Below are 72,089 nucleotides of genomic sequence, written 5' to 3'. Positions count from 1 at the left end.
TACGAGAAGTGATAAACATGTAAAAACTAGTAATCTTTAGGCTGTAACAGAATAGCAATGATGTTTGCCCATACTACTTCATCTCAATTGTTAGTTCTATTTTGAGATTTTATTTTTTTGGTTGATGTGCAGCCAGATAGGATGTTTATGTCCCAATTTGTTTATTTTATGTTAAGAAGTTTGCATCAGCAAAAGTTTTTGTCATGATTTACAGTGTGCAGGCTGTTTACTGGTAATGACTCAAACAACACAAAAGTTGTTGGCGTGACAACGCAAAAAGAAAAGCAAAAAACCCCAAAAACAATTCAGAACCGGTTGGATCTAGTTTGCACCAAGTCATCTCTTCCTGTTGCGTATTCATGATCTGGTCAATCTACTTACCCATCCTCTACTTTTTTTCACTCCTTTACTTGTCACGCTGGTAATGCTTGGTCATTATTTCCATTATTTCATGCATTTCTTTTTTTCCTGTTCTGGTTCAACCAATGTGACTGCACACTGTGTCGTGTGAGATTCAGCTGCAACAAAAGTGCTGAATGAATTTCTCTAAGTTTTTCCACTGAAACTATAATGTGAGAGCCACCGACATTGAGTTTCGATGTTGTAATAAGCCTCCTTAACTGTCCTTCAGTCTCAAAGTGAGTCAAGTTCAGAATGAGGAAGAGCTAAAAAAAAAGGACAAATTGAGGCAGCAGATGTGGTCCTCCCTTCTTTCAGTTCCGATAAATGACAACTTCAAGTGTGTTACTCCAGCTGCATGTTAACCAGATTACTGAACCATAACAGGATAGATTAATGAACACAATGATAAGGAACTGAGAATTAAAATATTACATTTTCAAGTAATTATGTCAAATATATACATAAAAAACCCTTTTAAGTACCTTTTGTGTATAAAATAATAAATGTTACATTTTATCCACTATAAAAAAATCTTTTGAAGACATTTTAAATATTCTCTCTCTTTTGAGGTAATTGTTTTTAGTCAAAAAAGAACATAAACTTCAAATAAAATAGATCTTTTTTGGAACAGGAACAGACATCCCTCTCTACCACTTTCAGCTCATCTGGTGTTACTCTGAGACATTCCCAAGTCAGCTGAGATAAAATCTGTCCATGGGGTCCTGGATTTGGCCTGAGGTTTTGTCGCAGTGGGAGATGTCCAAAACACCTCCCTTGGAAGGCATCCAGAAGAGATCTTCACTAGATGCCCAAACTACCACAACTGGCTCCTTTCAGTGCCAAGGAACAGTGATTGTACTCTTCCTGTATTGCTGAGCTCCTCATACTATCCCTTAAGGTGAGTCCAGCCACTCTGCAGAAGAGACTAATTTCAGCCACTTGTATTTTCTATCTAATTTGTTTGGTCACTACTCATAGTAGTGAGGTGAGGGTTAGAACATAGATGAATTGGTAACTTGTCAGCTTTGCCTTTTGGCCCAGCTCTCTTTTTTACCATGATAGACATCTTGACATCAGTGTCCACATCAATTTAGATGGTGACTGAAAGACAGAGACTGACAGGAGGACTGAGGCAATGTTTGCAGAGATGCTGTGGACACTGCCACAGTCTGTTATATCAGTCTTTATTTAACCTCCACTCCTGAACAAGACCTCAAAATGCTTGAACTTCTCAAATTGGGGCAGTTGCTCATTCTCAATCTGGAGGTGCCAATCCACCCCTTTTGTCTACCCCTTTGTGAATCGCCAGTTTATTGTGGTGAAAAAGTTTCAGTGTCACAAAGAACCCCAAAACTATGTTTTCTAGGGCAGTTTCCCCCATGCTGTACGGCCTGTTATGGCAAACTGGTTCTGGGTGAGGGGCCAGACTAACCCCAATTCATTTACTATTATGATGACTAGAAGGCAAAGGGACCAAGATAGCTCTCCCAGACTAGGGTTACGAAGGCCTCACTCTGGAGCCAGGCCTGGGGGAGAGGCTTGTCGGTTAGTTCCAGGTGGCTAAATCTTTATCTGATCAGGTGCAGCCTGAACGAGCTACTTGGCGCAACTTTTCTGTGGATTTGCCAGCTGCAAGAGGTTCCATAAGGGACTGGTGTGTTGTGGATTGGGCTAGTCAGAGGCAGAGGCCTTGACTTTCTGATTCCCACTTGCGAAAACTGGCTTTGGGTTATGAATCAAAATCTTTGTCCTATAATCCTAAGGCCAGGTGTGCCAGAGCATACTCAATAATTTTGTGTTTTTATGCATTTCTAAAAATACAATCAGTTATATGCAACATATTTTGCAGAGTTTATTCATATAAAATGAAGAATTACTGCCCTTGATACTCACAGGTGGCAGAGCTCATTCGGCTGCTTATGAGGCTTGCAAGTGTCTTCGATGCACCGTCCTTTGATAACTGTGATGACATCACCTCTCAGCACCAGAAGGACAGGAAATCTTGGAATTGTAAATCATTACCTCACTGGCTTATCCTTCACAGTTACTACTGCTACAGTAGCATACAGTGTAATACACTAACACTGCTGGAGAGGATTTATATCTTGTAGTAATATTTCCATGCAATAGTTTCTATTTTTATTGAGTGGGTCCCGAGTTCCAGTGACCACTTTAATAACAGTCACAGTTTATGGTGGACTTTCTAACATATATCAGGCAAAAACTGTAATTTAACTCATTCTAGTCTTGAACATTTTATTGTTACTTCCTTTCTATATGTGAAAAAAAAGTTTTGTCAAGATGTTGCATTGTGGCAAATGTAGGAGTAGTTGAGATCATTTTCTTCAGTAAGCCTATGGACTGATAAGGCACTTTATTAGGCACTAAATCATTTTTTATTGCTCCTACCTCAAACAGAAAGTATTCAAAACAAAATGCATCTGACATGTGGGTTTTGTTAAGAGGCAGTTACAGAAATTGTGGGGAATTTCTCACACGAGATTGCAAAACAAGTCTTTTTTTCATTTTCAATTTAACATTTTCAAATATTCTAGGAAGTAACATAAGATCAGCAACAATGTTGCACTAGGTGGACAAACTAAAATTTTAAAGCTGTTAATATATGATATATTGAATCTTCTTTTAGCTCAGTCATGATCTGAGTCAATGTGAAGCTTTTCCACTGTGTAATGCTTTCGATGTGCTGAATCAATCCAATATCAAGAGTTGCATTTTTAGCTTTCCCTTTTTAATGTTATGTAGAGCTCAAGGGTGTCCGAGTCATTGTCACGTTGGCTTATGAAAGTTCATCCACAGGATGCAGAAGTCAAGAAGGAAAGGTTTGCAAAACTCTGTAGAGCTGCTAGATAACTTCCCATTTGAGTGCAGGTCATTGAAAGGAGAATGGTCAAAGAGGCAGCAACAGCTCATTTATTTCATAAATACAGATATGTTATGGAAATTAAATCTTTGCACCCGTTTCTGTTGTTTTAATCCGTTTTCCTTCTCCCTTTCTGTTTCTATGTCTTACTGAGAGTTCAGTACAGTAGAGAGTGGGTAATTACTTTGTGCTTCTACCCTAAAATAACACAACTGGCCTAATTACAAGCTGGGCCTCATTACACAGACTTATAGAGCAGAGTGAGAAATACTACACCACTAAAAACAAAAGTAGAAAATGGAAATTTCAAGAAAAGCAACATTTCAACGACAGGTGTTTATTTAACTTGACTGTTGGGGAGCATCCAGGTGGCACAGCTGAACACAGACTCTCTGGTTTATTTTATTGCGATTTTCTCTTCCCGGTGTACCATAGTTCCTTCTGGCTTTGTCTCACCGTCAAATACTATCCCAAAGATTTCTGCGTTCTGTCCCGTTAAAAACTTGGCCTCTGGGGTGGTCAGGACTGGGTCAGGTTGGGTTCAGGCCAGAGTAGCCTGTTTATATAACACTCTTCAAAGAGAGCCAGTGAAAGAGCACACTGTACAAGGGACGGGAAGTGTAAATATCTGTCTGCTGCTGGCATAACACATGCTCGCACCATACATAAGTTAAAGTTTGCACAAAATCTAGCAAATGTATGTGCACATTTGACGTATCCGAACATGCAAACAGATATAGATGACAAACATCTTTTGCATTTGAAATGCAGCTAAACGTTCATGGTTAAAAAACACTGTAAAGTTCAGGTGCTGTTTCAAAAACCCAGCCATGAACTCTAAAATTCCTGGAAACCCCAATTGTTCTGGTAGAGATATGATGTTGTTTGACTTGCTGTAATGGTTAGGAACTGTATCCAAAATTAGACTTACCCCCCCTTCTTTTCTCTCTACTGACCACAGCATGGCAGAAAGTGCCTGGTAGTCGTTTCTGCATACATGTGTGTTTGCATGTCTGCCACTGTGTTCACGTTACTTTATAGGTGAACACATACTTTGCAATAAAAACACAAAAGAGTGTAAATTTTATTGCCAAATACTGTACAAATGTATTTGTAAGTTTTTTTGTTAAACTTGCGACAGTTTTATAGCAGCACATGGCTTTCACGTGGCTGCACTGCTGGTCCAACAGTGTCTTACAGCAAAAAGCATGCACTCCAGCAAATAAAACACTGCAGGGTTGTTTTTTTTTTTTTACCTTTTTTGAAGACTACAGCATCATTACTGCATTTTGCAAAATACAAAAGACTGTTGTGTCACATTTAACAGTTGTCATTTGGGGGTTGGAGGGATTGAGTTTTAAAGTAGCACATATAACTGTGTGGGTCTAAATCTGTTCTTAACCACGGATGCTATGAAGTAACTTCCCACCGAACATTTTTGGGCTGAATAGGCGTCTAAACCACATCTAACGGTTCCATAGATGTCTCGGTTACAATCAAGCTAAATGTGATCTAAAAGTGAAAGTTTAGAAGATGTCTAAAATCAGAATTAGATGTTAATAGATGACCGCATTTAGCTGAAACTTTCAAAAATAGATAAGCGTTGCCTACGCTGCTGGGAATTGAACTTGAGATCTACCCCTGCAAAATAATCAGCTACACAGTTACAATAGCACTACAATAATATAAAACCCTGTTCAATCTGTTTGCAAAACAGTTTCAACTCAGAAAAGATTACCTTTTTTTGGACACAGTGACATTTTAACCAGAATATTTGTGAATGGAAAGCAGTTGTTCAGTTGTTCAACCCTTTTCTCTGTCTCTTAAATTCCCAGACTTTTGTGCATGATTTACAGACTTAAGTTGTGTGTCTTACACATTTTTAGTTGTTTGTGTGAAATAGGAATTAAAGTATAAGGGCCGAACTGCTGGGGCTAAATGTGGTTTTTAGTTTTGTGACTAGACTCAGTCATTAAATTGCATCTCCTGTTCAGTGGTATTTATTCTGTGAACTTGCTTAAGTGTTTCATTTTCTGTTTTTTGTTGTTGTTTCATACAGTAAAGGGCTCTTGGTTAAGGTGAAGCATCAGAAAGTACACTGCTAAAGTTAGAAAACATTTTACCTTGTGTTGGAACACTCAGTAACTGGGTGAAAATGTTCTTTTCCTGTCTTATCTAACTCTTGGCTTAACACAAAACACGATGGACACCTAAACCACGCTTTCTGCTGAAGTACATTCATTTAAAAGTTGCACAATTTTATGTTCACATGGAAGAACATTAAAAGTCTCTTTAAAGTTTTTCTGTGAGAACAGGGCTGTCTGATCAGACAAGACTGGACATGGCTTGTACACTTCTGCTCCTAACTGACTGGAATCAGTTCGAGGGTCTGAGGAAGTCTCTGGAGAGGTTTGAGAACTTATTACAAGTGTTATTCTTTTAATTTTATTGTGTTTTAGCCATTGACCCCACTTTCAGATGAAATGGGGTGAAGACAGTTCAAAGTAGGACTGTCTAAAAAGTTTTGTATGAACAGAAAACAGAGGGGTGCTGTTTAAACGGGTGGGCTAGCAGAGCAGAAAGTGGTAGCTGAAATGCGAGGGGGGAGGGCAGTGTGTGCCTGTGTCGGTGCCTGGCACAGCTTGGACTAGTTAGGCTCAGGGCCTCTCTGTGGGAGCCAAGGCTTCTCCCTAGGCACTGCCAACTCCCTGTGGTGTTGTAGCTACATGTTCAATTATGCTCTTGAGCCTGCCTGTCTTTACGTACGCCTCATAGGAAAACACTCCTAGCTCTCTCCACGTGTGCCAGCGTTTGTGTGCTGGAACTGGAGCTAATGAAGACATCGTGGTACGATTTAAAAACAGGAAAATTCAAGTGTGTTCGATCAAAATGATCAGTGCTTGCAGGGGGCCCTGCATAACTAAATTACTTGTGAAAAACTTGATTTCTGTGTCTTTACATTTATAGTTTCAGAGGAAAAAAAACCCTGGACATTCTGGAGGCCTCGCAACATTCTGGTCTGTAAAGACCTTTTTTGTTTTTACTAATAGCCTTTTCATGTATTTTACAGTTTATTCAGAAGTTCATCGCTAATCATTTAAAATGCACGCGTTGACAGTGTCATTAACAAGGGATGCATATGCCTCCGTGTGTTATTGCAGGAGTGTGGACTCATTCCTGTGGGTACATAAGTGTGTGCATGTGTGCGCTGGTATGCTTACATGCTTATGAGGAGGCATCCTTTTAAGAGGAGGGGGAGCAATTATTACTGCCAATAAAACTACAACAAACAATCATTGTTTTTGGGCCTAACCTTGTTGTACCACACCCCTCCATAAACCTTATTTCATCAGGACAATTGACGTGGAGAATGTGCTGTGCTGTGCTGCCTAAGCACTCTCCCTAAATAGCATTTACAGTACGTATTTGGCACGCCATATGCACTTGTACTTGTGATGCACTTACAGACATCATTGTGAAAGCTCATGCATAGTGTCCATATACAATATCTGTTCACCCTGGTAGATATTTCCAATCTCGACTACAGAGGTAACATTATACAGCCTGTCTTCTGTCTCAGCACAAAAAATCCGGGTGCATGGAGTAATGACCTTGGCTGTATATCAATAGGGATGCAGTTTTTGTGTTTTCCCGCTCTTTGTCTGTAGTTTAGTGAAGTCACGGTAAATTAATTGTTAATGCTTATTGTCAAAGGTTAAAATGTGTATCCATAATATTACTGGTGTGTTAACTGTCTCAGTGATGTTAGGCTGGGATGATTTTTTATGCCCAAAGGTGATATTACTTCTGATTTTTATTAAAAATTAAGGTTTAAATCTTTGAAAATGGATCATTGCTAGGTGCTTGATAGTGCTAATTGCAACAGTATGCTCACAGGGAGGGATATTATTACCGGTAAGAAGCAGAAAGTGCTTAGCATTGTTCTGAACAACTGCACTGAATGATGTGAAAAATAAATTCATTGAGAGGTGATAGGATAATTGAAGAGGATAAATTTGAAACTTTTTACATAATCTTATCTGAAAGGTATTTTTATTGTCACTTTTCTCTATCCAGAAAATCATGACTTATATATGACTTAAATAGGAAATTGAGAATAAAGAACCCTAAATAATTCAAGTCCAACTTTACCTCATTGACCCATATAAGTATTAGGTATTTTCTTACATAAATGCAAATACTGGTTTAAAACTCAAGGTTTAACAATTCTTGAAGGATGTGTGTTTTTAATGTGAAATAAAGTAAAACAAGAAGAAATAGACTGTCTGTAACTTTGTAAATTACATTGGGCAGACTTTATTCCTGAATATGTGATTGATCATATCTACAAAATCACTTCCGAATAAATCATAAGTAAATTTAAAGAGTTCAAAACAAAATTAATATTTGTTTTCTGTACCTTCTTAGTTCTGTTCAGGGTGGCTGTGAGGGAGGTGTGGGGTGAAGGCTGGATCGGATCCCATGAGTCAACTGGCATTAACTGGATGGTCCATCACAGGGCTCGCTTTTACAACTCTGATGGTACATTTTACATTTACACACAAAAAAACAAAAAACTTGGGTTACATTTCTAAATAAAAAAGACCTCTTAACACTGCAAAGACATTTGTTTAATGAATGTTTCTAGATATTTTCAACCATGTACTCACCTGCTGGAGTGCACCTGCTTAACTCCCTGTGCTGAATTCATCTGGGTTGCAGTTTCTTAAAGAAGCAGCACACATAGGCAAGATAGTTAAAAGAGCAAACATGATGCCTTTTACAAGCATGTATGTTGGTATGTGCATGTGTGTGTGTTTTGTGGTATATCCCTATAGACCACTGTTTTGTTTAGGCTTTATTTCCCCAGTAAACTCGGTCACTGGGGAGCTACATTTGTAAACATGCCTGGAGAGACCTGCCTCGTGTGTGTTTACGTGCACTCATTTGAACATAGTCTCAAGAGGTAATTTTGCTCAGTTTGTTTTTCCTCTCTTACAACATACAGTGTACAAGTAATGTGAGCACAAGTTGGGGAGAATCAGTGTCTTTTTTGACTGCTTGTAGGCTAAGTGTTTAGAGGAAAATACATATATAATGAAAAAAGTACATTTGATTTAGATGTTTAAAAGGTGGAAAAAGAGGAAATGGAAGTCGTCTGGAAGCAGTTACATGTTGGGTTTGCACATGCAGGCTGAACTGATGTAAAAAGCTTTACTGATAACTTCTGTTTGTTTGGCGTACGGGTCAACACATTCAGGACGGAGTAAATCACTTCAGATCAGCGAGGTCTGCTCAGCCAGCCCACTGCCTTTTATGAAACTTGTGCCTCCGAGGTATTCTCTGTCAGTGCGTGCTCGAAGTGTTGAACTGGGCTCTTTTCGGTTTGTCTGAAGCTGTCCAATCAGGCGTGTGGGATACGGACCCAAACTGACATCAAAGACAAGGCACTGCCACCATTCAGAGTAATGGCCTACTTATCCCTCCCTATCTGCCCCTATGTGTAGTTCGTTCCCCATCTATCTTTCTGTCTTTAAACGTTTGCTTTTTAATGTCATTCAAGAGTGTGACAGTTCAGTGCAACTGAACTTGCATACAGAGGTAGCACCAGCTGGATAAAAGGTAATGAGCTGATGATGATGATGTTAATGTAATTTCTTGTGTAGCTTCTTGTATATAATTACCTGGAACTAAGAGGACAATAATAACCCTCATCCACCAGCTAGACTTAGCAAACTTAAGGCAGGTCAGACTGTAATCAGATAAATTTCCACTGCACACCAGCAGGAGAGGATGGCCTTGGTGACCCTCTCTATGATGGTTGTACATGGGCACATGGCCAAACAGCAACAAACTCCACCCTTAACTACACTAAGTCCCAACCCTGACAAACTGGTTGGGGAAAAAAGAGAAAGGAATTGCCCTTATTACTAATATTCCTAGAGCTATCACTGACTCAGACTTAGGGTAGGTTCATTAAATGTCAGTGTTTTGTCCTGTGAACCAAACTGAGAGTTTGTTTCATGTTTTCTTTATCTTTTGTTGTAGCTGCTGGGTTTGGTTGTTTCAAGATACTACTAAATATATACTGTTCCTTAAGATTGAAACACTTCACTCACATTTGGTCCTTTTAGATCAAATTAATCTTATTATTCTGAGTCTCATAAGAACAGGAAACTGCCGTAAAAGACTACATCCTGTACATGAATTGGATTTTCCTCTGCTCTTGTTCAGACTGTTACAAGGGATGTAACAATCAGCCTGCAAGAGAACTAGTGTCAATAATGTTGTATTTCTGTGATGAATAAAGGCTTAACAAACCTTGGACTTTATTGTTGCTCAATCTTTCGGTGTTATCATAAAGAACAGTGGTTTACACCCTCCCTATGCTTACAAGTGTCTTTTTGTTGTAGTTATTGATACTGGGATTCAGTTTTTTTCTTATTTGTTCAACAAGTCACTGTGTGTTGTTTGCACCCACCATCTTTAGTTTGGACCAGTCACAGTGCTCCTGTCTAATCACAGATGGTTCTGCTTTCTGTAGGAAAGCTCCCACTCTAAAACAGGAGCTAAAAAACACTCTTTAAAAACAGTTCCGTAACTAAAATAAACAGGCTCTGTGATGTGAACATACACACAAATAAAGGGGAACTATGACAAAGTTATTGTGGACCCAGAGCATCAGTTGATGAGTAAAGAGCCTTTTGTCAAGATTTAATCATATACTCACCTCTGCTACCTTTATGTCAAATGAAAATGTTGCTATTTGTATCTTGTAGTGTTTAAAATCTCATCACCTTATAGCAGACTTTTGTATTAGTTGGTCACAAAGTTGGATACTGTTTTCTATTGACTACTTCAGTTTGTAAAATGAAAATTATCCTTATGCAAGAAATTGTTGAAGAAGGTTCATTTTAGCTGTGAAGAAAGAAGGAGAGACAAAAAAAAAAATTCTTGTTAGTTTCTTAAATTGTTGTTCTGTTTGTAATCGTAAAGCCTGAGAAAACGAGGGCCTGGATAAGAAACAGTAAATGAGTACATCACGGGTGTGTAATGATACGTCTCACCCTCTCTCTGACTGTCCGTCTCTCCCTGTCTGTGTCTGTCGCCTACAATGGAGTCATGCGACCTGCAGGTCGTGGCTTCCTGACCGTGATTAGTGAAGAGATGTGCATAACGACACGCATACTCCCGGATCATTCTGACTGCTCCCTCAACATGGCTCACACCGGGCTGTTTATTTAACCATTATCCAGTGGGAGGGGAACCAAGAACTGCCTGAGCAGAGAACTTGGGATTTTTACTCTCATATGACACATATAAACCAAAATTTTGTACTGTAGTTATTTATGTATGTGTGTACAGTGTGTGGGTGCACGTTTGTTTGTATATGAATGCACATTTTAAAAATGGATTGCTCCTTCTGGGTCTTTTTCCAAAAACACTCTAGGAACAACATGTAGTGCGATGTTGTGCGTCACCGGAAGTTCACAAGTTAACCCCACTAAAACATATAAGTTGCATCAAGCGGAAGTGTCTTGTAACAACACAGATCAACTTTAAATTATTAGCTAGATATTTTTTCTTTCTCACCAGCATAGCCAGTCTCTTAAGCAAAACCAAGCAATATCTCTATGCCATTGTCTTGATAATGATAAGATTGAGATCATACTCTATATTTCCAGATATTTCTTAACCTCAATAATTAATATTTCCTCTACCATTTTTAAACTTTTGATATAAAACAGTGCTACAGCTAAAGACGAAAAGAATGACCGTTGTAAAAATCATTAAAAGACCTGCTTCGAGAACCTGGATGTCCTAACAGGGAGTGAGTTGAGAAATGTTGCCAGATGTTGCCAGATGCCACAACATAGTGTCAGCTGATGGCCAGCTGTTGCCAATAATGGGTTCATAATTGGAAATAATGGAGGCATAAGTTTCTAAGCACGTATCTGGGAGTTCAAGTATTTGGGAGGCTTTTTCATGATTGATACCTGGAAGGAATGGGAGATGGATTAACCAATTGGGCCTTGTCCGAAGGGATGAAGGTGTTGTTCTGGTCTGTTTTGAAGAAAGAGCTGAGATGAAAGGCAAAGCGGTGTGGATCATGGCTGAAAGACTGAGATCCCAAATACAAGTGTCTGAAATAAGCTTCTTCAGAAGGGTGGCCGGGCTCAGGTTTAGTTCTGGTGAGGGGTGCCTTTATCTAGAGAGAGAGTTCAGAGTGGAGCCACTGCTTCTCAGCCTTAAAAAGAGAGTCTGCTGAGGTGGCATCTAGTACCTTTTGTACATCTCCCTCTGGAGGTTTTCTGGGCACATCCCACTAAGAGGAGACCCCCGGTGCAGACCCCAAAATTACTGGAGTAATGAGGTATCCTTTCTGCCCTGGGGACACCGTGGGATCCCCCAGAAGGAGATGGAGGGTGTTGTTGGGAAAAGAGATGTTTGGGTTTCCCTCCTAGACAGGTCACGACTCAACCATGGATAAGCAGAAGAAAATGGATAGATAGGTAGATGGGATGTTAGTGTTGAAATTTTTTTTACTTAGAGATCAAATGGTTTTCATCCACAGCCAGATGATGTAGTAAATATTACTGATTATGTTCAATGAATTTTATTAACATATAAATGAATAATAAAAGAACGTGAGTAGCTGTGATGTGGTTGAGATTTTAGAAAGAGAAGGATTTTCAGTTTTGTATAGTCATTGCATCCAATACACACACACACCACGTGTATACACACACGCACGTACACTTCAGCCTGCAATCAGTCTAATGTTGTCCCTCTCAGACACACTTATACCATCAGACACAAAGAGAAAACTGTACTTACCGGTGCTCCTCCACCCTATAATCCTTTCAACCCAAACCAAGCCTCAACACCTGCAGTGAGAACTACAGCAAGTGTTCAGGCTGAAAAGCCATCTAAATCGGCTCACACGTCACAGTCGCTGCAAACGGAGAACCAGTCGTATGGTTTCCCAGGTCAGCTCATGATCTCTTTTCAAGAAGCTCCTCATTGGTTCTGGCCAGTGTGTGTGTCATAAAACCCTATGAGGTCACAGATTTAAGGAAATGCTGCTGGTTCAGTAATGTGTAGATTTTTTGGGTAAGTAAAAGTACACAGTTTAGTTTTTATTTATATTTGAAAGATGAGATAATCCTTTCTTTCTTCTTTTTTAAGGTGGAGTATAATAAACACATAAAAAGGCAGAAGAGGAAAATTTAGTGTATAATACCACACACGGGATGACATTGAAAAGCCTGGGGGTAGCACTGACAGACACAGCTGCTTACTGACACAGTAAATCTACTGGATGACTCCGTGCCCCTCTCAGGCTCCCTTCGATCACACACACACTTGAAGCTAAGCATGTTTGAGGGTTTGAGCAGTGCCACTGGGCTTTTCTCAGGTTGAATAATAACTCTTGGCCTGTCAGAGCAGAATGCAAGGCGTCCAAAAACCTGTCAACAACCCACTTACCCTAAAACCAATGCCACTATGGCCCACGCTTACGGGATCTTTACAGACAGTCTTCCTGACGCTGTTTAGCTGACACATAGTTACAGTTACTGGAGTCGCACGTGACCTCTTTTTATTGTAATAACACCATTTGTTCCATTGTTCTTACGAAAGATTTTTATATTATAAGTATTATGGTTGAGAGTATAAACATAATTTCTTTTAAAATGAATTGTTCCTAGATAAAAAAAAAGTTATTAAACCTTTTAACGAGCAAAAGATTTATTTCCTCAAACTGAAGCAGGAAGTAAAGGAGCAGAAGAGTCAGCTTGTGAAATAAGTCCTTGTACTTCATCTCTTCACCCATCAGGATCAGTCACTTTACTCTAATGACTAATTCAAACTGTGCAGTGTTTAAAAAAAATCCCACCCCCTGTAAAAATACCCAAGTGGTTTCTTATTTACTGTTGAGAGTCTAATGTTAGTATCAATGCAAATGCAACCACTCTGAAGTCAAAAATAAAACCAAAAACTTTGGTACAGAGAATAAATAGAGTGTTTAAACTTATTACTTACCTGATTTGTCTTGCTTTTCCCCTTTTGATTGTTGATTAAATAAGGTTGCTGATGCTGTTTATATGTTTCCTTAGTCTGCAGTGTTCAGTTGTGCAGTTCAGTATCCTTCACGTCAGTCCTTTAATATTCAGATTATAAACCTGTGTACAGCTGGAACTTCTGCAAAGGAACCAAAATAGTGTTTCCACTTCATTACCTTATTTTTTTCCAAATACTGTCTTTTTCTTAAAAAAAATAAAAGCTCCTTAAGTGGGCTTTTATGGAAATGTGAAAATGTTTGGTATGAGGCTTGTAGCACATTTATGATTGGTGGAAATCCAGGACTTTGAGTCCACCTGTTAGGGTCAGTCCAGGGTGAGAAGCTGCTATTCCCTGGCAGGTTGTTGGTATAAGCAACACAAATGTTAAATGGACCCTAATTGTCCTCTTCGGCAGCTCTGTTTCCTTTGGGGTTATGGAGCAACAAAATTGCTGTTATGATGTGATAACTTGTGTTAAAGCTTCGAATCTGACATGAGTGATGAGCGTTTTATGACCGGAACTCGGTGTCAAAAAGAATCAAATTTTATGGATTTCGATTTTAGCCAGAACCTTTAAATCTGATTTTTGTTTTCTCTGGCCATAAATAGTTTTCTGGTTCCTGGACTCGTATTTGGACTGGGGTCTGAAATGGTTATTTGAGATATTCATATTCCAGTGCTTTGAATCCAGATTTTTAAAGTTTGCCTCTTTTTCGAAGATGACTTCACCCCGTTTGAAAAGCTATAACCACAATCAATCATTGTTCCAGTTGAACCTTTTCTATAGACATCGTAAATTAGCATTCATTGCTTTTACTGGACATTGTGTTGCGTAATTCTTTGCATTCCTGCCACTTACTGGACTGAACTGGGGAGGTTTGTTGTATAGTCATGCTTAAAGGAAATGTGGACTCACTCTTTAAATGTCATCAGACTTAAATCTGTGTTGGTGCTAAGAAACGCCAGAATATATGTATGTAAAGAAACTGATTTCCTAAACAAAAAAATAAATATGTTTAAAAAAAAAGATGGACTCCACATTTTATTCCCTTCATCCATCTGGTAAGGAAGGTGTATTGGTGAAAACCTCAGCTTTTCATTTTTTTACACAAAGTAACTTTGGTTGTTGGAGATCATGAAGTTACCTGCTCCTGGCAGATTTGTAGTCATGTGAGCTCTTTTCAGTCCAGCTCCTTTCACTTCTCTGCCTTATTTTTTGTTGTTAACTTCACCACCCTCCCTGTGGCCACACTCAAGCCCATTTGAAAATATGAACTTATAGAAAGAATCTCCCACTCAAACACAGAGCAGAGCCTGTAACTCAATACAGCCTTCTTTGTGGGAGGCCAACTTGCCCTCATCACGGGGAATCAAATACAAGTTGTCCATTTTCTGAGGAATAAGATTAAAACGCAGTTATTAAACCTCATAATGAACAGAAAAGCATAAATGATCTCTGCGCACGGGTGTGAGAGGGTTAGAAGGTGCAAATGTGTGCTCTCTGTTTGTGTGTGTGGTGCACATTAGTCACAGTGTGTGTGTGGGGGTGTGTGTAGGGCGGGGACTTAAGATTCCCAAGCAGGCCTTATTGGAGATGATTACTCTCATAAAACCTCTGCTCTCTAAATTACCTCCCTTCTTCCATCTGCAGTCTAAACACACTTAATCAAGCGCAGGTGTGTCCTGATGCGTTTACAGACGCCTCGCTGACAGACAGTCAGCAAAACAAGAGGACGAGCGGCTCGAGACATTTCGCCATAGTTTCCCCCATCTTCTTTGTGTTGTGGGCAGAGGATGATAGATGTGAATGAAAATATGATTGAGAATAAATGTTTCACATATTAGTTTTCTTTTACTTTGTTTCTTAATCTTCTCTTCATCATTTGCTCTCTTCCTCTCCCCTTGGTGCTGCCTGAGCTGGAGATCTGTGGGTTAATATGGTTACCGGGATAACAATCTCCCTCCTGCATCGCTTCATGATAGATGGGCACTGTGTGTGTGTATGCGTTGAGTGATTGAGCAAGTGGGTGAGTGAGTGAGAGATAAAGTAAGCGGCGACTGTGTAAAAATGTGTGTGTGCGTGTGTGTGCGGTCCCCAAGCGAGAGTGTGAAAGCGAAGGGAGCCATGGTATCCGTCAGAGGAGAACAATGGCTTTTAAATGAATCTGGGAGCTCGTAAATCACACAAAGAGAGAGCCCAAATGCAGTGCTGATTGCCTGGACGTCAGAGTCAGCGGACGACAGGAAGGAACGAATGAACAAGAGCCCCAGCGAGACACCTTGTTAACGCCTGAACAAAACGCCTCCATTAGGAACCAATGGCCTACTTATGCAAATGAATCCACATAAGCACACATTCTCTTCTCAAAGTTCTGTCCTTGGGAGCCACATGCAGTCAGTCAGTCGGGACAAATGTAAATAAATCAAAGGACAAACACTTTTTCTTTCGATATATTGTCGGTTTGAGCTGACGAGAACATAAAGTGGGCCTTGTCAGTTATACATGTGCTGGCATAACTCAGTTTCTCAATGCTGAGGAGTTAAACAAATTCATGTAGAAGACAAAGACTTTGCCCAACTTCCCTATTAAATTTATGTGTTCCCCCCTTTATCCCATATAATTTAATTGGTTTGATAAAGATGTAATTCCACCCTCTCTGGTAACGTCTGTAGCTGTTACAGTACGTGTTAATGCTAGGCACTTGTAAATCATTAGAGCCAGGCTTCATTATGGTTTAACACAAGTGTTGCCACAGACAGAGAAGATGAGTGGTAGGCAGAGTGTAATTACAGGTATGTGGAAAGAAAACATGCAATTAGAGATGTAGAGGAGGCATTTTGCACAGCTTTTCAGCTCATGGATGGTGGATGCTTGTTTACCTCAACTCTGCTTCAGTGGTTGAAAGTTTCTCAGTTAATTTATTAAAGTGTAATGTTTCATCATCTGTGTCTGTATGCGTATGTAAAAAATCTAGAAGTCTTTATGATTATCACAACTTTGTTTGGATTGCTTCGTCTCTCATCCATCAGTTTTTCCACTTGCCAAGCAAAATTATGATATTTAGCAGGTGATATCAGTGAGGTTCCAAAGGTTTTTTGTGTAAACAACTTAAGAAACATAAACAAAACCAACCAAGGGAGAATCAAAGCTTCTTACAGTTTGTACCTCAGTAAACTGAACTCTCCAACTTCTGTGAGTGAACACATTGCTACAGTGTTTGAAAGCATAAAAATGCAGAAAAATACATTATTAGTGACTTGTATTGCTAACAGAAGTAAGTGTGGTTACTGAGCACAACAGTTATCAAATCCCACTGGTTTTCCCACTTGCAAACTGATCACATTAAAGTTGGGAGTGATGTCATTCTCAGAGGAAGGTCCAACTTCTGAGGTACATGAACGCAGCATTATTCACACACAAGAATTGAAAACTGAGTCAGCAGGACAAAGAACTTGTAACCTTTAGTCCAAATACTGGGTGTGCATTTCAGATGTTTCAAATTTTTTTGTCACTTACAAGTCACAGTCGTATTAAACCCTTTTTAAAAATCAAGACTATTATTAAACTTTATATCGGATTTATTATTAGTAGGTAAACTCAGCTCCAGTTTTCCTCTTTATAATAGTAAACTAGTATCGTAAATCAATGCATTGTCAAAGTCTGTTTTCTGCAGGACAAGATTTATTTGTTATATTCAGACTTCAGTTTATGTAAAAGATCTGATTGTGGGTTATTTTTCCCAGGCTTTCGTGTGTACTGTGGCAGTCAGAAACCAACTGGCAGTGACCTCTCACCCCCTCCCCAGGTCACTGTTAGGCTTGAGGTCAGGTCAACACACTCGGCCACCCAGAGCTGACCCACTGATGAGTCAAGTTAGAGGTGAAAGGTCAAGAATCGGGCCATTCTGGTTAGCTCTTCCACTCTCACCTGTCTGCCTTGAGGGGAAGGCACCAACTGAATCAGGGGCGAGAAAAGGACTGTTTGAAAGTGAAGAAACAAAATGAAGACACAGGTGTCTTTTCCCTTTCAGGCTTGTTGATTTCAGTTTTGGTGAGACTTATAACAAAGCAGGAGTAAAACTGTAGGGGCAGGGATAAAACACTTACATAAACTTTGATGTATTTTTTATTATTCAAAACTTCTGCTTTCTGCCTCTTCTTGTTTTGCTTTAACCAAAGGAGGGAGTGTGTAATGTGCTGGCTGATTAGGACTTTGATGGTGAGGTTGGGCCCAGCCACCCAGACACTGAGGTTAGTTAGTCTGGCTTTTGTGGCCAGACTGTTTGGTTGGGAATACCCTTCCTTTAGCTAAACCAAGTTTGGCCACAAGCGACTTTCTCACACATGCACACTATATGGACGCACACCTGATTCGAGTAAAAAAAACAAAACATACATGTCTTGGTTGTTCTTTATATTTGGATAAATCAGGTCTTGGGAGGTCCCACAGCACACAAAAGGACAGTCACTCCTGAGGAGCATATTCCCAAGACAAGTGTTTCTCCCAAAGCAGAGGAATGCAACAACTGTGCTTTACCCGTCAGGATTAAAAGGAAAGAAAGGTTTATGGTTATAGAAAGAGACAGAGTGAATGTGACCAACAGAGGGTGTGAAAAAGCAGGTGGGCATTCAGGTTTGGGATTGTACAGCTGAGGGAACATTCAGAGAAGTCTGTTCCCGCAGAATGAACATTCTCTACATCTTTCTCTGACGCACGCTGCACACTTAAACACATAGAGCCACACAAACACATAAACAAACACACAATATTTACAATACTTAAAGTATTTGGTGAAAGGTTAGCGGAGGCGTGACTGACCTCCTCAGTCATAATTAAGAGCCTAGGAGAGCAGAGCCTTTAGGCCAGCGGGGGCCCTGCCTAGACGCACTCCCTCAGTCTGCACTGTTTATGTTTCATTAGAGCACAATTATATGTCGCATCCCTCTCCCTCGTGCAGCCGCTCACTCTCACACACTTTCCCTGGTTCCTTCATGTGTGCTCTGCGCTCCCAGCAAGAAAACATCATGCGCTCGCCGTCATTGAGCAACGATATTTGCCCCCCCTCCCGCCACCTTCCTTTCAATGCTTATCACAGGTCAAACAAGCTGCAGAGAGGCCCTTCTATTTGCACAGAGCAGACAGGGAAATCATAGAATACAGAAAGAAAAAAATGAGAGAAGAGCAGTGTAGCAAGAGCTGCTGGAGGAGGGAGGAAACATGCAAGACACTGTGTGAGAGGAGGAGGAAGAGGAGTGCCTTCCAAGAAAAGGTGGTCTGCTCCCGAAATGTAACAACGAAAAAGAATTCAACAACATGTAGCAGGGAGAAACACAAGCAGAGAGAAGTGGAAGGACTGGGAATTTATAAGATGGTACTGTTACATTGTGCCTGAACAAATTTAATCTTTTTTAACCCATAACTGAATGCTTGACATTAGTTTGTGTCCATGTTGACATAATTATAAGAGTTCATACCTGTTCAGAACAATCACAAGTGGTGTAAATGTACACAACAACCAAAGCATTTCTTGTAATTTTTTTTTTCACTTGGAAATGTCAGCTGAAACTTGCATATAGTGAACCCAGCTTAATGAAGGAAAAACAATAATCTAGACAGGCAGGACAACATGGAACAAAAACACCAGGAGCACAAGTAGTAGCACTGGTCAGGGGCGATTACTAAAATAATGCAGCTGGGTGATTACAGATTGACAGCGGGGGTGAGTGGCAGAACAGAAACAGGAAACACAATGGTAGGAAATATGAACACAAAACTCCAATAATGCCAGGCTAAACGCAACAGATAAACAAATGACTAAGAATATCAAATTAACTGAAGAGACTGGCAGAAATAAGCAAGGCAACTGAAACACACTGATAAACAAGGTAAATCTAAAACAGAAAAACACAAATCACACTAACAGAAAACACCACGGAAACTGTTACATAATGAAAACATTCAGTTGTGATGTGGTTGAATTTTGCAATGACAATATCAATTACAATAAACCCACATTTTACGCACTCATCTCTTTATCTGCTGTCATCATGATACTTGCAACACCCTCTGTGCTTTGGCATTTCAGGCCCTATCATCTAAATCAGCCAAATATATAATTGGCTTGCAGTTAGTCTGTAAATTAATTCCATTGCTTTGCAATATTGACACTGCTAACATTGATGTTTTAATGACAATGACATTTTTGATATAATGCACAGCCCTAATTACTGCTATGACATGACTGTGCTTGTCCATATGTGAATTTTTCAGGTTTGGAAAGCAGCAAAATATAGTTGGAAGCACACAATCTGACAAGCACAAGTGTATTTCATCTAAAGGAATTTTACTTTTATGCTATTGTGTTAACTCTAATAGCAGGACAAAGTAAACGTTCAAAAAGAACTGGCTAGTTACTGTCTGCTCTTAATGTAAACCACTTTTTGCACCACTCGAGCTTCATCATCCTTTCTATATTATAGCAGCTGAGTCGTTCTCATTTTTCCAGTGAAAACTACAGATAAGACGGCAGCCAAACAAACGCTTTACTTAAAAACTGAGGGCAAAAATCAAAGAAGTAGGGAGCACAAAGAAAATGTGAGACAAGCTCGTTTTTTCCACTCTCGCTGTCTTTACCTGAGGATACTAAGGAGTAATTAGCAGCTTTAAATCAATATTTAGTGATTCATGCTTGTTTACTTCCCTCTACTGTCATCAAACATGTGCATGGACACTCGCATATCGGAGTCATTGAGTCTAGACATCGAGTCACAGTGTTAACCCCCGTCCATGACCAGAGGGCAAAGGCTACACGCCACAGACCCACCCAAGCTCACCGCAGTGGCGACACAACATGCAGCTGCAACGGGGAAACACACACAAACACTAAAGGTGAATTGTTCTAATTCAAGAGAATCTTTGTGGTGCTTTTGATTTCTGGAGTATTGCGTGGAAAAAGTGAAGACGTTTGCCCTGAAGTGACCACTGAATTTCAGTCTGAGTCAACAACCACAGGTGGCAAAGTCAAAATTTAAAAATGCGCCAACGCTAATAATGATGTACAGATCTGCTTTGCTGCCTGATGCTGATCTCACTGACATTGGAAAACGTGTGTAGAAGAGAAGAGATTATAATTTCACTCTCGTGCTCACCATCTTCCAGCTTATCTTAACAGCAGGACAGATGTCTTCAGGAGCATACATGACCTTTTCTCTGCGGATGTCTCCTTTCTAGGCTCCTTTTCTCATTCCTGTGTAATATTTATTCATAATCTCATTTATTTTTATCTTGTTCCTACATCTCCTTCTCCTGGTTTTGCCCCCTCTTTTATTTTTTGTAACATTTCCTGTGAGAACAGGAAAGCCCCTTCAGTCTGTCCATCCAGTGCTCCTAGTCTCTCTCTCTCTCTGCTTTGTCCTGCAGGCTGTGTAAACACACTGGGTGGACTAGAAGCAGAGCCGTGGGACATGGTGTGTGTGTTTGCATATGAGTAGTTGTGTATATATTTGTCTCTGTATTGTATCTGTTTTAAAAATCAGGGGAGACAAGATTTAGACCAAAATATGTGTGGAGTGGGGTTGTTTATGACATTACAGGTCAAAGGACTTGGTTACTGGTGAGAAGGCTCACAAACTCTGGAGCGTGTGGGGATATTGAATGGCTCATTAAGTGTGTGGGGTGAGTGTGTGTGTGTGTCATACAGCTGAGGCAGGCGTACAGTTCTGCACAGGAAATCTGGACTTGGCCTAAGATCTACCCAATCAAAGAATGCGTTAAATCAAAGTTGTGCCGTTGGCCGCTGGAGTATATTTTTAGCGCCGATATGTATGTACAGTATGTGTGTCTGCACTGCTGTACTGTGTAGTCCTACGAATTTTTGTGTTTGCAGAAGGAAATACCTTGACAGGTTTCTGGAACACCCGCCTGGGTAGTCCTTCTCCATCTCCCACTTTCCTCCCACTCTTTTTCTCCATTTCGTTTCGTCCTCCGGTGTAGATTTCAGTGTTGTTTTACACTCACGCCCTTCCTCTGGCTTAGAGCAACACTCTCCCTCCCTAAAACCCATGTTGTACGGCTGCCATTTGGTGATCAAAAACTTAACATCTGGAAGAAAAAGTGAGAAATGACTGTAAAACTCACTGTGAGATTTCACTGAGGGGATAATGCCACTGGTATGCTATTACCATGCTCGAGGTTTTCCCAGTTGTTCCCAAAATATATATATTTTAATATCTTTATAATCATTATCACCCACTGCCAAAGGTGAAGGTGGAGCAATAATGTATTTGCCTGTGTCTGTGTGTGTATATGCATGCACGTGTGTGTGTGCTTGTCTCATATTTCATCAACCAGAGCACAGATTTGAATGAAACTCTCAGAAAGTAATCATTGCATGATAATCTATAACTGAATAACTTTTGGAGTCAATCTAATTCAAGATGACCACCACAGATAATCAACCTTAGCCAACAAAAAATGGCTATAACTCAGCCAGTTTGACAGATATTGAACTAAAATTGGAAGGGTGGTAGCTAAGCATCATCCCAAACACATAATTTGAGCGCTACACATTGTGTAAATTTTTACTTATCATACAGGCAAAAACTTGCTCTCAGCCTTGTCTCTCTGTTAGCAAAATATTCCTTGACCTAAAATTTGCTGTGATAGTATCCAAGTCACACCCAGCAAAACTCCAATTGTTACATACTGTGCAACATATGTGCTTAAAACTTTGGCATTAACTGTTGTACTCAACATTGTCTCTCTGTTAGCAAAATATCTTTTGAACCACTGGATGCATTTTAGTAAACTCTCAGAAAAATCACGAAAACTGACTTCGGCTAATTCAAGATATGGCTCTAACTCTTTCAGTTTTACAGATATTGACCTAAATGTTGTATGGTAGTAGCTGATAGTCATCCCCATGCATATATACTGAGTGCTAACACATCTTGCAAGATTTTGCAATATTGTAGGAGATGGAGCAAAAGGTCATTTCTTAGGTTTGACCAAAATGTCTTTACATTCCTGTACATTATTCAGTCTTTTAATTCTTGTTTAGCAGACAATTAGCCCTATTTAGCAATTTTGCTTGATTATTTATTTATTTTTATTTATTTATTTTTTACAATCAACCCTAAGATTTTCCAGTTACATTTACTTTTAGAGTCTGTGAGGAACATTGTAATGCCTTTTTTCCCTTTAGGTACTTAATTGTGGCTTTTGAAATATTTTGCATGACTTTTCGATTGTAAAAGCCATTTTTATGTCTATTTTAAATGAACTCATTCTTTCCTGAACCAAATTTGTGATAGCAGAACAAACCTAAATTTTTGGGAGCTGATGTATTTATTTATTTTTTTTAATTGAGGACCTTTCCCAAAACATTTTCTGTTGAGTTTTGTGGGGATCATACAGTATTCACCAAGTCATGACTGGATTGTACATCAGAGATGAATAAATCATCATTTGTTGCTCTTCTTTGGCCTCTTTTAGAAAGCAGTAGTTCACCTTAACAGTTTTCAAACAAGCCGAAGAATGTCTGTAAAAAGTTTAGAATATAGCCATCAAACATTTATTTTGTTTTATAAATTATTTACTTTTGCATTCTTAATGTAAAAAGCACAAAAAGGGAGACCAACAGGTAAATGTAAACAGGACATGACGGGAAACAGTGATTTGTTGACAGCAAATTAACATCAGTTATGTGTTGGCATCAGATCTTTATGCAATGTGTATTGGACTGAATTTGCACCATCACACAGTGGATATACTGGCATGCAAGCCAGTAAAAAAAGTAAAAAAGAAGTTTAAAGCAGGAACTACTATCAGCCAGTACACTCCATCCATGCTTTTTTCTTACTGAGCCATGCTCCAGAGTTATTTCCAGAAAATCTCTGGATAAATTGTTTCAATATTTGCATATGAACATTCAGTCTCGAACAACTTCTAAACCTTTTCTTAAACAATATAGTTTTTCTTCTTTTTTATATAGTTGCAGTCTGTTACAGTACTAACTAAATGAAACTCCCATCTGAAACTGTTTTCTTATTCTCCTTCTTTGCGAAAAACTTTCTGGTTAGGTTTAGAAAAGCTACAAAACTTGAGTCACTTGTCCTTTCTCAGTGATGATTAAAGATGATTAATGTTTGAGAATATAATAGAATTTTCTGATTTCTCCAATTAGTTTATATGCCCAAAAAAGGATTATCTTTCCCAGATTGTCATATCTAAAATCTAATCTGTAAAAAGCTGCATACTTACTCCCCTCCTCACACCCTTTTTCTCACTTCTTTCACTTTTCCTCCTACTTCTGTTCTTCCTCTTTCTCACACAATCAGAACTGTTGACAGTTTAACAGGAGAGAGAGAGAAAGGCTCTCACATTTTTCTGTGACAGATGTGCCAATGTCCCATAATGATGAAAGGTGGCATTCCACAGAACTCGCAGCCAGGAGACAGGAAGTGCAGCTCAGAGGCCACAGGAAACAGGAAGCAACCAAGGATGAGCTTTACAAGTCACTTACGGTTAGTCATTAAGGGAAATGGGAAGTCGTCAGAAGATGAGGTTAGAAAGGAGAAGCAAATGCAGAATGGAAAGGGAAAGAGTGCGAGAAAAAAAAAGATTGCAGATTGAAAAATATGGGCAAAATGATGATGGGGAGTGTGTGTTGACAAGCTGCATAACAGGCAGGAAGAGAGAGGAAGGAGCTGGGAGCAAGTGTGTAACTAGGTTTGTGCTGAAAGGTCAAAGTCAGGCCTCAGATTTGAAATTGAAATGAAATGTTGCTCTGGCGCCATTCCCACCCCCAGTTCACCATGGAAAACACAACACCACCTGTGTACACACTTTGCCCTCATTTCCCACTGTTTCATATGTTACATGTTTGAATTCCTTATAGAAGTGTGCTGAGCAAATATAAGGACCTAATGTGTTACAACATCGTCATAGATTGTGTGTGGGTCAGAAAAAATGTTTATTTTTCTTTGATGCATTCAGTTGAACCAGTTTATTACAGTGACACTGACTTCACCCTCTGTTTATTTTCAGACACCTAAGGTTTATGTGGCTCCAAAATTATTTTTTATAAATGTTACTCATACATCACATCTGAAGATACTCAGGTTTTCATGTTTTCCATTTATGAGTCTAGTTGTCTGAAGCTGACCTTTCACTCAAACACCCATCACTATTTATTAGAAGCTAACATAATTACTGTGTGTTAATTTGTGGGAGATACTGACACATAAACAGGCATGTGTCAGGATGGATGGGCAGAATCCCAGAGTTAAATAAGGAAGCATGTGAAGGGCTGCCTCCCAGATGAGAGTGCCAGGTGTTCTCACATAAACTGAGAACTTTATGTGACTGAAACGGTTAAAAAGGTACAATCTAAATACAATTTTTTATTTACGTTTATCTAAGGTTTGCAAAGGTGAAATCAAACATGTACAACTTATCAATCAATAACCTGAAAACTGTAAATAAAAACTAAAAGTTTTTAGTTATTAGTTTGAGTTGTGGGATGGATGTTAACAAATCAGTCAGTTTAGCAGATGTCTTCAAGTTCTTTTTTATTTTTGCCTTCCACTTTCTTCTTGGTTTAAATGTTTAAATATTTCTCAAGGACTCTCATCAAATCTCTGAAATAATCTAAAAACAATTTCCCGTTCAGACTTGAGACTAATGAGGTGGAACAAGCATTACAGTGACAACATTTCTCTCAAATAATCATAAAAAATGCAATCAATAAAGTTTTTCAAACATTTCCAAGCAGGGCACATTGAGTCTGACAAGGACACTGATGCTAAAACACAAAGTTGGGGTTCTTTTATTTTTCAAACATTTTTGATCTGCAGATGACAATTTTTAGAACATGTTCATTCTCAAGTTTTCATGTCTCTAAAAACTAAAACAAGACTAAGACAAATGTTTTAAAAAAAATACCCCAATTGTACAATTTCTATGATGGAGACTGTTCAGTTTGACCTCATACTCATGAAACTGTTATGACATAAATGAAAAAAAAGGTTTCTCAAGAGGAAGAGTCAAGAATTAGTGTAGAACTCAAGGATTCATGTCTGGCTGTACATTTATTAGAGAAGAAAATATTCCTTTGATTTAACAAGTCAATAACAGAGTTTTCAGTCAAAACATGGTGTCCTTGACATTGCTGGGCAAAAGAAAACTAAATATTTCTGGAAGATGTCCATGACAGGTCAGACTGGGTTCAAATGCGTTTTTAATTGCTTTGTGCACAACTTGGCACTCTGGTAATTGAAAGGCCGTCATAATGTTCTTAATGATGCAGTGTTATTCCAGCAGAGATAAACATTGTGTAACTGGGTCAAACTTAAGATAATTTACACCAGCAAATTCTTTGGATCTGACACCAGAAATCGTAGCTCTCGGTTATGGGTTTTCTGTTTGATTTTTCAGCAGGCTTTGAGCAGACTCTGTGTCTGATGACTCTATAACTAACAGAGAGGGACTGAGATGCTGTTGAGAAGTGCATGGGCAGCATCGCAGAGTTAAATAAGGAAGCATGTGAATGGCTGCCTGCCAGATGAAAGTGCCAGGTGCAGAATAGAAGGTAGAAAGGTGTCCTTCCTCCGCTCCTCTGTGGAAAGAACCAGTCCAGGCTGAATATCCACTGTCCCGGCACCCTCCACTGCTGCGAGGCCACTTTTCTAGCCCGTTTAACTCAGCTGCTTCTGCAGTCTCACCCTCAATTGCTCCCAGTTTCTCTCGCAGTAGAAAACAACCGTGTTCCAAACAGAAGAAGGCGACTGTGTCAATTAAATGGTATGTGCTGCACACCGCAAATCACACACACATGTTCTGCACTCATATCTACCCCATCTCTCCTCCTGCTCTCTTTGCGTCTGGATGCTGCACGGAGCCATGGAGTTTTATGGCTTGTGTGTGTTGTGACAGTGTGAAAGGCACAGGAAGGAAAGGCCACGCTTCCTCTGATGCTCCTGCTGCTGTGGACCAGAGGAGATAAGGACACATACACACACACACACACACACACATATAGATGCACAACCAGGCATGAAAAAACAATCACAACACAGATGCATGCTGCCTGCATTAACACCCCCTCCCTCTCTACCTCCCCTGCAGATCAGCTTCCATGTGGTTTGGCCTCTTCTCCCTGCACAGCCCCACCTCCACCTCCAGCGCCACAATTATTTGCACTCCACGGTCCAACTCAAATTGTTTGGATGGGCAGCTCTGGATGAACGCTAATGATGGTTAGAAACAAACAAGCAAAACGGTAAAATTAACACTGTGTTAGTTATCAAATAAATAAGAAGAAACGAAAAGCAAATAACTTCCTGGAAACTGGACATCTTGTGCTTTCCAGGTTGAGGCTGAGTCCGATGTGTGTGTAACTGCAGCTTTCTGCGCATGAGGTGTGTGTGTGTGTGTTCGCTGACGTAAGCCCCTCTATCTGATGATGCCCTTCTAATCCCCACAGTGATGTGTCATGAATATGGAGTTTAAGACTCAAATCCCCTGGGATACACAGGCTATAGATAGCTTGTGCTTTTCTGTCTGCATGTCTCTCTCTCTCTCTCTCTCTCTCTCTCTCTCTCTCTCTCTCTCTCTTACACACACACACACACCACCAAACAAATGGACAACACACAACTGAAGCAGCAGTCGCATCCAGGGACGCACACTGTACACGCTGCTCCTGACCTGTGTGACGTTGGAGAGGCAGAACAGGGAGAAGGCACTAGGAGGTGATTACGCTAAAAGTAACAGAGTCAGAAAAACCCGAATGGATGAAAAGAACAACTGCAGGATACAGGAAACAAAGATTGTGCTTATGGAGCTGCTGATTGGCTGATCAGATGTTAGGATATCTGTTTTACTGGAAAATGGAGACTTTACTATCAGTTCTCACTGATTTATTTTCAAGAAAGAAAAACAGGATAGTTTTACCATTTACAAGCTGTTATCTTTCTGTGTTAGTATAGTAGTTTTTTTTCATCTTGAATTCACATGTGTTATGCGTGGACGAGTTTTTAAGAACAAAAGTTTCAACATTTAATTTAGGACAATTTAAGAAGGAAAATGTTTTTTCTTTGCACCTAGCACTTATGTCATGATGGCCTACAAACAGCCTCACAGCAAAATGCATGTATATTGATAAAGGTTGGTAACTTGTTTTTTTGTGCCTTATTTCTTTTGCTTCATATTACTGTTCACTATATTTCCATACAAAAAGAAATAAAAGGATCACAAAATTGTTTTGTGTGGCAGAAAGAAGTAGCTGTGGCACAAGTCAAATACGTAACTCTCACTTGTATGTGAGGGATCATTTCTGTCTTGTACCAATACTATTTCCCCAAATCCTTTTTGGATCTAGTTATCATTTGCTGTTTGGTTAGATTTAGTCACCATAACTACTTGATTTAAGTTAAAACAACAACAAAAAAACTTAGAACATGTTCATTAGTCAGTTTGACATTTCCCTCAAGAAAAAAATTATCAATCACAGTAAAATGATTACATCTTTACACTGTGTGTCAACGTCTTGTAGCTATTTCAAATGTTAATGTGGGGGTGCACTGTTACAAGACAATAGTTATTTTCAACAATATTTGACAATGAACAATGTAAGAAGGACCAGCCACAGTGAGTTGTCAGAAGGGGGCAGGAAAAAAATTAGTCCTCCAAATCTCTCAACATCATTCTGTTTTTTCTGCTTAAATTTAATTGTGCTGAGTTGATCAACACAATTTTTATACAAGCTGAGCTTGTAACAACTGTTTGCACTGTAGTGATAGTGAACCAGAATTCACCTTTGAACTTTTCAGGGTTTGAATAAACTTTACTGGTCAGGTGTTTTAACATTGATCGTTTTTTTGTTTTTTTTTTACAACAGAACAAATATTCATACTCCTGACAAAGATATTCTCACTCCACCCTTCCCAAGCTTAATATTACACCCAAACTGTTGATCTGGCCTCCAAACTCTTCCAATCTAAATTCGACTGAGACGGCAAAGGATGCAACAGAAGATCCTCGACTCAAAGAGACCCCACCCAACAACCCGCAGGTCACAAAGGGCTCTTTGTCAAAATGTTGGATCAAGAGACCACAGTGGATTCTGGGAAATCCAGGGTCTAATCTCTATCAGGTCAGAGCTGTTTTAGGTGGCAGAAGTGGAACTCTCATCATAATAGACATGTGGTTTTAATCTCAAGACACTCTGGTGTGTAAAATATTGTACATTTTAAACTAATATTAGACAAAAAATATGACAAGTAAAACTGTCCCTCTCTTGCTTTTTATGGACACATCAGCAAAAACAAGGTCTAAGGAAAACCTAAACTTTCTTTTACCCTCAAAGCCAGTGGCTTTAGAAAGCTCTGTGTGACATCTATGCAAATGTGACAGTAAAAATGTTGGAGTTAAAACATTTAAACATTTAAAACATTTAAAACATTTGTGTAAATTTGCTTTTGAGAGCATGTGCGTGAAGGATTGGTATGTATTGTTTTGTGGGTTGAGACGAACTGGAAGCTTTTGGGGTTTTATTGAAAGCAATAATGTGGAAGTCTGGCTCCTTGGGTTATTGTGGCCAAGAACACACATACTGCAGGTGACAAAAGACATAATGTAAGTATAATCTCGCTCACTGATTTACCCTGCAAACACACACACACACACACACACAAATGTGTCTTACCACACCCCACAAGCTTGCCAACCCATATGGCTTGGGGATAATAAACTGAACAGCCAGCAACACATCTCCTGCACTCCAGAGCCAGGCAAGCCAAAGGAATGCACATCCCTCCAGTTCACCCCCCTTGCTCTTTATCTGCTGCTTTTTTTCTTCTTCCTCTGCCTGTTTGTCAGTCTCTGTCTTTTCCTGCTCAACTATGAGGCCCTGAGTAAAGGACCCTCTGTTAAAGTGGAGAGGTATGTGTCTGAGTATATATTGGCATCCCCGGTGTGTGTTTGTGTGTGCGAGATGTGCCAAAGAAACCAGTCTGACGGGTCCATGAGGAGCTTGCCCTCGGGATGGAGGGAAGAGAAGGGAAAAGTGGGATGGAAAAAGGGAGGGAGTGAAAGGATGAAATAAAAAGAAAAATAAACAGCCGTCTGAAGGAGAGAGGGGGTGAAAGCGTTATATGAGGAGGGAGGAGAGTTGCCTTTATGAAAGCGTTCTGCAGCATCTCCTGCTTAATATCGTTTTCTAAAATTTCACATGTGAATACAGAATAAACACCTCTCCCTTGTCTCCTCCTTTGCTGTCCCCCACCCCCCATACCTGTCTCCTCCCACAATCTTCTCCACCTAAAGGCCTCCCACCATCTCCCTGGTGTAGCGGGACAGCAAAGGCCTGCGGCAGAAGTGCTAAACTCGGGCCTGGATTTGGAGCACTGCTGCTTTCGGTTGAACAGGATCCAGGCCCCCTGAGGGCTGAAGGGTGGGAGCAGGGGGGGTAGAGGGTGGGGAGTTGAGGGGATTCGGTTGGAGGGAAGGAAGGGAAGGGCAGAGAGGGAGGAGAGCCGAGGCAGCTAGCAGCACAGTTCTGGATCACCTTCAAAGAGCTCCAGTCCCAGTGGAGAGACTGGATTCCTCTGCGGAGAGAGGGAGAGAAAAAAAAAAGAGGAGGGGGGATAGAGGGAGAGAAAGAGGCAAAGACATGGGGAGACAAGAGGAAAGTGTGAAAAGAAATGAGGACTGGGTTGTAGCTTCTTTCCCACTCTTTCACTGGTTTCCTCCCTCTGTCTTTCTCTCTGCGGCATGCATGCACTTGCCCTTCATACAGAGGGCTACACTCTGATGATCTATCTGTGCGCTGGAGCAGGGAGACATGGGAAATCTGGCTCGCACAAAGGCAGAGCTGTGCCCGCCCGGAGCTTCCTTTAGGGTCCGTCACATGTAGTTATATTTGTGCGCAACAAGGATGAGCAGGAGTTTACCTTTGATAAGCCTCTCCACCCCTTAAAATGTTCTCCTGACACAAGCGTGGATACAGAGTAAATGTGCCCCAGAATCCAAGGACACTGCAGAGCATCACCCTCTTCATGTTCAGGTCGAGGAGACTTTCCAACCCCTGAATCTAGAAAAACTTCCAGAGGAAACTAATCCGTATGCTGCACAGTTACCAAAGCCTCAGATTTGTTCCACTGGAACTGTATGTCGTTTTGTGAATTCTTTTGGACAGATAGCACACTTTCTACTTTGCACTGGAGTGTGTGTTTGTGTATGCACACCAGTGACAGACCTTCATCCTGAGTCTGGGTCAGCAGTTTGTTTAGCATCAATTAGAGGCTCTGTGTTCCTCAACGCAAGCGTGAAGGGAGAATTAACGTGCAGTGGCACATTCCCATCAGCGCATTATTACACGGAGCACATCAGCTGGAACAGTGCAAGCATGGGTTTTTTTGCAAGTGCATATTTGTGTGTGTGTGTTTATGGACATGTGTAAATGATTCAAATTAGAAAGTTCTTCACTTTTCCTCTTTTTTTTGTTGCTCTCTGTTTTCCTCTTCTTGCTTTGCTTTCCCCTTCTCTTTCAAGGACTTTGGTCTGACCACAGCCATTTCCCCTTTGCCTCCGCTTTGCCTAGCAACACACAGCGCATACTTTCCACAGAACATGCATTTAATTGAAGAGAAGATATATAGGCACTGGAGAAAGTCTCTTATAAAGACAACTGGGTCTAAAAAGGCTTTTTTTCCTCACACACTGAGTCTGAAAGACACATGTTCAGAGGCTTTCATGTCGACTTTTATATTAAATAGCTGTACTGTGACTGACATGGAGTAAAACTGACCAATTTTTTTTGTGGAAAAAACATTACAAACAGACAAAAATGGTTATACTCAGTGTTGTATTTTTGTAATAAATTGTGCCAAGCTGGTTTCCCTCACTTAACTGTCCAGCTGTTACACAACAAATAATTATGAACTGGATTTCTATTTCCATATGTTCATTCTAACTTAGATAATGCAAATTAAAATAGGTGAATGAAAACTATGTAAAATGATGTAGTTAATGTAGTTTCGTCTGTTTTAAAAGACTTAATATGCACACTGTGCCTGACTTGACAAATCCCTTCAACTGTTTCCTGTTTTGAGTCAACACAAAACAAACACTCACCAGAGTTATTCCCCGAGATGAAAGTGATTTGTGACAAATAGCTCCTTTGGATGTCCACTGCAGCTGTCATTGATTCTCATTTGATTCCAGTTAGGACAATTACCAGGTAGGGACAGCTCTGTACCTTTTTCAATTAGGACAACTATTTTTTCTGCTGAATTGTAACCACAAGTAACATATCACATCTACCATGTATAAATTAGGCTGTGCAATTTGAATATTTAATACTGTATATCCCACTTTATTCTCTTATCCTCCTGAAGCCCTCAAAAGAGAGGTGATGATTTGAGGTGATGACTGTTAAATCAGCCTTCAATAATAGTTTCAGACTATGTCTTTACTTTATGTGAAGAACCACTAATGGACACTTCATTTGAGTAATGTAGCCTTTAGACAACAGCTTTGGGCAAATGACATTTGTGCTGAATTTCAAGAAGAATGGAGTGCAGTGCTGCCAAAATGCACAGGACAATATTTCACCTACAGGAAATGAGAAGGACAGAGAAAACAGATCTCGTGAACTCCTACTGACTTTAACAAAACAGTGGTATTTGACACCCTGGTTGTGAGAAAGAGTCGCTGACAACATGACTGCCCAAAAACACATTTACAAAGGTTTTCATATGTACATCCCCTTGACAAGTGTATGACTGTCGAAAGTTCTGCCCTTGCCAGTTTCTTTCTTTTTTTTTTTACTTGTGCAGAATTTGACAAATTAATTGCAGGCAAGCAAGTTGAAACCTGCTACAAGCTCTCGATCGCTCTGTGTTTGACAAGAATAAAAGGGAATAGTGTGAACTGTGTTTTGTGTATTACTATGACCTAATATTGAAATAGACTGTAGATTTTCATTTGTTTTTATCATTCACCTAATCTCACTTGAAATGATCCTACATTTTGACAGATTTTCACCTGATGGTCTTGGACTGTCAGCCAAGAAAGCCATCCATGTCTGTCATTACGAAGTGTGTCAGAATACAAAGCATATCATTTCCCACAAATCATTTTGGGGTTATTGACACACCCAGAAACGTTAACAGAGGTGTTGTTTTTTTGGGTTTTTTTTAAAGTGCACCCAATAAAGATATGCATCATTTGTGAGGATTGTACATTATTATGTTGGAAGTGATTAGAACATGTCTTACCCTCTTAGAGATTATTGAATTGAATCCATGCCAGGAAATATACCACACAGGTACTATTCATCTTGCTTTGTTCTTTAGGCCTTTTGCATAAATGTGGAATATGGTTTTATTGCTTTTGGGTCTTTTTTATGTTGTTTGATGGGGGAATGGGATGTCTTTGGGTCTCTGCCAGGGAAAAGATTTCCCAGGTTTGCCAAGGTATGCCCTCCTTTGTGTGTCATGTGGAGCCTGGCTGTACCTTTACTTGTAAATAGTGAAATAAGTGTGGTTTACACGTAGTTGGGGTGTAAGGTGGACTCAGCATCGCCCTGACATGCCTGCGCCAAAGCTCAACAGGGGTGTAATTACCTGAGACTGGGTCAGCACTTTATCTGGGGTAAAAATACCTGCCTGCTTATAGAAGGGGAGTAGAGAGGGCAGCTCCATGCATACAGGGAAACCTGTCTTCACACATTCAGGAAAACACTCCATAATGCTCTAGCTGTTTCTAAAAGACTCCGTTAGAAAAATCTTGTAAACAAATTTGCCAAAACATTGTGATTTGTAAGCAGTAAAGTACGATGCAAATGTTAGAATCCCTCCAATTTCAGACTTACTTGTAATACTTTAAAAGGATCTTGATTAATAGTTCTTTAGGCTTCTAAAGATCTTTCAAAGTTTTTTCTTTGGACTTTGGTTGCTCGTTCACTCATTTTCTAGTCCTTGTTTCTGTTTCTGGCCATGACAGCATATTGTGGAGTGTGTTCAACAAAAAAGAGTCAAGTTTAAAAAACTGTTCAAAACAGTATCTGAAAGTTAAGTCTTTAGAAAATAGAGTAAAAAAAAAAAACAGCAAAGACCTGAGAGACACATCTTTCTTCAGTTGTTCATCTACAGAATCCCATGTTTTTAGCTGATACCTGTTTGGGAATCAACTTTCTGATGCCAAAATACTATTTCATATGTGTAAAAATCTAACAAAATGGGAACAAATCATGTCTGTGTGACAGGCTGCTTGTAACAAAGTGCTTTAAGTCCAGTCTAAATTTAGTTTTTTGTTAAGTTGTCTGTTATTTATCAGCATATTACAGGGTCATCCCTTGAATTTAGGAGATTTTATGCTGAATGAGTCATAGGTCAGAGTTTAGTTGCTTAACAGATGACAACAATAACAGACAAAAAAAGAAATCTAAAAAAATGATCAGGTATTAGAGAGAACATGAGTAAAATATCAGCCAAAGTCCAAAGATTATCCTTGGAAGTCCTTCAAAGAGATCAAGACCACTTTAAATTATTACTAGAAAGTCTGGCTGCCACGGAAGCCAAGTCTAAAAAATGCTGGATAACTCCAAGCTTTAGCACAGTACAGTAAAATCAGGGATCTGTTCGTGTTACAGTAGCAGTCCCCCTTCAGCAGGCCCCACAGAAACTGCTTGGTAATGGCTCAAAGAGCACAACATAAAGTCTGAGGTCTTCAACTTAGCTCTAAATTCCAAGTTACCAATACGATGGTGACTCATGACATGTGTGTAAAGCAAACCAAATGCACGAAGACCCCACTATGAAAGCCACAGTGCTGAAATGATCTATTATAATGACCCAGAGCTAGACACCCGGGAACACTCCCAGATGTTCTTCGTCAATGATCTGACTGCTTCACTATATATTAGATGGCTGGTCATAATGTTATGGCTGATTATTGTAGTTGAGCTCAACAATCTGTCCTTGGGACTCCCAGACAAAACATTTCCATCTTTGTGTTCATGGCTGACCCATAAAAACACGTCCAATATTCCACTCTCTACCTCTGAACCGCAACCAACTCTCAGCTCAGTACCTTTCCACGCTCGCTGTGCAATCCTCCCCCCCTTTCCCCTCTCTCACCACATCTGTCTGTCTATGCTTCGAGTCAAGGACATAGAGAGCCAAGCAGACATACAGGAGGACAGCTCTGCACCAATCAGAAGACAGAGATGGCTTATGTCAATTAAATGGTATGTGCTTATGTCGCTAATCACAGACACATGTTCTGCTTTCCCCTCCCTCCCACTCTGGGGCTGTTGCCACTTTTCTACACCACCTAAAACAGGCATAATCATCCTCATTACCTAATGAGACTCTACTGTGCACAAAAACTTTCATTCTCCTCTTTGCACATGTGTATAAAGAACAGCCAAAAGCTCCCACAAAATACTATATGATGCAGTGCACAAACATCTGAGCCTCTGCCACACTGTCAACAGAGTAGCTCCTAATGCCACAACACTGTAAAGCCTCTAATGCCACAGTAATGCTATTGTAATGTGTATTATCAACAGGACAGTGAGCACCGAATTAGGCTGGCAGCTGGGGAGGGGAGAAACCCCTCATTAGCTCCCTTCAGTGTATCTACTTCTCCTAATCACCCACAATAACATAATCTCTTTAAAAGTGCTGCAGCTTAGGTCCAATCTACCTAAAACCTGACACGTGAGTTGGGTCAATCCCCTGTAAAACCAAACTGTGGGGTCCCGAGAACTCACACCCATCTGTGGCAGAGAATACGAGCGGGTATTATACTGGTTTGTCAAAAATTACACAGAAAGAATGTTTTTTCCCTGCACAGCAAACTTAATTTCAGTCCAACAGAGCCCAGCCTAGTCAGATTCCAGCAGAGTTTGTAACCTTTACAGAGCCTCTGTTTCTATCTAACCCCAGTAGTGGAGCACCATTCTGCCATTTTTATCTCTTGATGTCGTTCCATATTGTCTCTTCCCTGCAAACTGTTTACAGATGTTGGCAACAGGGAGCATTGTGGCAGCTCCAAACGAGGAAATCTAAATAGAGAGCAGGCCATAAAATAAATTTAAATTAAAAAAAGAAAGAAAGCTTGCATTAAGAAAAAAAGATTGGAAAGCAAGAAAGCAAATGTGAGAATGGGACAGAAGGGTGGGAAAGAGAGATGAAAGTAGTGAATGAAGAATTTAATTATTAGACACAGAGAATATATTTGCTGCGTATGTACTGTATGTTAAGAAGCATGTGTGTTGTGTGTTCTGCAAAAGATAGAAGACTGAAACTAATGTTCCAGAGTTAAGCTGCTCTGTACAGAAATGTGAACATCATACCATTTGCTATATCAGATTTGTTTCATTTAGCTAAAATCATTGCTGCACAAAGGGGTCAAACATTTTGGGGTCTTTATTTTTTTTATTGGATTCTTTTATCTATCTATAGGGCTTGTGTTAAAATTTCATGTTGTATAAAAATGCTGAATCTAAATCGTTTGCAATCTTTAAAACATGAAATTTCATCTAACTCCTGCAGCTTTTTAGGAGCTGATAATGAATCCGCTTAAAATTCGACACAGTCCAAAACCACAATGTCATATTCGCCTTTCCAGTTACAGCTCCCTTGGCAAGTTTTTCAGTTAAGTCGTGGGCTATGACATAAAGGAATAACATTTAGCAGCTGGAATTTACCATAAACTGGTGGGAAACCGGCTCAAATGTGGCAAAAGTATAGGCTCATCTGTGGTGGTAGTTCCATGTTGCCTCCCTCCACCTGTTTTACAGGAAGTAGCCTTGTCCCAACAGATCAGAGAGGAAATATGTTGAAGTGCCACATCCTGCTCTGAGCTCTGAGCCACAGCTCAGCACAGCTAATGCTCATTATGTCCAGAAACCTCCTTGGGAGAGGAAGAGCACAGAGCGGGGGAGTTCGAAGTGTGTTGGCAGTCGTGATGCCACTCCCTGCACACTGATTGTAAAGAGGAGTGACCTGTCTCTCCCAGCTCTTCTCTGTCCACCCCCAACCCCCCAACCCCCTGTCTCTCCCTCTCCCCACACTTTATTTATTAATGGATCCATTCAATTATTTACCTCACATCTTAGGGCGACAACAGGCTGGAGCATGGTGCACAGGGTTGAGATGATAGGGTACACATGCACACTCTGATCCAAGACAGACAGCTTTTTAGGACAGTTAATTAACTGGTAGGTTATGCATCTTTACTCAGCTGTTACAGAGAAAATAAAAGATTGCATTAGATCTTATTTTTTCAGTTAATGACTAATACTAAATGTTCAGTCTGTCGTTAGAAAGGATGACTAATTCAGATTTATCTCATGTTTAAAACACATGTTAAACCCTCTAACTTTTTATATTTAGGGGTATTAATCAAACTTACTAGTGGTTTGTGTACAGCATCAGGTGCAGCCTGTGGTATTCCATGTCCGTAGCCCAGATTGTGTGTGTGTGTGTGGGGGGCTTATGACCCTTAGGTCCCCATTGGGGTCCAGGGGCAACACCCTGATAGGCCCAGCATTTTGAGGGTTTTAAAAGGTTAGAAAGTGTGATTCTGATATACATGGTCTGCTCATCAAGTTATCCCTCTTATCTCACTTCCTTTATTGTTGAGAACTCCCCAGAAGGTCATTTTCTGCGTACTGATGATTTAATTTTAATAACTGTACCAAATGTTTGTACAGATTATGGAAAAAAAAAAAAAGAAAAAAAGTTTGCTCCTTCAGACTGGAATCAGCTGCAGAAAGACTTAAAGTTTAAAGTCTCTTTAAATGTTTTTAAGACTATTCTTAAAGATTTTTTAAATGAGGCATCTGTTTGTAAATGTTTTAACTGATATGGTATTAACTTTTGCTTGTTTTCTTCTTTTATTCCTGATATTTATTAGGATGTGCTTTAACTGTGTTGTGGTAACTGTTTTTTATGTTTTGTAACGTTTGTGTGCTGATGCCCTTTGTAGCCAGATCTCTTTTAAAATATAGATTTTTAATCTCTACCTGGTTAAATAAAGGTTAATAAATAAATCAATTGATTATGTAAGTTCTGTATAGTTTAGTATCAATATGTTAATATATTCAAGCACAACACAGAAATTAATCTTACTGCCTAGAACATTTACTCATTACTGCTGCACATTTTTTGACATAAAATTCTTATTTCCTCTGTCCAAACAAATCCAATTTTGAGTACTTTAAATTTTAGAAACCTGATACTTTACACCTCTAAAATCAATCGCACATTAAGTTCTAGCATTACATTACTTAAAGATCAATTAACACACAAGTTTATCAAACAGATCTAGTTTCATAAAACTTTTATTTCCCACACAAAAGTAGCATATATTATTATACATGATAACAATTCTAGTCTTGCCCACCATGTTCAGTCTCAGTCTGGAGAAAGAAGAGAGCCCAGCTCCATCCTCCTTGAGCATTTCTCTGCAAAGGCATCAACCAGCTGTAGTTCACATGCCAGGCCACTAGTTGGCGCTTACATCCGCACAGACACCAGTCTCTCCTGCATGTAAACAGTTACATCCAAAATGGTGAATACACAGACTTTTGTTTGGACTTTCAGTGAGGATGGGTTTTTGCTACATGTTGAAAAAGGTGAGTAACTTAAACAGCCCTCTGCTATCCGCCATTATTACTGTTGTTGATCTACCTTAACATGCACAAAAACATATATTGCCTGCAGCCATCTGTGGTGTGCACGTTGCAGCTTCCTTTAAAATGTAAATGGGAGGGTTCGAAAATCTCCACTCTGAGACCTGATTTTAAAAAGTTTCAGTGTCAGATAATCCTGACCGCTGTTGTCGTGTAAACAAGCGGCCAAACTCCAACATGAATGTTACAGTTTCACTGAAAACCAGCTTTGTGTAAACTACTCTTAGGAAAACAATAGCAAATGCTGTAGATGGACCTGTTTAGGCAAAGTGAGCAATTTATATAAAGCGCCCTAGCATCCCCTGGCTACAGGGGTGTATTTCCAGCAGGAATATTGGAATATTTCTGCAGGAATAAATGTGTGATGTGAAACTGAAAGAAGTGTTACGTTTATAAATTAGCACTAGCATGAATTGTTTTGAAATGTTAGAGTCTGGAACTGTTTTAGGACAACAGCAGTCCACTTTGGTACTGATTCTGTTCAAACTAGCTGTTAGCTCTTCAATTCAGTCAGAATTAAACTGTAGTTCTTCACACCGAGGCTGTTGGAAAAGTTATCTACAACAGGTAAGATATTATTCACTCATATTGTTTTCAAAGAACCTCACTTTTCAAATGCTTCAGACCACAAAAATTGTGACCTCAACTAATGCTGGCTGAGCAAACATTGCAAAAATAAAGTAAAATAAAAAAAACAAAACAAAGAGCTTTCTCAACGTTTGTTGTTTTTTATTATCGATTTACAATTTTTCTTTTTCCTTTTTACATCAGCTGTGGAAAGATAATCTTTTGACAATTATTTTTCATGTAAATTTGATTTCTCTTCTCGGGACCCCCTCACTTGCAATTCCGTAACGCGCAGTTGGATCCCAACCCCAGCTTTGGGAACTACTTAAAGGAATAGTTTAGATATAATTAATACTTACTGATATTTTGAAATCTGCACTTGGCATCCTTCTGCTTAAGTAAACTTCTCAGTGATCACTGAAATCCAGGCCTGCTTGAAGTGCAGCAAATTCTCCTTAGGTTTCCTGATGACGTGCTTTGGTTTTTGCAGCTGTAAAACTTTCTGCAGCATCCTGTTTGCAGTGGGAGTTGATCGTTCAGATGTATCACTGACCGCTCGGTGTCTTCTCTTATCTTCTCCCTCTGGCCTTATCCCCGCAGCGGCCAGACAAAGATCAATTCCACCAGGAATAGGGTTTCACATCCCGGAAGCAGAGACGTACACATGGGTCACTTTCATCGACTCACTGCGGCCGTGGCCGCTTTGGAATCCATCATACGGACTGTTGACTTATTGTGGCCATGAAGGTACAAAATCTGCGGTGGATGAAGCCAGCTGAAATATGTGTGTGTTGTTTGTCAACACACATGAGCCTCTTGGCCTATTGTGACTTATGTTGATGTAATTACAACTTGGCATGGAAATACGTTGTAAAAAAAAAAAAAACTATCGTTGCAGAAAGATCTTCAGGTAGTAGTCAAGCATTTTGTTTGTGGCAACATGCACTGATCTCATAAAAAGAGAAAAAAACACAACTATCTACCTGCACCGTGAGGTAAACTGTGATTTGTGTTATTAAAGAATGTAGTTTTGCATATGTGTTGCAACAGACTGAAGATGAAAACCAGATGTCGTCATGATCCGAACTCTTCAGACTTGGCCCCTCAGCGAAAGACTGAAGAAGTGAGGATAAAGAGAAAGATGGAGAGCTGGATGGGAGAAGAACGTGGAGAGGAAGATGAATTATAATTGTTATTGACTCACATGCAGTGCACTGATGACCGTGAGCCCTTTCAGCTGCTGCACGCACACACTCCAGATGAAACACAGTGAATATTTGAAGGAACACAAACATTTTCAACACTAGTCGATATGATCACAGATAATATTAGAAACCAGAAAAGACTAAAAGATTAAAAGATTTCATTTCTTTATGAACCTACTCTCTCAAGAGACACCCCACCACACACACACATACACACAGGGAGAGCGTTAATCATTTAGGAAAAAGTCTTCTCAGACTGTCTGAAATTTCACTGAAAGTCTTGTGTTAATTCCCCAGCAAGTGAGCAACAGGGTAATGACTTCCAGGGAAAGTACATGAACGGTTGGTGTGCGATTGAGCTGGGTTGTTGGTGTGTTTTTGTGCAGGAGCACATCGAAATAGAATTTTTAGGAAAATGTAATTAAATCATCACGATCACCCAGCTCAAGCCAGCTTGGTGGTGATTAAAACCACAGCACGTGAATCTGGCGCTGGAGAAGATTCAAGAAAATTAGCAGGAAAAGAAAAATTAGCTCAAGTTCCTTCAGATTATGCAAGATGCAAATGAGTGTGTTGGAGTGTTGGGTCTGATTTTTCAAAAGGCAGGAGGCAGGAGCGTGCACACACTTCAGAGACTTTGAAACACCTGCAGCGGGGCTGAGGCTGAGGCTGATGCTGGAGGAGTTTACAGAAGCTGCGGCGGCCGAGTGGCGCTCAGAAATGTTCTGGGTCCGGGCGGTGAACAGAAAAAGGCCAGGTTTGGGGCGGCTGCTGCTGAGGCTGCTGCTGAAGATAAAAGAAGCAGCTGAAGGTGGAAGCTGCCAGAGCAGGCTGACTGCAGATAGGATCTCTATGGGGGGGTGTGAACGTGTGATTGGAGACTAAAATCATTACAGTACGCCTGGTCACCGTGTCCTTGGCTCTTCCGCTGCTCTGAGCCTGTCTTAGACTCCCACAGTCTGTCTTTTTTTTACCCACTTTACCCCTCAAAGACACGCGCCTCTCGATTAAAAAACATAAACCTTCCCGTCCTGACAAAATATCTGTCTGTCCATGAGCGAATCTTACAAAACGTTGTTCTCAGGAGGACATTTTTATCACAATCACCTACAAAATACTGGATCAATTCCCTCTGCTGTTGTTACATAAGTCAATTTGCTGCAACATTATTCGGACAAACGTCTGTTAAACAGTCAGTTTTCTTAAAACGAACAAGAAACAAAACTTCTGTGTTGATATTATTGTGTTTTTTTTCTCCTCTTGCGTCCTCTTCTGCTGCTTCTTTAAAAAATAACAAAAACAAAATGAACTGGATCACCCTTAACACTTGTTTTTTTGTTATGTTGGTAGTTACGATCATGGTCGGGCCTCTTCCCCCCTGGCCTCCCCCCCAGCTGCACTCCTGCTCCCCTCAGGCTGCAGTGGCTGTCCACAGAGGAGGGAAGGGAGGGAGGGAGGGAGGGAGAATGCAAACTCGACTCGCCTCCCTTTGGCCTCATTGGTTGACTCCTCTCGCCGTGGCAGTTTTGTCCTTGAGAATGTGCAGACACGGGACAGATAATGTTCTGACACCAGAAACTCTAGAGCGCGGCCAGCTCAACACTTACTCCCTTCTTCTTCTGCTGCTGCTTCTTCTTCTGCTTCTGCTGTAACCCTATCGCTGCATGCGCACTGAAGAGCGGCAGCGCGTGTTGATATTTGTCAGAGTATAGGTTACAAATGTGATTTTTTTAGTATTATTATTATTGTTATTATAGCAAATAATTAAGAGTTGCCTTGTGCGCAGAGCAGGTGATGAAACAAGTCAGTCCAGGAGGCGCGCATCAGGATGATTCTGAGAACCTGCGGGGTTTTGGGAGGTTTTACGCACCATACAGGTGACAATAATAATAATATCAAGAATAAATTGCGTAACAACAAGATGGATTTTAGTCTCTAAGTGTGCTCAAGGCCACGAAACTGAAAATTATTTCACCGCCCAATGTAAGCCTGAGGTTTGCTTCTCCCCTCCGCCGCGTTGCAAGGTCAAAGATCTACTTTTACCGCGCGCTCCTGCGACGGCGGGGGTTTCTGCACGAGTCAGCACGGCAGCAGAGCAGCAGGTACAGGAATCTCCCTGCAGCGGGCCACAACATGAACCGAGAGACCCGGTGATCTAATCTCTGCAGAGCAGCAGGCGAGGTTTGCACGGCAAGCTCGAGTCTGGAGACAAGCTCCCAACTCGCAAAGAGAAAGATATGAGCACATGTTACCGCTTCGTCACCAGCAGAAGAATGCTTTTTTTATCATTGTGAGGTGTAGGAGGAGTGATTATTGGAAACGTTGTCCTATAAGTGAGTTTCTGTATTTCGTGTAAGCAAAGGAAGTAAAATAAAAGAAGTCTGAGCTCACTATTGCCATTTCAATGACTTTAATAAGCAAAATAGGAAACAATTTGTTTTTTCCAAAAACAACAACCAAAAGACAAAAAACAGAAACCAGCCTGAATGAAACAGTTCAAATTTAAGTGTTGTACTATTATTCATATAAACAGGATTGAAAATTGATCTCCACCATCGCTATATGTGGAACTGGTGAAAACAAAAAAAATAAAAAACAAAAAATCAAAATAACAACAACCCGCTGCTGCAGTTTCAGTTCGATTTCAAGCCAGTTGAATCAACAAATCAAAACAAAACAAAGATTGTTATAAATGCATGACTTTCAAAGACAGTTTCAATGCAAGCACCATGCTTATTCGATATGATCTGACACTTTAATTTAAATCATTCAAATAATAAAAAATAGGGAGAAAAAAACTTTAACTAACCATCTGGCCAGCAGAACCAGAATAATCAAATAATAATAATATTAATATTATTAAAACAGACACACACACACAAAAAAGGAACATAAACATGGTTTTCATTTTGAACATTTGCACAACCTGAATCCCTCTTTTTTTACTGACCGGCAGAAAAAAAGGCAGGAAAACAGAGCATTACAACTTTGTATCAAAACATGACTTATCTATTTATTTGCTGTATTAAAAAAAACTTTTAAAGATGTTTTGTTTTTGAGTAGGGGGTATTCGAAAAAAAGAGAATCCTTATTTTTCAGGTCCAGATAAAGTGTGCAACAGGTGGCTGCCAGCCGCAATGGGAGCTGTGTTTTAATAAAAAAAAACGAAGCAACTCTCGTTTCCAAAGCAGTTAGGCTGACTTTCAATTGGCAGAAACCGTATTTATTCAAAAACAAAGTGACAATTTAGAGTTTTCGTCTTGTTGAGCACAATCCAATCCCGTGGTGACCACGACTGCGCACAAATATTAGTCTTTTTTTATCTCCTCCTCAATAATATTCCAACATTATAATCATAGTATGTCTTCCTGAAAGGAGGTCTGAGCAAAATTCAAAATGAAAACTTGCAAAAAAAAATCACCATCCAAAAGTGCACTTCACGCACAGTGTGTCGCATTTAAATGCGACAACTTAGGTTATTTTTTTAAATGCACTCTTATCTCTTTCCTTTGTTTTTCTTCCAATCACGACCTCAAAAATGATAAAAAATACGGTAACAAACAGTAAATGAAATAGAATTTTAAAATAAACACGCACACAACGCAAGGAAAAGAAGTTCAAACCAGCCTCTTCTGTCTTGTTGTGCAGTTTTTTTTGTGTGTGTGTGGTTGCATTATATTTACAAGCCCCCCCCACCCTTCCAAAAAATAAAAAATAAAAAATAGAAGAAGAAAAAAAAAAAACTCAAATCAAAGCCACACCACCGGCAGTCCTGCTGTTCAGTCCCCGTTGCAGTTCTCTAACCCCCCCCCCCCAACCCCCCCACTCTAAAAGACAGAAAACTATGGAGAAGCGCAGATCAAAGACATGCTCTTAATATATACGAGAAAATGAAAGTACAAAATAGAAATTATTACCGTACATGTCCAGCATGCAGGATTAATATTTAATGCAGATTTTTTTTGTGTTTTCTTTGTTTTTTTTTTTTTTGTTCGTTTCTTTCTATATATATTCGAATATAACCAAGCAGGCATTAAATCAATGAGATGTTGCATAAAATGCCCCCGCCCCCCCTCCTCTCACCCTCCTCCTCCTCCTCCTCTCCCGTGAACAGGTTAGTAGACAGGAGTTGAATTTGCATAAAGTGGAGTCACTTTTGGTTCTGCGGGCCCACTTGTCGAATGTGAGGCCAGGCCTGCTTGTCTGTCATGATTTTTTTTAATCATTATTATTATTATTCATTTGTTCATTTAAGGTTTTTTCTTTGTCTTTTTCTTTCTTTCTTTGCAGAACAAAGTTCCAACCCCAAACATTACTTAACAGATTATTTAAAAGCTGTAGTTTTCAGAGGAGGTGTGTGTGTGGGGGGGAAGTTCCATCATCCGGTCCTCCTTTTTGTTTTTGAAGAAGAACAACACGAAGAAGAAGAGGGGGAGAGAAAAAAAAAGTCTCTTCACTACAAGCAGCTAATCTACAAAGATGCTGCTGGTCAGACTCTACTCTTTGTATCTCAGTTGTGGGTGGAGGGATGATTATATATGAGAATATTATCTGATGGATTAATCTTTTAATATGAATATAACTTTTTTGTACTATTATATAATCAAACAGTATGGGAGGAGGGGGTTATTACCATCTGTTCATCGGTGAAGTCAGTCGTTTGAGGAGATGGGGGAGGAGGGGGAGTTTGTTGTGAAGGCTGAGACAACTCACATGAAGAACTCCGGGGATGAGGGGTTGTCGCTGGTCGAGCCGGCCTCGCGGAAGCCGTTACTGGCCCCCGAGCCCGTCAGCTTCTCGCACTTGAGTTTGTAGGCGTCCCTCTCCCTCGCCAGCCGGCTGATCTCCGCCTTCAGCTGCTCCACCTGGTTCATCAGCTGCGTCTTCTCGTTCTCCAGCACGTGCTTCTGCTGCACGCGCTTGAACCTGCAGGACTGCGCGTAGCCCCGGTTCTTCAGGGTCCTCCTCTTCTGCTTGAGGCGGATGACCTCGTCCTTGGTGAAGCCCCGCAGGTGTCTGTTGAGCTCCCGCACCGACATGGACACCAGCTGCTCGTCGGAGAAGCGGTCCTCCACGCTGAGCCCGCCGCCCGCGCCGTGGTGCGCCGCCGTCTGGCTCAGGTGGCCGTGAGGGTGGTGGTGGTGGTGGTGGCGGTGGTGATGGAGCGGCTGGTGGGACTCCGGGGAGACCGGCGACGGGCTGTCGGGGTCCTGGCTGTGGTGGTGGTGATGTTGGCTGTGCGGGTGGCTGTGCGCGCCCGGGTGCCCGGACAGCTCCTCGGCGTGGTGCGGAATGCCCCCCGCGTACGGGTGATGATGCTGCTGGCTGTGGCCGTGGTGGCTGTGGTGGTGGTGGTGCGGGCCCCGGTAGCCCTCGAAGGCGCCCTGCTGCTGCAGCTGCTGCTGGACGTGTGGGGGCTGAGGGTGGCCGTGCGCCGTGGCTCCGATCAGGGCCTCCACCGCGTCCTCCGGGGTCAGATTCAGCGTCTGCGGGTCTATCTGCTGGTGGTACCCGCTGTTCGGCATCCAGTACAGCTCCTCGAGCTGGTGCTTCTGCTCCGTGGGGCTGAAGCTGGGCGAGGAGGGCACCGAGCTGCAGGGCGTGCTGATGGGGGTGGAGGACACGGAGCCCTGCGGCTGGAGACGGTTACACTGGCGCACCCCGCTGCGATCGAACCCGGCCAGGCCCTCCTTCTTCACGTCAAACTTCATCAGGTCAAAGTCGTTGACATATTCCAGAGCCAGGGGGCTGCTGGGCAGCTCCGGGCCCATGCTCAGCTCCGCACTCATGCTGGAGTCGCGACTCTTCTGCAGATAAGCAAAGGTACTGGCGAGCGTCGCAAAAACGGACTTATTAATCAAAGTCTCTTCTCTCCTTCCTTGTTTCATGCAATAGTTCTTTTGGCTCCTCCACCGCTCTGCGCTGACTTGCTGTAGCATGAAACACCGTGTGATAGGAGGGAGGGGGGGGGGGAGAAAGGGAAAAAAAAGTTGTGGAGGAAAACTTTCAGCTCAGCTCAGTGTTTGCGTCATGTAGCCTACTTCTGCTGGAATAATCTGGCAGGGACCAGGCAGGCAGGAGGTAGAAAGCAGTGCGCCTCAGTGCAATAAAAGTAAAACCTCAGTCCTTCCAGCAGAAGAAGTGTAGTCAAATAAATCAGCATAAATTAAAAAAACAAACACACGAAATACCACGTTTGCTCGCTGAGACGGACACCAGTCCACGTTGCAATTTCTTGGATATAAGTCCCCCTTTTTTTCTCCAGGAAAATAAAAAGGCACCAAAAAAAAAGAAAGAAAAGTAAACAAGGCGTCTGTTTTTTCTTCTTTTCTTTCCCCTCTGAGAAGGAGCTTTTCCAGCTCTGCACCGCAGAGATTTAAAAGGCTCGCCTCTCTCTCTTTCTCTCTCTCTCACTCTCTCCTCTCTCTGGTATCCAGCAGACTGAGCTCCGAGCCAGCCGAGGCTTTATAACCGAAGCGCGTGCGTGACGTCGCAGGAGGAAGGCAGGACCGGCGGCGCGCGGCGCTCCAATGGGAGCCGGGCTCCGCGCTCAAACAGGGCAAGAGAAGGAGGAGGAAGAGCAGAGAGGAGAGGAGGAGGAGAGGAGGAGGAAGAGGAGGAGAGGAGGAGGAGATGCTGTATTTGGAAAGTCTGGGTGACAGAAGAAAGCTGACACAGAACAAGGATTATGAGGAAGGACCTTCTCCTTTCTGTGATGAGGATGATGATGAGGAGGAGGAGAGAGCGCGCATGAGGACGTTGTGCACGAGAGGATCTTTGACAGAGCGTGCACGTTTCTGCAGNAAAAAAAAAGAAAAAGACAAAAACCTTTAACAGAATAGAGCGTGCAAGAAAAAATAAAGAAATTAGGTTTGGAAATCCTCCATTCAATCAGTTTTTAAAAATTGTAGCTTTATGCACAAAAAGCAAACTTTAAAATAGTGAAGCACAGGCACCATTCAGAGGTAAAACCTTTTGGAGGTTCAGAGAATACAGCTTCTTCAAACTTTTATATATATAATGCACAGCATAAAAATATATTAGTTTTGCTAGAAGAAATGAAGCAGAAGCTAAGAGAAAACCACAGACTCAGAATGAAATTGACTTGGTTATTAAACACTTTTAATACATTAAAACACTGTTCTGAAACAGGCTGAAACTCTGAGCTCATTTTGTCCTGACACTCAACATTCAATCTCTGAAAACAGAGAAAACAAAAAAGAATCGTACTCCTGAAAAGTCCAGCTTCATGACGAGAACAGAAAACTGTCTTTAGTTATAAGTTACTACAATTAAGACAGAAAACTGACACAACTGGGAACATCGTGGGTCATTACATTCTTTTAAATTCCTGCTTTTTAAACTGCTGTTGTGATATTTAAAGTGTTGTTAAGAAACCTTTTTACACAGCAGGTTTGAGGCAGGACTGATACATCTTTTTTCTGTTCTCTTATCTTTTGCAGTAGAGAAGAGTCAAAAATGTGGAGTCAAAACTGATGAATTGCTGATGTAAAATCATGGGAAGTTTAAGAAATCAGATGAGGACTAGCAGCTAAATAAAGTCTTAAGGCAAACATATTTGGATGAACAGTCAACAACCCTGTTTTCAGCCAAACCAACAACCCCACCCACACACACACACACACATACACACCACACCATAGAGAGAAAACAGGCTCAAGGCTGCCCCTGCGTGGGCATCACGCGCACACCGACCGAGCCGCGGAGCTGCTGCTGCTGCTGCTGCTGCTGATGTGGATTCCTCCCTATTCTGCGCTCAGATTTTCATCCCCGCGCTAATTGCTCCTTCTTGAAGATCCCATTCTGCAGTTATGACTGCCAATAATCCATCTCAGTCACTTGTGATCAAGAAAAAAAAAATGCTAGAGGGAAGTGTTTGTTCTCGACCTTTTTCTTTCTTTTCTTTTTTTTAACTGTTGAACAGGTAGTTTGGTCAAAAGCTGAGTTGCGCAGTGCTCTTTTGATCTTTCCTCTCATCTTCTTTTAATGAATGAATGAAAGAAAGACAGAAAGAAAAAGAGAGAAAGCACTTTCATCCACCTAAAGGAAACTGTCCGTAAAAATGAGCCAATTTGAAGGATCGATCAGATGATAATTTCGTTCCCAGCCCATATTCACAGCTGAGCACGTGTAGCAGCGGCCGGAGCGTATTGATCAGGCAGGATGGAGGAGGACGAGGCTGCCAAACACGAGATCCGATAATGAAGGGCTCATTTGATTGCCTTAAATTCTTCATCAGGTTGACGCGCGCGGCTGCGGATGAGCTGGGATCCATAGTGGCTCTGATATGATTCGTGATTCATGTGTTTGTATTTGGAGCTCATGCCTGTAATGAAAGAAGTATCTGGGCATAACTAATAAACACTGGGAAAATATGATATAGGTTACATAATTGAAAAAAATAAAGTGTCAATAGTTTGTCCAGATATTCGTTTGAAAAAAGGAGGCAATCATAAAAATAAAATGTCAGATATTATGATTATTATTATTGTAGTTATTACTATTATAGTCTTACATTTTAAGTGGAATAGATTTATTTGATTCAAGAATAATTAAAGCGGTTTTGAATTGGGATTTATGTGTTTATTCCTTAGGTAATTTTTTAAAGTCTTCTTTCATTTAAAAAGGCCTCCTTTCTATTTGAACTTTTTAGCTGCTGTCCCTTTTTCTTGTTACTATTAGAGATTGCATGTTAAAAAAAATAAAAATAAAAAATAATAACAACTTGTCCCGTTTTATCATTTCCAGCACAGAGAGCCTCCTAATCGTCGGGGTAAGGCTCTGCACCTGCAGGCGCGCCTCTCAGTCCTGCGCTCGGAGCGCCGAGCTGCCTTCCAACCCTTCTCCCAGCGAGGCCGACCCGGCGGCAGCCCCCTTTTTAATGCTCTCCAGTATAACCCGAGACTACCGCCTGATGGATCCAGGCAGGCCTGCCGGCGGCTCCAGCATCCACCCCCACCACCGCCTCCTCCACCTCCTGCTCGGTAATCACGAGCTGCAATGGAGAGACGAGATGTAAAAAAAAAAGCGTCCATGTCAGCAGCATATCGGTGGTTAATGATCTATTAAGTGATCCGCGTGCTTATGTACAGCGAAAAAAAGTGTTGATGCTTGCTTATTTGGCCCCTAATGAGAGTCCCATCCTACGGATTTTAGGAATGAATAACAGAAATAAAATCACCTTAAAATGGTTACATTTAACAGTTGACGCACGGAGGCTGAGAGAGGCTGCAGAGCTCCGGCTCTCCTCTCACAGCTGCGGCGGGGCCCGCTGCTGTCACACATGGAGGCCCCTGCTCTGTGGATAGCGCATGGGTTCCCCCTCACATTTACGGACTCTGAGTCTCAGGACCTTTGCGCGCCAGGCTAGAATGCGGATCTTAAACTAACAAGGAGTACTTTTTTTTTCTTCCCCCCTCACCACCCAGCTTTCACAGCCAGTCTCTCTCGTTTTTGAGGCAACCAAAGCTGGTTTTATTTGCGCTTCCTTTCAGATGATTGATGAACGTCTTTCTGGAAACGTTACCGAGCCAAGCGGGCGGTGCAGCCGTTCTGAAGGCCCCTTGCAGGGTGGGAGGATGAGGGTGAGGGACGGAACCGGACAGTTTTGGAGGCGCTGATGCGCTTTGACGCAGGAGGGAGAGGAGAGATGCGCGGAGCCGACGCGCCCCTCCAAAAGTTTATTTTATCACAGACTGCGGCGTATTTGAAGAGGACAAGAGTTTCTGCAACTTTATGGCTTTTTTTTCCTGTCCGGAGAACCATAAACTGCTGTTTGCTTTGCTCATATAGTTTAAATGAAGTCAGTCAAAGAACTTGTTCTCCCATAATACAAATCGTCGCGCTATTAATGCATCGATTCATGTTTAATATTTTATGAAAAACGTAAAGCTTCTCCAGTAATGCATTTTACACGGTAGGAACAGGTGTTTCCACTGATTAACTAAATAATTTTTTTGCCATCAAATATTCAAACTGTCGGTAAGGGAGCTTGCATTTGTCTCCGAAAGTCACAGTTTGATTATCCACGCGTCAATAATCTCCATCCTCATTTTGTTTTCCAAAGCGAGAGTTACTCAGAGATTGCTGATCGATTATCTCTTTGAAAACACGTTTTATTAAGACGTTTGGAATCAGGCCAATCTCTGATGAAGGCCAAACATCATCGCCGCGGATTGACTGTCTGGATTTTTCTTTTCTTTTTTTTTCTTCTGGAAAACAAGGTGAGATAAAAGCGCAAAGGACGCTATTCTTATTAAAGAGAATTGATTTAACAATGTGCATCAGACATTTGCCTTTAAATTCCACCCTTAATGTTGTGTTTTTTGTCTCATTCACAGGATTAGTCTTTCCCGGCAGTTTCACCCCTCAGTCTATAAAAAGATAAATGTATTTACAGAGGAAATTGGGTGTTATTTCTTGTGACAGAGCGCCCCTGGCGGCGAATCTACTCACTGCTGAAATTCTGATATTTCTCATCAGTGACGAGCAGTTTCTAACCCTTACAGACAGCTTCCGCTTCTGAACTGCACCAGTCTTGTTTTCTTCAAATGACAAAGAGACCCCGAGGATATAAAAACCTGATAGGGAGGCCAAAGTATAATTGCAGGCCTTTTCTGAGATTAGATGTCCCTGATTGACATGTAGTAAATATAACAACAAATAAATGTCACCGTCCACTGTACTGGCTTGATGCCAGAAGAAGTAGAAGAAGAAGAAGGAAAAAAAAAAAAGACAGTAAATCTGCCTTTTGCTGTGGTAATTTCATTAATGTAAATTGCAATGCTATATGTACGACAGGTTTGGCCTCCTTCCAGCTGGCTCTCTGCTGAGGCTTGGGCATGATATTAGGTTTTATCATAAACTGGTGGCCGTGTAGCCACAGAATGTAGGCGACACCACGAGGGCCAGATATCAGAGCGCAGGCATGACATAATTAAAGACTGTACTATTGGGTCGTAACCACAGTTTGCATCTGTGTTTTCTGCGCCAACAACTGGCTACTGTAATTCTGAAGAAACTGATCACGTACTGAAAACATAATTAGAGGTGTTTTTTACAGACTAACTAACTGATGCCTTATGTATCATGTTGCTCCTAAAGTTGATTTGACTGTCTGGTATTTTCCCCCTCTCTCCGACAGCTCTGAGTGGCATCTATTTCCTGCACAGATCTCTAAACCAAATCTTCATTTAACATTCTGGCAAAATATGTGTAATTCACATGACAGTCTGTACAGCAACAGTAGCTTATTAAGGTAAAAGTAGAGAGAGGGTTTGTAAAGTACTCATATGAAACCAAATATAAAAAGGTTCTCCTGAATGATACCGAACGGTGCAGTTTGCACTACCTTTCCAGATAAATTGATATGTAATTTTGAAATGTGGGTCTACGCTCAATGTAAACAAAACACTCAGCTGAATCTGCCAGAAGCTTATCTCCGTGCTCAACAAATCTGAGCATGAATATGTATCAATATATCAATATCTCGGACTTCTTGATCTCAAACTTGAACCATTGATATGAGAAACAAATTGTGCAGACTTTGTTTCTTACTTTAAGAAATTTTTGATCGGTCTTCATGACTTTGCAATGCGTACCTTTAATAGGCTTCAAGTGGCTCGGTGTAATATCTGAGGAGATTTCTTTATCCTCTTGTCAAATGTGTAAAGCATTGATGTTTATGATTTGCTGTTCTGGTTGTCCACGTGATCATCCACTCAGTTAAATGGCAGTGTTTGTGTGTGTGAACTGATTTCTCTTCTTGTCTACAGTCGTCTCTGCTCCATCAGTCTCATAACATCCAGACCTGTTGTTGTAACATTCATTTCAAGATTCAGCTCCAGCTCTTTACTCCTCCTTTCCCCTCTCTGCTTCTCTGTCCACTCTTCTTTCTCGATGACCTCCTCGCCTCTAAGCTCCCTCACCCTTCTCCTCTGGTCTTGGCCCTGGCCCTACCCACCCTGGGTCATTTATCATGGGCCAGGAGGGGAGCCCCCGGGCCTGCAGGCCTCTGTCAGCCCCTGCAATCGCCTCTTTGTGGCTCCCAGCAAACAAGTGTCGGATCAGCAAAAGTCTATTAAAGCCTGGTGGGCCTTTCTCAGCCAATTGGGTTCGGGTCACTGAGCTGCTCTCCTCGCTGCTCCGAGAGCTCTTTGTGTCGCCGCCGTTCGCTGACACAGATCCCCACAAGATTAATGATTTTTAGCAGCCATTTGGGTTTCATTCACAGGGTCCTTCTCTCCATCTCTCCCTCTTTGCTCCACTTCTTCTCTTGTTCTTGCTTCAAACTGTCCTTTCCTCTGGTCTCTTTCTGCCTCCTAATTTCTCGCTTTTCGCTCAGTGAATAACTCCTTTTTATGGCTCACCCAATCATTGTCAAATCTTTCGCTTCTTTTCTTTGCAAAGGCATCACCTGTAAGTGTGCTCTCTGCAATTGCGCAACCCCTATTTATCTAATATTTGCACTTTTTGTGTAAAAGATTAATTTTGCTGCTCAAAAAAACAGTTTTTTTTTTAGTTGTTTGTTTTAAAGTGAGGAGTTCCTGCCTGATCTATCTGAAGGATGATCAGAAGCAGATCCACATTACAGCACTGGCAACCTTCCCCGCAGCAAGCCTCAGGAGGCTCGGAGTAATTTGAAATCCTAGAGCCACTTCCACGACTTCCATGTTGCCATGTTCTCGGTGTAGTTTCCAGTAATTACTGCAGGTTAAGTGCACGTCCCGGAGCTCAGTGGAGGCAGCTCTATCCCTCACCTGGGACATGACTCAGCACAGTTCAGGTCATCCGGCCATTTCCCTGACCACTGGACCACACTCCAACCTACTTTAAACCCACAGGACAAGCACTATTTATGAACGACTCACATTTACTTCCATCACGTAATGTAATGGTAGTTTTATTTACTGGCTGAACTGTTTGCACAAAGACAGCCTCACTCTGACATGTTTATCTCTTAGAACACTGCATGTATTGAGAAAAAGTTCCATGTTTCGACGAGATTTTAAAAGTTATGAAATAACTGTTAAATTGTGTATATATTTTTTACTTCACGATGCACTTGATGTACTTCTTTATGGAGGATCTTTACATTGCGATGTTTTAAAAACACTCCACTACAGTTCAGAGACAATGTGGTGCTTTTCTGGTCCACAACAGTTGGCGTTTATCTTAGCAGTTCGCTGAAAGCACAACAAACTTTTAGAAACAACCTGCTATTAAGGATTAAAACTATGGTTTGCAATTCTTTTACTGTCTAACAATATTCAAAAATTACTGTCAAGTTGGATTACAACTACCCTTTTTTGATAGATTTATTCAAATAAACCTTCAATGATTCAACATATCATGTAATGTGATGGACAGAAGAAAAGCAGATTTATTTTTTTTTTAATGTTTGTCCCTCCCTTGACGGTCAGCTCCACCTCCTGAAACAGCTCTAATGTGTTTCTGATCTTATAAAATAATAAATCAGGTAGCACAACCAAACCAGAGCTTTTACTTTAATCTGTTCATTAAATTTTGCTGCTAATATAAAACTACATGTACCTTCTTCATTATGAATATTGCAGTGCACATTTACTTTAATGCAGTCCTGCTCAAACAAACAACACAACTCTAACCTGTGCACAGTGAGATGAAAACTTATGAAAAGTTTAAAGACTTTTTTTAAAGACTTATTTTTGGACTTTAACTGCTTTATCTAACCTTCAGTCCAGTAAAGGACCATTTTTGAAAGGAATGATTTTGTTAGTTAAGCCTCTCGCCTCTGACTTGTAAATCATTCAGATGTTAAAAAAGGCTCCTAAACTCAAGAGATGAACTAGTGTTGTGTCAACATGCAACAGACAACTTGGCAAGAGATCAATTCTAATTTATATCTTTAGGCACTTTGTTACCAGCAGCCTGTCAAAAAGACACAATATGCTCCCATTTCTCGAGTGGCATTTATAAAAATGCCCACAATAACTCAGTAAGATGGGCATAAACTAGTGTTTTAACACCAACACTGTGATTCCCAAAGAGCTTTTAGCTGAAAACTTGTCATACAATCAATTATCAACTGGAGGATGAAACATCTCTCATGTCCTATGTCAGATCTTGGCGTTCTTTTTTCCCTTTCAGACCTTCAGATACTGTCCATCTGCTGTATATTGATTTTTACATCTGATAGTTGTCCACTTTCCTTTTTTAAAGCATATACTGTCTTGAGCAAGAGCTAAACAAAAAAAGCATCCAAAGTCCAACGAAAAAGTGAAAGTCCATGAAAGTCTGAAGAACTATTGATCAACACCACTTTTAAGTACAAGAAGGTCTAGATCCTTAGCAAAGTGTAAAGAAACACGGAGATGGTTTAAAACCTTTGCACAATACTGTTTATTTGTGGGAGATCTGACTATCAAATTGATAATATTGAATGTAAAGTCTGCAGATTAAAGATGTGTGCTGTAGATATTTTAAACCAAACAGGCTGGTAATAATACTGCTACATCCTTGAAGAATTTTATACTATTTTGTCCTGTTAAAGCATTTGATCAGATGAGGAAAAAGAACACCATGTGCGCTTGTGCTGGTATTTGAAAGTAAAATATTTCCCCCCCAGTGATCCTGTCAGTGAGGCTGCTTTTCACCTCAGACTCTGCCTGCGTGTTTACAGCATGTCTGTTTTAGGACTGAATGGATGAACCCTGCCTGCTGTGGTGTCCATCCACCTGCCCTGTTTCCTGTCTGATTAATGTTCTGCGTGTGCGTGTTTGTTTGTATGTGCGGCTGTGTGTAAATGGTTATAGATGGGACAACACCACCGCGCTGGCAGTCTGAATCATTACTCACACAGATAGGGAGAGACCCGGGGCAGAGAAACCCCTACATCCTCCACCTTGCTACACAGCAACACAAGCCCTCGTGAACACATCTTTGGGTTATTCATGTTTTCGCAGAGAGCCTGGCATTCCACCAAAAAGCTCTTCTTTTTACTGAGATACTAAAGGATTCACTCAAGGAGAGCAAGGAGTTAGAGATTAGTTCTGATTGTTTTTTTTTGTCTAAATTTTAAAGCAAACTGAAAGACGCTTTCTTAATTACAGCATGTGTCCTTAAGTTCAGCATTTTTGGAAAATGTCATCATTTTAGTTTGAAAATGGACTTCATGAGAACCCAGGTGTCTTCTGCATTGGCTTCAGTTTTCACATCATTTTTCATTCTTTCACATGCCTGAGCATTCAAACATGCAATAAGGCTTTTAAGATCGCAAGACTGAATTTACTGTATTTCACAAACAAAGGTTATTTTTTACTTTATTCTATGTTAAATTGTATTTACCATAGTAGCAGCAACTCCTAGTGAAACTTAACATTCACAAAATTGAAATTTTTGCTCAGAATTTGCAAGAATGCAGGAACATAGTCAGGAGCTAGTGTTCAATTTTAAAGACCTCAAAAACAATTCTATTAATGTTTTGAATTAGTAGCAATAGTTGTTGTTTGTCAGTGAGAACTTGTCACGGTTAAAAACTTTTTTAGTGTTATTGTGGCACATAAATTTAAATCCAAGATCAATTTAAACCTAAACTTTACACATTATTAAACCAGCAACAAATGAAGTTATCAAAATTAAAGTTCTTACTTGCGAGAGTGCAAAACTGTATATAGGAGACATTAAATTTCCACAAAAAATGAGCCAAAAAAAATGTAAACCTTCCTGACTGTTCCAACTCTTCCAGTATAAAAATCAGGACTTTACCATGTTTTTGGTGGAATACCATGCCACCAGACGTGATCACGTGAATCTGTTGAAAGTGTTCCAAAACCACATGTTTCACATGTTAATTTAACATGTTTTTACCGGTGAAAATGTAATTTTCTACACGTGAAGTTGATATGTTTCCTGTTCCAAATTCACTCAAGAAACACATGCAAACCACATGTTTCACATGTGTCACGTGTGTCTGTACTGGAAGCAAAAAAAAAAGGTTTGAGGGAAGCATATGTGAACAAACACATTCTCTACCCTCCCGCATTAAAATCTGAGACAAATACAGCATGCTGTGCGTTCTATTTTAATAAACCTTAAAGCGAATGTTTTAGGAAAACCCTTGTAAAGTAGTTGTATTGACAAATGAAGAATTTAGCCGAATAATTTACGTTTCATGTACTGATAAATGTTTCCTGCTACAGCTTATTTGGATCATTTTGTTCTTTTTTATTGTTGAGGAAGAGCAATTATAGCCCCATGATGATAAAACTGTGAACCCAAACAAGCAAGTTAAACGGAAATATGTTGAACAGCCTTGCTGGGAACAAGAAATAGAGTATTTGAGCACAGAGAAACAAAAACAAATGTGTGTGCTTTGTGTGTTCATACATTTGATATCTCATAAGGTGTGTTTGTGGTCCTCAGTTCTTGAACGTGTCTGTTTATATGCATGAGTGTGTAGCAGGATGTATGCTTGTGCTGGAAGGGGGTGTGTGGAGGGGGGGTATATGCACAGGAAGAGAGCTTGTAAATAAATCTGTTTGGGGATTGGGGGTGTGGGGATGAAATATGGTCCCAGGGATGTGGAGCAATGTGAAAAACTCGGCAACGCCAGGGAATAACAAATCTCCTGATGTCGCCTTGCCGCAAAATAAATACACTCCCCTGTACAAGTCATCCATCTGGACTATGAGTCGCAACAAAGACGCCCCCAATACATCCCCAACACACACACACATACACACAGAAGCTATGTTTATTTAGACATTTATTTATTTGTTTGTTTGTTGAATTAGTAACTGCTTGTGGGAGATCGGAAAGTTTTTTTTTCTTGTTTTTACAAAATGCGACTTTTCCTTCCCACCCTCCGTCTGCCTGCCTGCGAGGTTCAGAGGGGTGGTGATGGAGGGCAGGCGGGGGTGGTGGTGGTGGTGGGATTTGTGGGTCGGGCATTTTAACTAATGATCAATCACGGGGGATTAAATGATTAAATTTCAGCCTTGACAATTTAAAAGTCTCCCCACACAAAGTCAACTGAACGGGGAAAGATGAAAGATTCCACCTGCAGCAATGTATCAGAAGCATTCAACATCCGATATATTACAGAAAGAAAGTGAAAACCTATGTGTGTGTGTGTGTGTGGGGGGGGTGTTTGGGAGGGTGTGTTCTTTTAGCCTGGACACTCTTTTTTTCCCTGACATATAGGCTATAGCAACAACATTCAACTCTCTCTGTAGGACCAGCAGATTCATCTTCACTTTATCTGGGCCTCCTCTGCCAGACACCACATTACTGCAGCACTAACAGCTTGTATGTGGGGTAAATATGTATCTGCGTTTACATAAAGAATCCCCGCACAACAACAGCATAAAAGCATTCACTTTTGCAATAAAAGGATGTCGTTTTTTTTTTTCGTGGTATCCAGTTCTCTGTTTCTAATTAAGGTCTGTTCTTTTGGCTTAATTAGCTGACACTGTCTGTATGTGTTTGTGGGGGTCATCCTGTTCCTCCCAGGAATAAATATTAGCCCTTGTTGTTTGCAAATAGGTGATGTATGTCGGCCGTATCTCTCGGTGATGAATGTTTTTTAGAAATTTCCTCTCCTTTATCAATTGACTAACAAACCCATGTATCACTGCCACTCTCTCCCACTCCCCATATAAATTAAAGAACCATCCCTCTCTCTTTCTCTCGCTCTCATCTTCCCTGCTCCCCAATTCCCCTTTCATTACTCCCTTTAGCTCTGTTCATTTTATTATATTTTGTGCAGTTTACCTCATTTTATACACACACACACACACACACACACACATACGTCGAACCTACAGCAGTCAGAGTTGATGCTGTGAGATATTAATGCAGTTTATAAATGGTCTTAAATCTTCAGTTTCGCTGTAGATATGGTGAAGATGATTCTCACCAGTTGCCACATTGCCTTCCGGCATGTTATTTGATGTTCTCATTATCAGGAGTCCCATGACATACTTAAGGATCATCATGAATGAAAACATGTCTACGTGTTCCTCCTAATCATGCCGATATTCTCTCAGTCTGCTGTCTTTCAGATGGACGGCGTGTAAAAGAGCTACAGGCTGGATCTGGGTGGGTTGCTTCCTGTCACGAGATGATGGCAGGAGGCCGATTATGCCAGAGCGACATATTGTAAACTACTCATCATTACTGAAGCCATCCCAGCTAACGACCGAGCTGGAGATAAACAGGAGCGGAGTGGAGAGCCATCTTAATCAGGAGGGCTGTTTAAACGTGGGGCTCTGTCATTAAGCACAGCTGTAATACAGCATAAAATGGGAAATGCTGAGCTGTAAAGCTGCACCACGAGGCTGGCTCACGTCCCAGCCTCGAGCTCTGCGGGGGTTCGCTGTTCTTCTGATTGGCCGTTTAATCTCAAAATGATCAGGAATAGAAAGATAAGTGCCCCAAACATTCAGCCATGTTAAATGATTACCCTCCATTAGAGGGGCTCCAGGCACAACAGCACTGTTTAACTTCAATCTGTAAAATGAGGTGTGTGTGTGTGTGTGTGGGGGGGGGGGGTATTGGATGAGTTGATTGTGTGATTCCTACTCCCTCACTCTTTCTGTCTCCTCTGCTCTCTTTATACATAAAACTCCCTTTTCTCCACATCTCCCTTCCCAGCATCATGAGTGACTTTATAGAGAAAACAAACATCTGTAGAAATTAGGCTCCTGAAACCCACCTCAACTCAAAAGATAACAACTGTCAGGAGGATTTTCTTTTCTTTTCTTTTCAGATCAATAATCTGGCTGTTTAAACAAATAAATTCCGGAAACATTAATTCTATTGTTTACTGTCATCTTCTTTAACAAGTTGCAAAGAATAGATTAATAAATCGGATCAGATTGACAAGCTAACACTTGGCCTGAGTGTGGCCAAGTAGGTTAGGGTTATTGCTGCTGTCTTAAAACAACTCAAATCTCGAAAAAATTTGGACTGGTTCATGCAAACACAATTTCAAAAATCTTTACCTTGCCATCATTTTTGCATTACTTGTTTATCTGAATTGAAGTCTATTTACATGGATAAATAAAGGCATGAGCTAGCACTTCTGAGGGTACTTCAATCAGTAACATCATACAATCTTGACTTGAACAACAATGCAGTTCAGAACTGACAGTGATTTGAAGGTTGATAACATAGTTTTTCTATGAACTGCTATGAAACTTTTGGGAATGGACTGGTTTTAAGTCTGCAACAATCCACTTTGGTCTTAGCCTCTCTCGGACTAGCCATTACCTTAACAATCCAGTCACAGTTAAACTCTATTTTTCCAAACTAAGATCATTCAAAGATCTACCTACAACAGGTAAGATATTAATTGTTCATAACTTTTCCAAATAATCTCACTTCAAAAGCTCTGAACTACTTTTTTATAGCTGTATTCTGAATTTCTCTGATCTCATTTTACAAATAATTCTTCATAAGGTTGCTTAGTCTGGCAAAGTTGTTCCATCTACAGGCATTTGTTGTGAGCAAATTGCAGCAATTTATTGCATTATAAAGCTGATACTGGCAAATGTTTGCCATTTATATCTAAATAAATCACTGCAAAATACTCTGAAATTCATAAGCTAATAAATAAATCTTTTCCCACTAAGTTGAGCTTTGTTTCAACAGAAGAATTTTAGATTGTAACAGATTTAGGTCTCTCCTTTTTCGTACCACATATTTTTTATCATCCTGGCAATCCTTTTTTTATGTTGTTGTCATTCAGAGCTTCTGGTATCTCATTTTGTCCTTTTTTTTCTTCAATAAGCCACTTGTATGTCCTGCAGATGGACAGGCCTGAGTTGTCTGGACAAGCTGTAGCTCCCCCACCAAAAGCTTGAACAATTGGAGGTAAATACGTTGGAGACAGCCCATTTGTTTTGGGCCGGCGGTGATGCATGCTTTTGCAGTGAGCAGCACATTTTTACCACGCAGCCCAAAGCAGCTGTGAGTAATGGACTGCTCCGGCCTGTCCACTCATACTGCTATTTTTATTATTGTCTCCCTTATAGTTTTCATTTTTCATATCAGGGAAGACAAAGAAAGAGACTCCAATATTCCCTTCAAGTGTATTCGTTCCCTAAAAGAGACAGGAAGTGAACCTCTACTCCTCCTCCACCCAGTTTGGCTACTTCCATCATTGCCTTTTTTACAGTAGGCCTTACAGATTTTGTTGGATGCCAGGAAGAGATAGATAGGGAATGATCAATGCACCAAAAAAATAATTCAGGTGGGATAATTTTTCATCACTGCGTTTCAGTAGCGTTTTGTCTGCTTTTACCTCTAGGCATCAAGGGGATCTCATGAAGTAAAGATCAGCAAGACTGAACAAATAAAAAAAAAGAACAAAGAAAGAGTTATTGTAGAGAGTGTAGCCAGAAAGCTGAAAACGTTTGATTCTGACTTTGAAGATGATTCACTAAGCTAAAATTATCTTACTGGTGCTGGCCCCAGGGAGAAGACTGGTGTTTTGCATGAGCCACTCGTACGGGCACCTTTAATAAGGGCCTCTTAATTCCACTGACAGCTTTACACGATCTGAGTTATGGAGCCATGGCTATGATGCTTGTTAGGCCTTTGCCAGGCTTCACACAGGGTTACATTAATACACCTCAGCCCCTTCCCTTGCACACACACATGGGCATAAAATCATGCACACGTTTATGAGGAGCAGACCTGCAGAGCCTCTGCCTGCCTTCCTTACAGATGTTTCTTGTTAATGGGAGTTATTTGTTCAAGTTGTTCGGCTGGTGTTTGCGTGAAATGTTTTTCATTTATTTCCTTTTCTCCACCTACACTTTTTTCTCCTCCACATGCCCACCAGGCCGACACCATCTCCTCCTGTTTCCCCCCACGCTCCACCCTGCTCCCGTGCTGACAGTATACCGTAGCATGGTCCTGCTTGGTGATCCATCTCTGTCAACCTGTTAAAATGATAATGCCAATTAAAGCAGAGGAGTAATTGCCCTCTGCTGCCTCTGATCCCCTGCAGACCCTCAACAGGAGCCACGACTCCAAATATGAATGAGACCTCGGGGCCCCCCTAGAGGCCACTGCCCAGATGAGTGTGAGGACAGTCAGAGTGAGGTGGGGACGAAGGAGGTAGGTTGGAGGGCACAGCTTGGGGGAGGAGGGGTGATTTGTAACTTTTAACCTCCACTGATCACCGATGGCCTTGTCAAAGAAGGAGTGGAGGGGAAGGGAAGAGATATCGCAGACAAACACTCAGCCAAAGATGCTGGTAATTGTTGCACATGGATGAACACACACACACTTGTTCAAGGTCGCTGTCACAGGACTTATGGCCCTTGCCACAGCACGCAGACTCTCAGTCTGAGGAGCCTAATAGGAAGTGAAAGGACTATCTGGCAGTGGACTGTGACGCCACTGATCAGAGGCGACACAGCTGCACTCTTAGGTCAGCCAGGCAGCCGTTATTACCAGCGTCCCTATCACAAATTCAGGGTTATTGTCTTCTGATAATGGGCATAACGCAAGGTTTTGATCTGAGCACCTAAAAAGTGATCTGTGAAGCTTGATGTGTCCTTGTTTTTCTAGAGAAAAAATGGTGGCTGGGAATAGTATCATTTCTAGCCCCATTCAACCTTACTTAAGGCACATTTTTCTTATACTTTCACTATCTATGTTATTTTTTATTAACCTCAAAGGTATAATTATGGGCTGCCACTAATGATTATTGCCACTATTAAAAAATGACTAATTTATGAAAACTTTGTCTGTAAGGGCTTTTTTTTTACTGACCTCAAATTTATTTGTCTTGTCATTTATGGCAGCAGTTCAGAACTTTTGAAGTAAGGTTTTGTTAAAGGTTATGGACACCTAATGTTTTACTTTTTGCAGAGAGATCTTTGATTGGCCTCAGTGTTTAAATCTGACAGGTTGACAAGCTAACAGCTGGTCTGAGTGGAGCCACGGCAAATTTTGATTAATACTGTTTCAAAACAACTCCAATTTTATGAACCTTTATGTTGCCATCAGTTTTGCATTACACAGTTATTTACATAGAAAGCCATGTTTTTTGTTTTTTTTTTGCACACACACACACAAAACAGCAGCTAGCTGTAGCACTTCTGGGGCAATTCTGACAAGGGTATTATACATTTCTGCTGGAATAACAGTGTAATGTAAAACTAATGGCAGTGTAAAGACTTAAATGCAATCAAATTTTTGAGACTGGATTTGTTTTAGGATGGAAGTAATTCACTTGAACTAGCCATTATCTCATCAATCTGGTCAGAATTAAACATATTTCTCCAAACTGAAACTATTGAAAGATCTTTCTACAACAGATAAGATATTAAATGTTCATAACCTTTTTCACAGATCCCCTTTTCAAAAGGTCCCACCAATTCTTTTAAGCCTTTTGAATAAAAAGAATCAAACAAAATTATTACCAACAAGACTTTGTGTTTAAGAATTATTGTTTTCTTCAGAAATGATTTACCTTGTTGTGGATCCAATAATCACACATAATAATTTCAGCACTGGTAAAGATCAAGAACACAGCCCTGTGACAGCTGACACGCCATCTTCAAAACTAATCCAGCACAGCTTTAACTTCACCACCAACCAGGCAGCCGCGACAGCCCATGCATCATAGCATGCTTATGGCAGCTCGTGTGGCGAGCATATGTGTTTGAGTATATTATTATTGCTCAGCTCCAAAAGTGTGTGGGAGGAGGGCAGAACGCCGGACCAAGTGTGTAGGTGGCTGTTAACACAAGCACCATCACCCATCATGACTTGGTGACCTGCAGCACAGACCAGTGGGAGAATTCAACAGTGGGGACCATAAAAAAAAAAAAAACACACTGTTGCCTCTCTGTGATCCATAGGCAGATTTTAGACATATGAGAAATACTTGCGCAGAACACATCTGGCTGACACTGCCACCAGAACATCAGGAAGGCAGCTGACAAGCTCAGCTACACAGACCCAGTTAGCTCCATCGAAAGAGTAATGATCACCAGAGCCTCAATGTGACAATAATCTCTTCTAACTTCATCAACACAATTTCCACCAGCAGGCCATGCTTTCAATATGTTCTGCATTATGAAGTCCCCTCACCGAAACTCAGTTACTGTAACTGTAGTAAAACACAGAGGCTCACACGGATCCTGCAGATCCTGCAACTCTGCACTGTGCCGTGACACTTCAGCGCTATGTTGTGAACTGGACGCTAACAGTGACTTATTACAAGTGAGTATGCCGCCAAATGTATAATTACACTCCTTTTGTTGCCCCTGTTGTTGTTGAAAATGTAATTATGAAAGATGAAACACAGCCTTCAATGAGATGGCTGTAAAATAGCATAATTAATATGGGCTTTTGCAAGAACAATCCCCGCTTTACGGGAGCCCCACGTTGGCCGTGAAATTAATTAAGTGTGCCAGGATTTATGGCCTGCGCTTGGAAATGAAGAGAATTAATCGCAGGCTGAAGATGGATGGTTGCTAGAAAATGATGATGCCCAAGACCATGTGGGGGGGAGGCGTCTAACTGCTTTAGGGGTACTCTTAGAGGAGGATAGAAGGTTTTGACAAAATTATACACCCCCAGACAACAGCTGGACCAGCAAGAGGTTGGAGTACTTCTTTTGTGAAGCTTGAAAATGTGAGTTTTTTTCAACAACTTCAATCCACCTGCACCATTTCCCTGCTGCACACTACATAAGGCCCCAAGGTGGCATCGGTATTGGCAGAGAAGAGATTTCTTGGAAAGCCAAGGAGAGTTGCATTTGTGTTGTTGACTGTCTTGGATGAATAATGTCTAATTTGGTATATCCTCCTTTATCTACTCTCCATTAGGGCAGATGAACAATAACCATCTAATTGGACACAATTATGGCGATTATAGTTTAAACACAATTATGGATGCAAGCAACCAATTCAGAGCTAACATTAGGTGACAAGCAGACAATTATTGAGTACACACACTGTTAATTTGAGCTATCTTTTAGTTTTACAGAGGAGATTCATTTCTGAGCTTGACTTCCTCCTTGTGCAAAATATTGAGGATGCCAATTGAGAATCATAATAATGAAAGGAATATTTGTTTTATTTGTTGTTTTTTGCACTGATGATAGACAATGTCACATGAGTAAATAAATGAGTCAAATGTCTAGCACTTCTTGAACTAATACACATTGCCTACTGCCTCTAATGCCAACAAGTTTTCTACCAAGATCATATGATGGTAGAAAATGGAGAAGCTAAAGCTATTTTGTCCAAACCTTGAAAGTAATACAATATCAAGCAATATTGCAAGATCTCATGTGATCTTGTAAAGCTGGTATTGAGTATATGTTGAGGGTGACTTTGAACTACTATCACACTGAATTTTAGCTCAATTGACTGAATTGTAGCCATTTTTGTGTTGTCTAAAGTTGAGTAGTTTTGTGCCTATCTTGAATTGGGTTGACTCTAAAAGTTAATTAGTTGTAGATATATATTTTACCATCCATACCTATCCAGTGGTTCATGAAATATTTTACTAACAGACAGACAGAGTTGACTCCACCAGTTAATGTCAAAGTAGTAAACAAGGATCTTGAGCAATCTGTTACCACTTGAAGTATGTGTTGGAAATCATTCTCAGCCACACCAAATATTTATCTTAATATCTAAAAAACTGACTGAGTTATAGATATTTTTGTATTGTCTCAGGTTGATTAGCTGTAGTGGCCATCTTGAATTGATTTGACCCCAAAAGTTAATCAGTTGTAGGTACACATCCAATTATTAATTTTTGAGAGTTTAATTAATATTTGTCATGCTGTTCATGAGATGTTTTGCTATTAGACAGACAAACAAACACGCACACACACAACCGCACGAGGAAAAGGCTGCTACATTATCGCCTGCCTTTCACGGTGGCGAGCAATAATTAACATCTGACCAAACGCTGATGCACTCATGGGTTGTAGGTGGGTTGAAGTGATAAAAAATATTATAATTCAACTCAATTCCCACTTTGGCTCAGCTGTTAACTAATTTACACGTCGTCAACTCTGACCTCCCACAATGTCCTTAGACCCGAAACAAGACCTGGAGCACAACTTCCCAATCCTCCTACTGGCTCACCGTTCAGTGTGTGTCTATGTGTTGTAATAATGGAAGGCTAATTACCCTCCTCCCCTGTCCCTGGACAGCGCCACGATGTCTGGGTTAGGTCTCTGTGTGGGACGGTTCATGGTGGTAATTAGCTTCATACACACACATCTATACACTCACAGAGAAGATAAATGAAGGCTGGGTGGGTGTCTGTTGTTGGACACTTGATTGGGCAGGTACTCGGGGAGTGTCTTGGGCCTCCAGAGCATGTCCGTTCTGATAATTATGTGCATCCGTGTGTGTGTGTTTGCTTCTCTGCTGAGAAGGAGCTATCCACCCCAAATTGCTGTCTCTTGTCTTATTGTCAGAGTGATTATGAAATATTGTTTAATTTACTGGGAGATAGAGATTTTGAGGTGGTTGAGATTTTGATGAATCGGACCTTTTTATTCCTTTATTCCTTTTATTGTCTAGTGGTTAGGTGTCAAGTGTGTTGATGTGCTATCCATGTGAATAAAACACAACACACACTATTAGAAAACGCAAAGTCCCTGTATTTTGTGTTGAAATCTTGTGTCCTTTGAAACTTGACCTAAATACATGCCTTAATTAGAACCTTTCTAAAGGGAGAAATGTCAAAATCAGTAAAATGAGTTAATTTTGGTAAACATCCAGAAATCCTTCTTTTGTAATTTGAGGGAAATATACCAACACATTCTCACTCCCATCTCGTCACATTTGGACGCTTGGGCAGGCTCCCTGTGCGTCGCGTATTGACGCATCGGGAAGCCTCTTCTCGTCATACATTGACGAGAAGGGTGCGCGAACTCCATACGTTCTTCTTCTTCTTCTTCTTGGGTTTACTGGCGGGTGACATCTAACGTTTAGATGTATTATCGCCATCTACCATGCTGGAGTGTGGNTTTTTATTTATTTAACTCCATACGTTATCCAACCCGCTTATCCTTCATAGGGTCGCGAGGCTCCGCCTTGTTCTTTCGTTTAAATTTTGCATTATGTTAAAATAACAAGAAGACCTTGTGTATGTCTCTGTTAAAAAACAAAACAAACAAAAAATGAAGGAGCCAAGCTGAGCACTATAATATTCAATGAGAGCACCCTGCCCGTCAATGTATGACGAGAAGGGGCTTCCCGATGCGTCAATACGCGACGCACAGGGAGTCTGCCCAAGCGTCCAAATGTGACGAGATGGGAGTGAGAATGTGTTGAATATACATGATGAAAACTAATTACATCTTGGGATCAGCAGTGATATTAATCCTGATACAAAAGAAACAACCATCAACATAAATAAAGATGGAGGAAGTGATAAATAACTAACTGAAACTGAACATTTAAAAAAAAAGCATAATCAGGAACATTTTCCATTTATTTACATCGAGATGCAGGATTTAAAAATTGTACTGCAACGAGCCACAGGGGACACTTGCTCTTTGGGTCTTCAACTTCATATTCCAATCATGTGCCCAGTTATAATATATGTTGATGGTTAAGACACTTTATTGGCCTTATGCTGCTCCGCTCGCTTTATCTTCCACTTCAGAAATAAATAATATGTTGTTGTTTTTCTTTTCAGTTGCTTGCTTCTGCAGGGGTCGCCACAGTGAGTGAACTCACACGAAAGATTTAGCAATTGCTTTATGCAGGTTACCCTCCCTGACATAACCTGGGCTCAAACCTACAGCCTCGGGATTAAAAGACTGCGGCGCTGACCACCAAGCTACCGTGGTCCCCTAAAAATAAATATGTTGATCACTTTAATTAAACCAGCCACTAGGGAGCACAAGCCAGTGTATCTGGCTTGCCCCAAGCACGCACAAACTGTGAGGGTTGTGTGAAGATTGGCATCTGGCGTGAAACACATTTGCCAAAACAAACATGCAAGCTCATCCAAGCAACATTAATGTTGATAATTTTACTGTTTTAACTTTAATTGTTAAAAAATTAAAACCTTTTATTACACTGTGCACCTAAATGTGTGTGAGTCAAACAATGAATTAGTCATGTAGAACAAGCAGAACAAAAATAGATAATGTACTTTAGTTTTTAGAAAGTGAGCAGACGTACACATGAATGTAAGCAGGAGTGAGGATGGTGCAGGCCCACTCTAATTGATTATACCGCTATCGACAGGGACCCAGAAAAACAGGCACTCACTTTCCTCTTGATTGAATTACACACCTTTTATGGGACAAATCGATGGGACGGAGATTACGAGGGATGCTGGGGGTGGGATAAAGGAGAAGGGAGAGCCGTGTGTTATGATATGTGGAGGTGAGATCTGCCTCTACTTTTCCCTCGCTGCCTCACACACATGCAGGCTCAGTGGGAGCCTCCGGCAGACAGGTGAGAGGTCTGATGCCATGTTGTAATTCAGGCAAATCAATGCTTTTAAAGCATTTAGCGATGCTCTGTGATGAAGTACAGTCAGAATAGGCCCGCCAAGCAATATGCGTCCCAGACTCAAATCAATCATAATAACAGGCTGAGACAGAGCAATGACTGGACTCTGCTCATTCATTCTCTCCTTTTACGATTTGATCAAGAATGAATAATAAAAGGAGAACTGCATATCAAGCAGCCAGTAAAAGTAGAACAGAGGAGCATCTGCTCTAGTATGAACTCGGTACAGTCAACCGCTCTGAACAGCCTTTTTCCTCACAAGACAAAAGTCTTATTCGAGGTTCATGTTGCTGCGTTTGATTCAGGACGCTTTGCATTTTTATAAATCTATACATGACATATAAAGATCTTGTCATTATTAATGATATGATATGAAAAATGAAAACATTCGGTCCCTACAACATTGTGAATGTCATGTTTCATTTATACCATTTTAACAATATTGTTGTGACATCACATTTACAACCAGCTGATCTGTGGTACCAATGAGATCATTATTACTGAATGATTCAATGCATTTTGTAATACTAATGTGGAACTCTCATACCTCCTCTCAACATTTACGAAACAGTAAAGTAAAATGCCAGTTTTTTCTTTAGTTGAATTTTTATCATGCTTTTGGGCTGTATCTTATAGTGATAACTTGATTTTCCCCCCCTTTTTCTCTGTGTTCAAACTGATCCACATCTAGGTCACCTTTCTGACCTCATCACTTTCCATTTATTTTCTGCTCCTTGTTTCAGTGAAGGAGTCCTCCAATCCAAATGATGTTATTGGCTGATTGTTTATGCTCCTAAATGCTACTCTCAGGAGGGTCTTGTAAACTACTGCCACTGTGGGCAGATGAAAGTGTTCCATATATCATTTGTTACATTTGTTACTTCCTCTAAAATGACTCATATGAGTTTCCACATCCAAGTAAATATAATGCTCAATTAGTTTCCTAATAAAACACACAAACACACACACAGATGCACATACAAAAGAAGGAGTAGCAGTGGATATTACAGTTATGTGCTGATCTTTTAACCACAAAACTCCAGTTTAAGACCTGAATATTTTTCCCCTTACTTTGGAATTTTGCCTCTTCCTGATATTGTTTAGGTAACAACATTATTTAAATAGGGTTGAAAATAATTTGCAAGTGTGACATAATTAGAAATCAGTATGTTGGTTGCCTTAGCAACAAGTAAACAAGACCACATTCCTCAAAGACTTTTTTCATTTACTGGTTTTAGGCAATACACACATTTCCTAAAATCAGTAAAAGTGAAGGTATGATGAAAATGACCTGTTTAAATAATCATATCATAATCAATCAGATTGACAGTCAACCTTTATTGCTGTCCGGCTGCTCCTGTAAGACACTGGAACATTGTCAGAGATACCTGAGTGTGTCTGTTAAACTTTGTTCATGCCTAGAAAAAACAAAACTCCAACTGTACAGCTGCTGTCCTAAATATGATAAACAAGCAAACAGATTTACCTCATGTCTGAAAAGACCAGATCCAGCACTCTCTAACCACCAGAAGGAGCCATGACAGCAGATCCAAGTGACATCATCCCCACAAAACTGAAACAATCAATACAAACCACAAAGTTGATCATTTTTCTTCTAATTAGTCCAGACTGCCCCCCCTCTCTTGATTTTGATAAACTTAGAAAACAAAAACCTAAACATAATGACCTCATGTTGCCTTAGGGACACTGCCTTCCCCGCCACATATCCAAATAAACCTCTCATCCCAGACAGAGGATCCACTATGACCACATTAGTCACTGGCAGCACCTTATCACTGACCCCCACAAACCACCAGGCTCACTTCATAGTGCGACCGGGCCAATCAACACTGCTGTCAACATCCACCAAACCAATTAAAGTGTTCAATGAGCGTCTTGTATAACACTAACATGGCTATTAAAGAGCATTTAAAAAGAGTACGGGGGTATCGGGTGGAGGGCTGCGGGTTAGGGTGTCATGGCTTATTAGTATTCAATCAGCATTTAGTTTCCATTAAAGCAGCATTCATGAGCGCCTCGAGTTTCTGTGGATACACAAGGCCGGCGATCTGATGAATCACAGATCCAAGACTTCGTAAACAGCTTTCAATCCGATGAGAACAATCCCACCTTGTAAAGAACACCTCAGCTTTTCCTTGCAGATCCAGAGATATGCAGGAACAGAGCAAATAAATGAAGTGCGTGTGGGCTGTGTTTGAGAAAACAGTGACTTGACAGTATTATGCAGGCACTCAGTTTAATACCCAGCCATAATATTGCTGAGGGAACAGGCCCAAGGCGCTACTCTCTTTTAATAGTCATTCTCTGGGATTATGGACACATTGCTTCCATTATACCTAAGAGAGAGGAGCAGGAACCCTGTCCCCCAGGGGACGGTCAGATAGCTCACACACAAACATTAACATACGCTCTGTGACTAAATCCGATTTAAAGCCTCAGTAGGTAGGTGTTTTTCCAAACACACAACATCAATAACATGAACAAAAGCTTCCATCTCTTTTAAAATGAAAATGGAATCAATACTGCAGAAAAATAAATACAAACTAAATAGATCTGTAATGGTGATAAAAAACAGTGGAAAAATAGACTCTGGAGTATTTTTGTTTGTGTTACCATGAGACCTTTGCCAAAATGTTAAAGAAAAAGAGAAATTCTACACATGCATTTGAAGGTGCAGCAAACGACTCGTGCACACTGGTGTCTGGAGTGATGCAATGAGGCTGATGGATGGCAGCACAAAGACAAAATATAGACAGATGAATTTGATTTGTCTTAATGTGGTCAAGGTGTGGCACCCTCACATCAATCTATCATGATTTCAACAGTGAATGGCACAGAAATGTAAAACAACTACCAGTAGAATTGATTGGTTGAGGACTAAATCCTTCTCTGTTTTGTTATCACTCTCCACCGAAAGGCTGGCGATAATGATTTCTTCTGCCTGTGTGTGTTCACTTGTCTGTTGTTTTAGCAAAATATCTCATGAACCACTGGACCAATTTTTAATGAAACTGTCAGAAAATAATATTTGGAATTAATCTAACTTCTGGAGTCAACCCAATTCAAGATGGCCGCCACAGCTAAGCAACCTTTGTAAACACAAAAACGAATATAACTCAGTTTAATTTACAGATATTGAGATGAAATTTGGTGTGGTAGTACCTGAGAGTCATCCTCTGGGTTGTTAGCACATAAGATCCGTGATTAAAACGTCATCAATTATTGTATTTTAATGGAACTGTCAAAAACTAATAATTGGATGCACATTTATAACTGAGCAGTGGTAGAGCAGAGGTTATTCCTGACATGCACCACTCCTTGCAACCTTACATGAAAAAGTGGGTAAAAAAAAGTGGATGGATGAATCTACAACCGATAACTTTTGAAGACAAAACAGCCACCACAGTTTATTGACTTAAAACAAAAACACAAAAATGGCTAAAACTAAGTCAATTATAAAAATACTGAGTTAAAATCTAGTTTTAGTTGTTAAAAGTCATTCACAATCACAGCTCATACAAATGCATGAGATCATGCATAGCATTATTTTCAAGGTGTGACAAAAGCAGCTATAACATGGTCATATGCATGAACAGAGTCTAAAACTCTGGCATGAGAGGCGGCAGGTAATAAGCATTTCTTCAGGGACTGCTAGGCCATTTTTTTCTGTTTCTCACTGTGTAAGAATGTGCGTCACCTTCACTCTTTTGCTCCATCTCTCCACACCAACTGCTCAGCTTTGATGTCACGCTGTGCTCAAAGGGCAGAGACCCACCATTTATCATTTTCCTCTTCTTACAAATCAAATATCTGTGCGCCTCTGGTCTTCAGGTCCATCCCTTTTCCAGTCTGATAGTTAGAGCTACAGAACTGCAGAATTATGAACATTAAAGCTAACATTTGTTTTCAACCACCCTTTTATATGTACACCTGCAAAGCATGGTTTGTGACAAACTCTTAACTGATTGACACAAACAATAAATATCACTAATTACAGATAGGTATAAACTTCATTGACCCCAGAGGGAAATTCAAGCTGTAGAAATATATAATGAAATAAACACATAGTTAAAAGAAAAATAAAAAAAGGCCAAACAAGATATTTGTTCCTGAATTATTTCCTTTTTAAATATGTTTTTTATCAAGCGTAACTCCTAAAAAGTGATCTATGTTACCTATTATCCATGTCGAGAAGTTAACCCGGTACACCACCGACTGAGAATTCATATGTTCATAAAAGCCTAAGGATAAAAGACAACTTTTATTTCTGTTGCTCAGTGACATTGTGAGCTAGAGTTCTCGTTGATACATTTGTCATTTAATAAAATCAAGATGCATGAGCATGAAAACATGAGCAGGTGAAAGCAGCTGCCTGTTGACATCAATTGAGAAGATTAATGGGACCCAACAAATCTTGTTGTTTTATTTCCTCCTCTGCCTCCGTTATGTGCTTTTAGTCATTAAGGCTGATACTTAATGATGGACACCCTGGTAAAGTGCACCTCCAGTCCATCGCTTATCACCAACTGCTCTCGTATGAAGGCAACAAATACACACATGCTTGTTTGTGCGCACACACACATTATTATTTACTCTCTTAAACACATAAACACACAGCCCAGCACCTCACTCTCCTTAAACCCAACATGGGCATAAATTTTTTCAGCTGTGACCTAAAAGACAAATAGCCAATAAAAGTGCCAGCGGTGTTCACATGT

At 40.6% G+C, this 72,089-nt stretch overlaps 1 protein-coding gene across 1 annotated transcript; it reads right to left on the bottom strand.

The window, feature by feature from the left end:
• Window positions 1–42,222: 42,222 nt before the first annotated feature.
• Window positions 42,223–46,276, bottom strand: mafba (v-maf avian musculoaponeurotic fibrosarcoma oncogene homolog Ba). Its single transcript, XM_017414984.3, has one exon. It carries the CDS (start codon window positions 45,766–45,768, stop codon window positions 44,539–44,541), a length of 1,230 nt encoding a protein of 409 aa, XP_017270473.1. The 5' UTR covers window positions 45,769–46,276; the 3' UTR covers window positions 42,223–44,538.
• Window positions 46,277–72,089: the final 25,813 nt, after the last annotated feature.

The sequence above is a fragment of the Kryptolebias marmoratus genome, linkage group LG8, assembly GCF_001649575.2.
Source record: "Kryptolebias marmoratus isolate JLee-2015 linkage group LG8, ASM164957v2, whole genome shotgun sequence".
Classification (NCBI taxonomy): Eukaryota; Metazoa; Chordata; class Actinopteri; order Cyprinodontiformes; family Rivulidae; genus Kryptolebias; species Kryptolebias marmoratus.
Note: the sequence above shows the minus strand (reverse complement) of the source record. Positions and strands in the feature narration are given on the sequence as shown.

Bases quoted from the DNA above. Each gene is read 5' to 3' on its own strand.
- mafba (XM_017414984.3), bottom strand. From the start codon at position 45,768: ATGCTACAGCAAGTCAGCGCAGAGCGGTGGAGGAGCCAAAAGAACTAT.